The following is a 72,089-nucleotide window of genomic DNA, read 5'->3' on the forward strand; positions in this document are numbered from 1 at the left end:
TAGTAAATCGTGGAGAGTGGGTCTCGGTTTAGGGCCTAGTGATCTGGGTTTAGATTGTGGTAAAGCCTGAGAGACTAGGAGACAATAAAATTCCTCACAGTGTAGGTGGAGAAATCTGGTGGCATCTATGCTTTTTTTGCCTATTGATCGGGTGGAGATCATGGTAATGCCTATTATAATGTGTTCAATGTGTTGGCCTAGTGATATGAGATGGATTACGGTAAAGCCTCGTTTCTATTGATGAGTGTGAGGTGGTTTAGCCTCGGTACACTCTAGTTGGTTCTTTTGGTTTGAGTCCCACATTCATGATTGGAATATGGCACAGGGGTGAATGGATGAAGAGGGATTTGGCTCAACCATTCTATGGTTGGGTGGAATGTGGAAGTCCCATCTCGGGTTTGGTTTTGCATCATTAACGAAAGGTTATTTCTCCTTGTATTTCTATGAGCATTTTGATGGATCATATGTGATTTATATGGCTGTACTTTCATGAGTATGTTTTTTGTTATTATGCTAGTTATATGTGTGTCTTATGACAACAACTATGTATGGATATCAACATGCTTTTACTTATAAAGGAATGGATAATGTATCTATGGCCTAATAGATGGTAATGCAACAAATTACTTGAGGGAACAATGGTTCCTAGCGATCCTCATATAAGTACAATATCAATATGTTTAATTATGTTGGTTACACCTGTAGATTACATGCTTGTGACATGTTTGACAAAATGTATGTCATGGCTAGTAGGGGTCTGATTAAGGTCTGGGTTAACTTATTGCTCATGCATCATTGCTTTCCCATTATTTTACTACTGCTAAGTTATCATTCCATTATGGGCATTGACTTGGGCTCTAGGCCTGAAAAGGTGGCTCGAATCCCAGGGATGCTGGCATAACACTGATAAATTGGGTCTTGTTTCTAGACACTCTCATGCATATAACATGAGATCGACTAAGGCTTAAGATGTCCATAACATCAGTGGGACCCAGGGACATGATGTCTGAGTGGCTGACACATCTCTTGAGGGTTTTTTTGTGATGTGGATAGGTTGGTTGATGTGTTCCGTCGATTCCACTTCCTTAAGGTCACATAGGATGTCAAAACCAATCATAGTAGCCTCTTGTCGCATGTTTACCCTGATTGGTTGGTTACTTGGGTAGATCTGTGAGGAGGGTGTTACAATATTCTTATTGTTCAAAGAATTGATTATCATTTTCCATCATCTAGTCCCGTGTGTTTATTTCTAGAGTATGATTGTGATAAGGATCTCTTTAGAGGGGTTAAGTAGTGTCAGCTAGATCGAAGCACCTTCGATTGTTCTCTCTTTTGTTGGTATTGGTTGGGATGATGGTGGCTGGCCCCAAAAGAAATAAATTTTATAGTGCTAAGTATTTGTGCTATTATTTTTTGTTTTATGTATGTAATTTGAAGGACTTCCATAACTCCTCACATAATTATTTAAATGGTGCTAGCTCAATGGAAAAGGGCTTGTCTGAGCAGGAGGTTGGCGGTCCGATTCCACTATGCCGTAACATTAATTAATCAATGATATTGTAGTTTATTTTTAAATAAATAATTTTTATATTGATTTATTTGAATGGTGAGATATCTTCCTTGATTCATTGTTTTATATTATCTTGAAAGAGACAAAAGTGATATTGTATTATGTTTGAATATAATTTTTTATTGTTTCTAGAAAGACAATAGCTAGAATCAAATACATGGTGTCTTTATAAAGACAATATATATTAAATCCAAACTATCGTCTCTGGAAAGGAAAAAATTAACTTGTCTCCTATGTGACAATACTGGTTATGTTATATATTGTCCTTATAAAGACAATTTTTTAAGCAAATAATTTGAGACACTTGCTTAAAGACAATATTTAAGACAATTCACAAGTTTTTTTTTGTCTCAAGTTAAGACAATTTACTCAAATTGTCTTTAAACCCCCCTCGATGTAATAGTGACTCTATGCAAGGTCTCCTGTGAGTGAAAACTTATATTCAAGATTCAAATAAACTTAAAGATTTCAATAGAAAGCGGAAACACAAATTTAGGCTTGAAACCCCAATAAAGAGAAGGCTGAGTTGAATTTCTACGGTCTATTTGCATATGATGCCCTGTGGATGATAGCTCAGGCAATTGGCAAGTTGGGAAACATAAGTTTTAATTTATAGAATTTAGTAAGCCCTCAATTTTCTTTCTTGGGAATACAACAAATTCAAAAGATATTAATTTTTTTAGGAAGGATCACAAGTATTGAAGGAGATCCTAAAGACAATTTTAATGGTTCAAGTGAAAGAAACAAAAAAAACCAAAATGCATCTACGGTTGCTAAATTAAACAAATAAATCTCAAACAAAGAGTGGGGATCTTCATCTCTTGCTGAGTATCTATGTTTATACTAAAATTTGAGTTGGTTGCATTCATTAAAATATTGAATTTTCCATAAAGTGCTACCTTTTGAATTTTGAATAAGTTAAGGTGGTGTGCGGTGGGAGGCAATGTTGAATGTTCCACTCTCAACAAGCTAAGGCGGTGCCGAATGTGCTGTGATGCCTAAAAAGAGTGAAATACTTATTTCTAACATTCTCCCCCTTAATTATTTCACACAAAAACTTTGGTGAGGGTTTTCTAAATATATATCCAAACTAATCTTTTGATCTACATAACTCCAAAAAAGCATTGCCTTCAATTGTTATTATCTTTTCTTTGGGATTTCTTCACAATAGGCTTTCTTATTTTATTTCTTCTACCTGCATACAATTGATTATTGATGTCCATATAAAAATGAATTCATCTACTTAGGTACATGGGTACCATCCACTGTACTCGCTAGTTCTCTAGGAATCCTTTTCAGCTACGTAGTTCATCAATCACGATAAACTCTCTCTAAATTGGTCGCTTACATTTCGACTCCATCTCACATTTTAACTTCTTCGATTACACATCAAGTTTAGATACTAGTACACCTACCACCTTCGTATATACCTAGTGGTTAATTCCACATCTTAATCTCACATCCTCCCTCTATTGATGAGGGATAAACAATACATTCTTGACTCAACAATTACATATCAAGCTTAGATATGAGTACACCCTCGTATCTACCTAGTGGTTAATTTGATGTCACATCCTCTCTCTATCTAAGAGGGATAAACACTACATATTTGACTCAACGAGACTTAGACTTACAACACAGCTGAAAAATCAACTCAACTTTGAGTGTAAGTTCAACACGTCATGCACCTCTTACAACACAAATTCCTCAATGCAACAATCTCAAGTCAGGTACAACAAATACAAAAGTAAATTATATGCCCAAATATATAAGCCCATTAAATTTCATCACAATGTGTTACGACCTAGTTTACCTCATATTTTTTAAAATTATGCACAATAATGATGGTTTCATGAACTTTCTTTGTCTTCATTATCCTCTTAATAAATTTACATCAAAGCTGTAATAATGATATGACGATCAATAGTTGTTGATCTCTCCTCTCCTTTATCTCAAATACATGCATCAAATTTTCCACTCGCCCACATGGTCCACCTTCATATATGCCTAGAAAGCCAGAACTTCACATAAAAGCTTGATCTTTTTGTTTTCTGAAAATTGAATCCAACTTTCTGGCTCTCGTATACTCAATGCGACTGATGGTGGGTCGGATGGTAGAGCAACTCACGACAACACTTAGATCCACCATCAATTCCACATAGCTCAGTTATTTATGCACAACCGCTTCACACGAGAATACCTTATGGCATTTCCCCACACATACTACAACTCAAACCCACAAATATAGTGAATTTTCATATATCGCAACTGGCATTTGTAGTTCTCACACAAAAAACACTCACAAAATAAAATAGAAGTGCCAAAAATTCATTTCCAGTAGAAGTTAAATTCACCTCAGTACGTAGTTGGCAATTCCAAATTCATAAATCAACTATGGGAAGCCCCTGCTGCACTTCGAAGTTCGAAGACATTTACAAAGACAAGTTGGCCTCTGCATCGGTCTCCCACTTTGACAGCAGACATGAGACTACTGATGTGGCATCACCTAAATTATGGAACTCTAGAATTCGAAAATTCGACCTCTCGAGCGCCTCAAATGGTACCCAATTCAATTTTACCTTACACTTTCGTCCACCTCGACTACGTTGACCTGACTTCGAACCGGAGTCTCCTCAGTGGATCCTCCCTCACATAATATACGAGGCTCTTATTTAGCTGTTTGAATCCTCTAAAAAATTCATATAAAATTGGGTAGATAATACTTGCCATAACCTCGGCCTCAACTGCACGTACATACATGCTCTCAAAATCCAACAAGTATTATTCTTTAGACTAGCTCGAACAAATTCATTGTGGTTGTGGCCACAGGGGTTCTTATCCCTCTTTATCAAAGAAAAATGCGATCACCTCTACTATGACTATGTAGGGTCAACTCTCCTGGCATATGGTGGTGGTGAACGATGGAAAAGAGCCTTAAGAAAGTGGTGGCTTTCTCTGGTAGACAGTGAATGCGGTTCTCCTCCAACAAATAGTGAAAATTTTCAACTCTTCAAACTTTCTATTGTGCCACTCGACTTACAAAAATTACATGTTCCAAATCAGCTCCATATATAGAATATCATTCAACTCGTCCCAGGCCCCAAAATTATAAAAATATACAACAGTTAAACACAGGGAGATTCTCTAAGCTTCAGACTTCAACCCTTATTCATGCTGCATAAGTCCACGCAACAGACTACAAACTACTCTACTCCTCCCTAGGCCCTCATGTGAGGGAGCAGGCCTTGCGCCTGCTCTGATACCAAGCACCTCTTGAAAGAAATAAAATAAACCAAAACGCAGCTACTACTGCTAAATTAAACAAAGAAATCTGAAACAGAGAGAGGGGATCATTGACTCTTGCTGACTATCTATATTTATACTAAAATGTGAGTCGGTTATATTCATTAAAATATCAAATTTTCCAGACGGTGTTGCCTCTTCAATTTTTAATAAGTTAAGGCGATGTGCAGTGGGAGGAAATGTTGACTGTTCAACTCTCAACAAGATAAGGTAGTGTCAACTGTCAAGCTAAGGTAGTGTCAATTGTCCGGTGATGCCTAAAAATAGTGAAATAATTATCTCTAACATTAAGTAGGTTTATTCATCTACACGATGGAGAAATTGTTGGTTCTATTTTTGAGATTGTGAATCTGGTGGCTAATGGCTACCATGTGGTTGGGCACTAGAACAATGAAACTCAGATATCCAAGAAAATACTATTGCCATGTAACCAGAATAATACCATTGACAACTTTGGAAGTGTCATTTAGCCTGGTTGATCTACAGAAGTGCCTCATGGCTAGGTACAACCAACTAGTGATCAGAAAATGAAAATTGGAGTTCCCATATCAGATGGGTTCACTGAATTTATGAGAGTAGCATTTGAGAGAGGTAGTTACCAGTTCAGAATCGACTGGACCATGCATTGCCATATGAGCTGATCAGTAACGATAACCTTGTCTATGGTGTTTATTTGAAGGTGCGTTCTATAGTCCATCAAATTCAAATTTTATTTCTTCTGATTATAAATATTTCCACTAGTGTTGATTTGAGTTTGCTTGGAAGAATTTTGATGCAGTTGTATTGAGTTTGCTTGGAAGAATTTTGATGCAGTTGTAGGCGAAACCACAATTTTAGCAAATCTAAGTAAATATGTAGATTTGACACAACCATTTGCGGAATCAGGTTTGGTGATGGTAGTACCTATCAAGAAAGAACCAACTAACTCTTGGGATTTCATGCTGCCTTTTACTCCAGTGATGTGTTGAGCAACAAGAGTGTTTTTATCATTCACAAGATTTGTTATATGGCTCTTCAAACATAGGGTGGATCTCGAATTTAGACGAAATGCTCGAGACCAAGTAGTGATTCTACTTCGGCATTTTACACTCAATGTTTATTTTTTGCAACCTATTTTATATTCTTTCGCGGTATTTAAAGTTTCCAATAACCTGTATTTGATTATTTTCCATTCGCCTCGCTTTTCCATTCCAGGCTATTGTTCTGAATGCTAGAAATTATAATTACTCCTCCATGTTGGAGTTGGTTTAATTTGGGAGAGTTAGTTAATTGAGTGAGTTCTAGTTAAGTTATATTTTGGAAAAAGTCAAATTTAATTAATAAAATTTGTGTGATCAATTGAAAAGCAACAGATCCTATAATTTGTGGAGGTTATTTTTTTTTTTTTTGTATTTCTCCTCTCTTCCTCTTCCTTTCCAACAAATGAAAAAGAAATTGATATAAGAGCAAGAACATCTAAGGAGGCTGATAGACTGTAGCCACAACTTGCACAGCGGAGAGCAAGCTCTTAGTGCTTCACGAACGATAAGCCTAGTGCTTCACGAACGATAAGCCTAGAGTGAAGGCTGAAGCTCTAAGTACGCAAACCCATTTGAGCAGAAGTCATAGCCACCCCGTCGAGCTCCGTAGCTCTTGCCGTCGCTACAGTCACAGGTTTTCTCTTTTGGGGTCGAATGTCTACGCCGCGGCCGTGTGCGTGGAAATCAATGTTCAGCGTAATTTAAAAAAGAGGCATAAAATCAATTTGAAAAGACCACCGAGAGTTTGTGATGGCAAATGGTGCATTCGCCATAAATTATAAAAAGGAATGCTAAAATTATTTACGAATGTATTAATTTTTTGAATGTCTTCGATCCATGGAGTTGCATGGTATTATGTGTTTTTTTTAAGGGGCGTATTTCACAGAGAAAATATTATAACAAGTGATTAAATTAATGATTGGTTTGGTGATTCACCAACATGCACGCTATGGATGGTAATTGTTGGGAATTTTTCTGGTAAAATTCCAAAAACAAATAAGCTGAACACAAAGACAATGTTCTGTTTTTCTCCATGATCTTAGCATAGGCAAGCAAAAAAAAATTATCCAGAGAACAGAGTTTTAACAACACACATAAAACTTTCTATTCATTAATAAACTGCCTAATACATATTTCTTCCTCTCTCTCAGAGGGATTTACCAAGAATGCTTCAGATACAGTAAAAAAAATTACTCTATTGCTGCTCCAAGAATTTATTTTTACACTACTGTGTGTAAAAATAAAACTTACATTTGCATTTTACATTAAAAAAAACATTTTCATTACACTGCTGCACATTCTATATGTTCAAACTCTTGTAAAAAGAAATCCTTTTATTTCATTCGTTGCCGCGAGCTTTTCATTGCTTGTGTAATAACCAATGAAAAATTACATTTCAACCATCGTTGCTCTGTTTCACACTGCTGTGTGTTTTTACACTACATTTCAACCATCGTTGCTCTGTTTTCACACTGCTGTGTGTTCGCACTACTGTGAGCATCTCATCTCATTGCAAAAAATGTATAAGACATAATAAAAACATAACGCATATATGTTCCTTTTCTTTTTGGATTGCAATGCATATCCAATACATCAAAAAAAACATAACACGTGAATACGACTTTTCTATAGCCATACCTCTCGCTGATAGAAAAATAATAAAATTAAAATCCTCACCAACAATTTACGAACTCCTGTAAAATCATTAAATTACCTCGCTGACAAAATTGTGGTCAAACACAAAACTTCACGTCACGCAATATTCAAGCCTGTGTGCATCTTTAACTCAATCGGACGGTGGAATGACTTCACTTCAATCCAACGATCATTGCTCGGCCAAGTCAAACGACCGATACGCTCCGATAGAAAGTGGTTTTGTGAAAGGTACAGTTGATGCGTGGCAAAATTTTACTGCATCGGGGGCGATTGAAAGAATACCACTCCTTCCGTAAAAGCGGTCCGATGAACTCATGACTATTTTCCAAAACAAAAATCCTGTTTGCAGTCGCCGTTTTGATGGCGGATTCCGGTAGTTGAAAATAATATTTCAACACTCCCCTTTAATTTCAACTGCTTGGCGTTCAGTCATACCCAAACGCTTCCTCAAAAACTCATAACTTTTCTGCCTATTCGTATTAGCTTTCCTTTCATCGCTTTCACTGCTATGCTCAGGCACTCCAATCATGTAATATCCTCTTTCTCTCTGCCTCATGCAAAATTTCCAATCTTTGCATCTCCGAGCTATCCTGCAACCTTTTCTTCTCTACTTTTATGGCATATTTTTTTTCATATCTCTCCCCTATAAGAAGATCTTCATCAAAGAATGACTGTTAATATAGTTCAGCAATAATGATCAAGAATTACAGGCTCCCCCTAACTGTATGCATCGTCTCCTTTTGGCAGAGTCTTCTCAAAAGAAACTTAGATTGGCTGGGGAACTCAAAAGACTTTCGAACTGTATTTCCTTCCTTCTCCATATTTGTGTAACTTTCTTCTTTTGCGTGGGTCTAGCTTGCGTAGGAGCCCATGTTAAGTTACAATCACGTGCCATATGCCCAATGTTATGACACTTGAAGCATTCTACGTTGTTCATGAATAAGATTTCATGATTTCTTCCTATAAAATTGTTTCTTGGAGGTTCTCGGAGACCATAACATCTATCTCTATGAAATTCTCTATAGTCTTTTGCCATATAACCAAAGTTTGAACAAGAATAACAATAACCAAAAAATGAACTTTGGTACCTAGGAGATGGAGGTTTCCTTGATGTACTTCTAAAGCCTTTCTGCCTTGAGATCCTTTGATGATAACCATTGCCTTTTGCCTCTTTGACATCATCAACATTTCTTCTTGGAGCTGGTTTTCTACTTGGAGTAGGATTTCTTCTATTGTAGCCTTGATTTTTCTCCTTGCCTTTGATGGAACTAGGAGCATCACAATTTTTTTCTGCCTTCTTCACATCTCTTTTGCTTAAAGCATTTTCATTCTTGTTTGAGGGTTCACCTACATACCCAAGTCCTGATTTATCAGATGGACATCTGTGATAGCTGAGAATGTCATCCAAGGCTTGAGAGCTCTTCATGATTTTGTTCATCCCTTCAACCTTTTTCCTAAGGAGGACAATATCTTCTTCTTTGTAAGTTGTTCCTTAGTTTCTTCCTTGCTACGAGTAGCTTCAGCTGCTACTATTTTAAGGGAGATGATATCTGACTTCATTTTGGAGATTTCTTCACTCTTTCCTTGACTGCTCTCCATTTTCTTTTCAGCTCCTTGTGCCTGCTTCCTCGCTTCTTGTAATTCAGACTTAAGAGAGGAGACCTCTACCTTGTACTGTCCAATCTCTTCTACAAGTTTGTTCACTCTCTTGTGCCTTTGTTCAAGTTGACTTGACAAGGTATCTTCCTGCTTCTTTGCTTTATCAATTGATCTGTCATGGATATGACTTCTTCATGATGCTTCATTTTGCTTTGATCAAGTTCCTTCTTAAGCTTGGCGAGCTCTTATTCATCCATTTCTTGTACTTGAAGCTTGATGAGGTCAACCTTATCATTTTCAGCTTCTATGATGGGTTTAGAATTTCCTTCTTGACTGATGGTCATGGTCAGTGCTCCCTTTGCGTGAAGGTCATGAACTCTATCCCATATAGCCTTTGCTGATGAATATTTTCCTAGATTCTTTTTTACAGAATCAGGCAGTCCATCCAAGATTGTCTTTGCTGCTTTTGCATTGTACTTCTTGGATTCTCTATCCATCTTGCTATCATCAATCACTGATTCCCAAATTTCAATCCCTTCAAACTGTAAGAAAGTCCTCATTTTTATTTTCCATATATTAAAGTTCCCATTGAACCTTGGAGCTTCAAATAGAATGCTTTCAAATTGATTGTTTTCTATTTTAGTAGTAGAGGGAGACAACCTTAGGAGGATTGGAGATTTTCTTCCTTGACCTTGCCATTCTTAACTATGCTTCAAAATAATTGACTCTGTTTTAAAAAAAAAAAACTGACTGTCTTCAACAGCTGTACAAAAAAAAACTTTGAGAAATACGTTGGATTCTTTTGTCTGAGACTTCACTCTACTGGAGAAGATTTACTGCTGCAACAAAAGGAACCTTCCTTCAGCTTCTTTGACACCTTCAAAGAGCCTGAACCAGCTCTGATACCACTGTTAGGAATTTTTCTGGTAAAATTCCAAAAACAAATAAACTGAACACAGAGACAATGCTCTGTTTTTCTCCAGGATCTTAGCACAGGGAAGCAAAAAAAATTTCTCGAGAGAACAGACTTTAGACAACACACATAAAACTTTCTATTCATTAATAAACTGCCTGTTACATATTTCTTCCTCTCTCTCAGAGGGATTCACCAAGACTGCTTCAGATGCAGTAAAAAAAAAATTACTCTGTTTCTGCTCCAAGAATTTGTGTGTAAAAATAAAACTTACATTTTCTTCCTCTCTCTCAGAGGGATTCACCAAGACTGCTTCAGATGCAGTAAAAAAAAAATTACTCTGTTTCTGCTCCAAGAATTTGTGTGTAAAAATAAAACTTACATTTGCATTTTACATTAAAAAAACATTTTCTTTACACTGTTGCACATTCCATATGTTCAAACTCTTGTAAAAAGAAATCCTTCTATTTCATTCGCTGCCGCTAGCTTTTCATTGCTTCTGTAATAACCAATGAAAAATTACATGTCAACCATTGCTGCTCTGCTTCACACTGCTGTGTGTTTTTACATCACGCTAGCCCTGTTCTGTGTTCGCATTGCTGTGCGCGTCTCATTTCATTACAAAAAAAAGTCAACACATAATAAAATGTCTCATCTCATTACAAAAAAAATCAACACATAATAAAAACATAACGCATATATGTTCCTTTTCTTTTTGGATTGCAAGGCATATCCAATACATAAAAAAAAAAAACATAACATGTGAATAAAACTTTTCTATGGCCATACCTCTCCCTCATAGAAAAATAATAAAATTAAAATCCTCACCAACAATTTACGAACCCTGTAAAATCATTAAATTACCTCACTGACAAAATTGCGGTCAAACACAAAACTTCACGTCATGCAATATTCAAGCCTGTGTGCATCTTTAACTCAATGGACGGCGGAATGACTTCACTTCAATCCAACGATCATCGCTCGGCCAAGTCAAACGAATGATACGCTCTGATAGAAAGTGGTTTTGTGAAAGGTACAGTTGACGCGTGGCAAAATTTTATTGCATCGGGGCGATTGAAGGAATACCACTCCTTCCGTAAAAGCTGTCTGAAGAACTCATGACTGTTTTCCGGAACAAAAAACATGTTTGCAGTCGTTGTTTTGATGGCGGATTCCGGCAGTTGAAAATAACATTTCAACAGCAATTGCATATCTCCGGGCCAAAGGATAATTTTTTCTGGCACACTGGTCAACGGTGTTGCGGTGTTGATGTGCTGAGTAATGCTATAGATGGCTGATTAATGTGATTGATGTATGCCAAATGGGCAACCTCCTTATTAATTCTTTTATCAATTAATGTGATCGCTGATTAATGCGATTGATTTATGAGAACTGGGCTGCGTTCTTATTAATTATTTTATTTGTTAATGTGAAATGGCTTGCCAACCACCAAAGCAAGCTATACCAAAAATCTCGCTTGAGCATTCTGACCCTGAGTAGAGCAAAACAAGTTGTCGAGAGGTGTGAAAATTTACCTCGATCGGGACTAACTTGAGCACTCTGAGCACGAGCAGGAGCAGGTTTCTAGGGTAGTTTCCTTATTTTTTACTCGCTGATATAATTTGTCAAAATATAATAACGCTAAACAAAGTATCTTAATTATTTTTATAAATTTTGAGTTTATGTCTGGTGTAAATATAAACATGGGATCTATATAAATTATATATAAAGTAAAATAACTTATTGGGTTTATTGGGTTTGATGATTATGATGATGAACGTCGACTGAGACCAAATTTTGGTCCATTGGACTTAAGAAACCAATTATTTAGTTTGACTTAAGATTTTATCCCTATGCTCAAAAATTTTGGAGAGAAGCCTCTAGAGCTCACTATAATTTTGACATCCTAAGAGGCTAGAAAAATTAGTATTGCAACAAAGATTATGAAACTGAGATCTAATGTGGTTGTACGCTGGGCACTTCAAGAGGAAGTGAGTTTCATCCTTGATGTTCATATTTTCACATAGATAGAAGATTATTTCCAGCCATGGTGTTTTAGGAACTGCCGAACAACCTGTTGTTGTTTTACTATGGAGCTCAGGAGACTTCGTTCTAATCTTGGCTAAAATAGAGAGATACATTTGATATTCTAGGGTGGCGTTGATGACCTCTTTATAATATCTTATTTTTCTTTGAGCTGCTAAATCTTCCTCACACCACATTTTTTTTTTTCTTTAAACTTAGAAGTAACAATATTTTTAATGTTATTAATGTTTTGCAATGTAAAATTCTATTTGACCCCCTAATGATTTAACCAAACCCTGTATTTTTATACCAACCTGATTTGAATAAGTAATTTGTGCTAAAATTTATATATATGTTCTCTAACAATCTGAAAATATAAAATCACATTTGTGAAATTAAAAAAAAAAGCACCACACCTTTGAGATATCATATAAAAAAATTGTGTTGTTGTTTCTCAAATTGCGCGGAATGCTTTTCATGGCCATCGCACATCATACTTTCGCCTTCGTATAAAAAATTCCAGTCGTGCAAATTTTGTATTCTCAGGACAAAGATTGCTGTAATAATAAGAATTCACTTATGTATGGAATACAATAAAATAAAGAAAATTCCAAATTTCCAACCAGAAAAAACCATTGCAGCATTGTTCGGAAAACAATAAAATAAAGCCAATGGAACATCTGACGCCAGAAAAACCACTGTAGCATTTTAATGTAAGTGAAAAAAAATGGCTCTGTAATTATTTGGTAGGGAAGAAATGAGTATTGAATTAATTTTTTTAATAAAATATTATCATTTTCTAATTCTAATGTGAAATTGTTAAATTTTTCAATATTTAAATTTTCAATTTTTATTATTAATAATTAATATATATATTTTTAAATATTAGGTGATATGTATAATAATGATTGACTTTCATTAAGATTAATAATATAATTTATTGAACATTAAAATAAAAATGTTAATTAAGATTTTTTAATATATTATTTTTATGATTTAAAAGAAGAGAGAAAATAATAAGTAAATATTATTTCATAAAAATTATTAATTTAACATAAATTTATATTAAGTTTTAAAACAACATTATATTTTTCTCAATAACTTTTTATTATATAATAATAAATTTATATTAAAATATTTTTTAGAGTTTAAAAATATCTAAAAATGTGTTTTTGAATGATTTAAAAAAAATATTATATTTAAAATTCCAATTAAAAAATATTAACTAAATTTTAAAATGTTGAAAAAATAAATATTTAAAAAAACCATTATGTAATAGATAATGAATTATTTATAACGGAATAAATTTATGTTAAGTAATTTAAAAAATAATATTAAATTCCTTTAACATTCTCTTAATCAATATATATATATATATATATATATATAACAATCAAAATGCTATTTTTTAAAAACAGTTATTTAAATTGATGTGTATTTTAATATTTGATAGTGCCATTATTTTGGTCCATAATCATAATTTAAATTAAAATAAATAAATAAATAAATAAAATTATTGAAAAATAAAAATAGCCTATTGAACATGAGAAAAAATTAAGATGTTAATTAAGATTTTTTAACATATTATTTTTATAGTTTAAGAGAAGAGAGAAAATAATATGTTGATATTATTTTAGATTCACCTATTAATTTAACATAAATTTATATTAAGTAAGTTTAAAAACAATATTATATTTTTCTCAATATTTTTTTATTTTTTTTCACATGGAAAAAAGTCGTAATTTTCATTAGTCAATAGAAAATTACATTTTGCAGATGTGATAACATATACTGAGTGAGACCATCTCCTTCTCTGTTCAGAACCATGGTGTATATATACAGCATGTATATTCATCCATATATTCTGTACCAAAAAAGAAAAACCAAAAGATTACTTTACTTTTCCTCCACGCAGGGAGGGACAAAATTCTGTAAATATTCATATCTCCGCGTATGTTCAGCAGAGCAGAATCATAAAACTATTAAAGGTTCCAGCCTGTGAAAATATAAGTCTCCGCGCATGTTCAGCAGAGCAGTAATCAAAAAATAATGAGAGTTCCGGCCTGTGTCGACCGTGAAGTCCATAAGCTGTTACTATATAAGCGTATTGCTGTATTAAAAAAACTATAGTGTTTATGAAAACACCGTGCTTGTAAATATCAAAAAAAGAGTGATAAAATGATGGTGCCAATCTACTGTGTGATTCCTCTTTGAGCTCGCAGGTCTATGTAAGGCCTGTGATGGTAACGGTAGATGGTCCCATCCGTATTCTCCTCCACTAACCAGTCTTCCTCTTGCCTCTGCGCTGCTTGCTTGGACAATTGGTCTGCCCCTGAGTTGCGCTCCCTGTATATATGATTACAATCAAATTTTTCAAAAGCAGCAATTAGCCTGTGTGATTCCACCAGCAGATGATGTAAAGAAAAAACATTGCAATTTGATTTTCTGTTGAGCCAATTACAAACTATTTGAGAATCTCCAAATAATTGTAATTTTGTGCATTGTTTCTGTAGTGCAAAGTGAATCAGATTCATGGCTGTGGAGAGCTCTGCGAAATTGTTGGTTCCTCTTCCCAAAAACATCTGAAGCTTGAAATAGTGTGATTCCCGGAGGTAGAGCAGTGCGCCCCCGCCGCATCCAATGGCTTGGGCTGAGCCATCAAAATAGGCCCAGGGGTAAGATTTGTCAATGAGCTCAGGGGAGATGGTTCGGGGCGGGGCTGGGGGAGGGTCGTCCGGGAGGAGGGCATAATCAGCCATGATGTGGGCTCTGATGGAGGGCCAGGATGGGATCCGATGATCGAAGATGGAGCGATTGCGCGCCATCCAGATTGACCAGCACATAAGGAGAGGGATGTTCCGAGCCTTGCCCGAGTGGTGTTCAAACCAGTGAATCCAGGCGTCCATGATGTTTTGACCCACCCATCTGTGGGGGGAGGGGAGATCAGAGGTGATGTGGGACCATTGTTCCATAACCACAGGACATTGTAAGAAGAGGTGTTTTGTGTCTTCGTCGCTGTTCTTGCATAGATGGCACCAGAAAGGTCCATGAAAAGATCTTTTCTTCAGGTTTGAGCCAGTAGGTACTTTGTTGAAGAGGATAGCCCACATAAGCATTCGGGTCCTGGGGGCGGCTTTGAGCTGCCAGATGGCCTTCCACCACTGCTGTGGTTGTTCAGGCTGGTATTGGTTCATAAGCTGCAAGTACCCTTCCTTTGGAGTATATGTACCATGTTTTGCATGGGCCCATACCAACTCGTCATACTCCTCAGTAATTCTAATGCGTGCTTGGCTCAGCGCGTCAATGTAGTTCTCCCATTCAGTCCTCCACTGGTCCGGTATGTGTAGGGCATCAGCCGATCTCCAGGCTTGTTGGAATAAGCTGGAATTTGCATTATCGGCTATATGTGCAATATGAGTGATGCCCTGTTCCGCCAGATGTTCTCTTAGCTGTGCTGTGATCTGATGAGTATTGCCACATCCGATCCAAGGGTCGATGCCAATGCGAACTGAGTTCCCTTGTTGAATCCGCCAGGTTAGGCCGTCCCGGATGAGAGGGAGGGAGGTGATGACCGCCTTCCAGATGTTAGAGTATCTTCCCTGTTCTCTTTGCTCTCTGCGGATCCAGCTGTGAATACTCTCCGGGGCTATATATTTATCCTCTACCACTCTTTTCCAGAGGCTGTTTGATGTGAGCAGTTGCCAACCTAGTTTTGCTGCCAGAGCTTTAGAAAAGAGATCTAGTCTTTTAATGCCCCAGCCTCCCCACTTTTTTGGCCTTGCTATAGTATCCCACTTGACCCATGCGAAGAGGTTCCCTTGTTTATTTCCTTTCCACAGAAAACCACAGCAGATCCTTTGTAGACGGCTTAGAATACCTCTGGGGATCCAGGCCAACGACATCCAATACACTGGTGTAGCCTCCAGGACTGCTTTGATGAGTGTGAGTCTTCCAGCCCTGGTGAGATATCTGTTGTACCAAACATTTAGTCTTTTCTCTACCTTGGCTATGAGCCAGGTCCAGTCCGCAATTTTATATCCCCCATGCTTTACCCTGAAGCCCAGGTATTTTAGGCCTGCCTCCATCTGGTGAATTTGAAAAGGGAAGCGGTTCTCCATGAAGTTTATCTCATTTGCGGAGCATCCAGTAGCAGTGAGAGTTGATTTTTGGATGTTGATTACCATACCTGTGGCTTTCTGGAAGAGATCAAATATGTGTCTTAATGCAGAAGTGTCGGCCAGGCTACCATTAAGGAAGATAAGCACATCATCCACAAACAGCAGATGAGTGAGGGAGCAGTTATCAGAGATTTTGATCCCTTTTATCCTTCCCCTACTGTGTTCTGATGCTATCAAACGGCTGAGCCCTTCCATGATAATGAGGAAAAGAAGAGGGGATAAGGGGCAACCCTGGCGGAGGCCCCTCTCCGCTGTAAAGGAGGGCGAGGGGGATCCATTGAGGAGGACACTGTATGAGACCTCTGAGATGCAGTTCATGATCCATTTGATGTAGATAAAGGGGAAACCCAAGTGAGTGAGGAGCATGCGAATATAGAGGTGATTGACCCTATCAAAGGCTTTGGAGAGGTCAACTTTGAGGATCATACCTTTCAGGCGCTTGACATGCATCGAATGAAGAAGTTCTTGTGCGGTGCCAATGGCTTCATGAATCTGTCGGCGGTGAAGAAAAGCAAATTGTTCAGGGGAGATGTGGGCCGAGAGGATGGGCCGGAGTCTGTTGGCTAGGATCTTGGCCCAGATCTTATAGAGGCAGTTACAGAGCGAGATAGGCCGGAAGTCATCAAAAGAGGAAGGCTTGTCAGATTTAGGGATCAAGGCTAGGAAAGTAGATTTGATGGCTGAAGGAGTGCCAGTGAGGCAGCATTGTTTAAGTACCTTAAGGAGATCAGGCCCTATAAGCTCAAAGAAAGCTAAGTAGAATTCTATGGTCCATCCATCAGGGCCCGGGCTCTTGTCCTTCTGAAATCCCCGCATTGTAGCTTCCATTTCCTCCATTGTAATGTCTCTAGTAAGCTCACCAGCCTCATCATTGTCCACAAATCTAGGGAAAAGCTCAGCTACTCTCATGATTTCTAGCAGGTTTGCTTCCCTTGGGGCTGTATATATATTCCTGAAATGGGAGGAGGCTAGGAAAGCAAGTTCCCTAGATTTGTTGATCCTGTGGCCCTGTTCATCTTGCAATTCCCAAATAGTATTGATCGCTTTCCTTCCATTTGCAAAACGATGAAAAAATTTTGTGTTCTCATCCCCTTCTTTTAGCCATATGGCCCTGCTCCTAAGCCTCCAACTGGCTTCTCGGTCTCGTAGGATTTGTGATCTCTGACTGATGAGGCCTTCATATGAGGATTTTTGTTCCGGGGAGATGTAGGTGCCCGAAGATAGAGATTCACAGTCAGCAATAGCTTGTTCAGCTAGAGAGATCGTCTGGTCATCTCGGAGTCTCTTTTGATGCGCCCATTTCCTGGAGAGTATCCTGATTTCAGTGAGATTCTTTAGAAAGCAGGGGATCGGGTCAGCATCGATCAGCAGGGGATGTGATTTCCAGTAATCCGATATGAGAGTGATGTATTCAGGGTCCCGGAGCCAGGAGGAGTTGAACTTGAACGGGACCTTGTTGTTCTGAATTCTTGCTCCAATTTCAAAGTATATCGGTCTGTGATCCGATATGCCCCCACTTCCCACCCATTGCCTGGATCGGGGGTGATTGCAATGGAGGGCCTCCTTAATGATAAATCGGTCCAATCTTCTGGCAAGGCTGTGTTCCCCCACTCTATTATTCTTCCAAGTATACTGAAGCTTTGCCGATGGGATGTCTATCCAGTGGTGGTCCTCCAGCATGTGCCCAAAGAAGTCCGAGAGCGGATCAATCTGCCCCAGATGACCCCAGGATTCAGCATGTCCCAAGGAGAAATTCAAATCTCCCCCAAGAATTATGTTCTCAGCAAGGAGGAGGGGGGAGTTTATAAGCTTACTCCAGAATTGCTCCCTATTTGTGCATGGTCCATAAACATTGAGGATACGAAGATCCCCCTCTAGCTCCTTTGAATAGACATTTGCCCCCAGGTAACCCAAGCCACCCCAAATGTTTATCAGATTTATGGAGGTGTTTTTGAAACCAAGGGCTATTCCCCCCGAACGTCCAGAGACATCCAGGGCAGAGAAAGTCCAGCCTGGCAGCCAAGAGCTGAGAATAGATGAAGCCAGGTCAGCTTTACATAAAGTTTCTTGCAGTAAGATAATATCAACCGGATCCGAGAAGATGAGTCGCTTTAGGGCCAGTTTTTTCTCAGGGCTGGCCAGCCCTCTGCAATTGAAGGAAATAATTTTCATGGAGGGGGGTGGGGGTGGGTAGCCGGTGCTCTAAGTACCCAGTCGATGGTTTGTTGTTTACCCTGGAGGACATCAACCCCAGCTTGTTCCTTAGCTTTTTTTAATTTAGGGGGGCGGCCTCTACCTTGTTTAGGTGAGAGGAAATGAGGCTCAACAGGTAGTCCTACAGCATCCAATTCCAGACGTTTGGAAGCCGAGCGAGTGGCATACCTCGGGGATGAGTTTACAGAGGGGGAGGGCGAGGAGGAGGGATGAGGGGGGAAGGATGGGAGGGAGCAGGGGGATAGCAACCCCGAAGGTTGGGGAATAGGACAGGTAGGGTAGTACGATCGGGAGGGGGGATGTGGCATGTTGGAAACCTTGACCAGGTCAAGGGCAGAGGGGGAGGAAGGGAGGGGAATCTTGAGAGGGTGAAGTGAGGGGAGGGGATGTGAAACATTCAACAAATGTATATGCGAAGCAGAAACATTTGAGGGGAGAGACGTACCCGATGAGAATACAGCACCTTTGGCAGCCTTTGAGCGCGTCACCGGTGGGGATGGAGGCCGAGCAGGGGTACCTCCATGCTTCCGCTATCTGGGGACCAGTGGAGCTTCCACCGTATCAGATGTAATGTTGAGCGCTGCCCGTGGAGCCGCCGTCGCCTGGGGATCAGGCAGAACCGTAGTTGCCGGGGCCTCCTGTGAATTGGGGGGGTTCTGCTCCTTTTTTAGTAGCGGGCAGTCTTTGTAGAGGTGACCCACCTGATGGCACCTCCTGCAGCGATATGGGATGCCCTCATAGTCCAATTTTTGTTTCCTGGAGGAATTTTTCCACTGGATGTGTATGTATTCGTGCATGCCACCTCTGATGTCGAGATGGACCAGGATCCGGGCATATGCCATCACCCCCGTCTGAATAAATGTCTTGTCCGACTCCATGAATGTACCCAAAGTGTTTCCAATTCTTCTGAAAATGTCCTCCGACCAGTATTGGGGAGGCAGACCTGGGAGTCTGACCCAAACCGGCCCAATTCCAGTCTGTTCCGTTTCAGGATCAAAAAGAGGCGACCAGCGCTTGAGGAGGACCGGTGCTTTCTCGAAATGCCAGAATGAGGAAAGGACCCAGCTAGTGTGATCCGCTCTTGCAAATCTCAGAGCAAACCATCCTCTGACGAAAGTCTGGACCGATGGCATCTCCACCAAGTATTTGCCCCAAATCTCCGTTGCCCACTGCTTCAGTTTGTCTGCAGAGATTTGACGGCCCCTGATTCGGCCCACCAGTACTCGGTCAGCAAGATCCATAGCGTCTCCCCACTGTATGTCCTCTTCGAGCCTAAGGAAGGCGTCCTCAGACCTCGATTTGTAACAGTGCTGCTTCTTCGAGGGTCGGGCGGACATATGGCTAGGGTTATCAGCAGTCCCAGGAGTCGGAATCGGGGGGTTAGGGAGGGGGTTAGGGTTCGAACAGGGAGGGGGAATAACTTCCGGGAGAGGGGGAATGGGATGGTAGCTCCCAGATGAGGCCGGGGGGGGAGGGGAGGGGTTAGATGCAGCAGGAATAGGGATCTCCTGTGGCCCAGATGGCGGGGGGGGAATGACAGGGGGATCAGGTTGTGTGGGGGGACCAGCTGCCGGCGGAGAGGGATGGAGACAGGTCGCAAGAAACCCGAGGGTAGCCGGCGAGGGCGCTGAGAACTCAGTCCAGGAGGAGGGTTCGCCAGAGTGCAAAGACGCAGGGATGGACAGCTCAGCCGAAAGCGAAGGGTCTTCAAAGCTAGCTGTAAGGTTCTCACTGATAAACCCTCCTGAGGTCGAGAAAGATGAGCGCCAGATGGAGCTCTCAGCCAGCGGGGATGCCGAGTAGTCGACCAGCTCGTCCATAACGGCTTCCGTTGAAAACTTCTTGGGATCTGATAACCGCCTAGGTCGGATCGGGCCGTAGATGATGACCGCTAGTAGGGCGCAGCTGGTAGTGGGATCTCCGGCCAAGATGCTGCAGCAGGATCGGGCTTGAGCTGTCGGCAGAGCAGGTAACCTCGGATGCGGACGCGGTGACGATTCCAAGAGCGGGTAGGATGAAACAGGTAAAAAACAAGACCTAAGCCGCGGAGTAAAAAGTAGGGTAAAAAACTAGGGGACTGTCGCAGCAAGGTAAATACAGGTACGACGAAAACGAGAGGAGGCGGGAACATGGATAAAAGGGGGTAAACGGGGCACTACAGGGCCGTTTCCGGCCTGTTAGCCCCATTCAAACGGAGTCCCGTAACACCATGTTGCAGAGCCGTACCGTCGATTTCTTCTTCCCTCTCATAAGCCTCTTTGGTTTATTTTCTTTCCTATCCTCCATCTCAAGTGCCATCAGCCTCGCCCTCCTTGGGTGAATTAGTGAAGGAGAGCCTTCAATATTTTTTTATTATATAATAGTTTATATAATAATAAATTTATATTAAAACGATTTTTAGAATTTAAAAATATCTAAAACGGTGTTTTTGAAGGATTTAAAACAATATATTATATTTTTAAATGCCAATTAAAAAATGTTGATTAAATTTTAAAATGTTGAAAAAACAAATATTTAAACAAAAACATTATGTAATAAATATAATAAATTATTTATAAAGAAATAAATTTATGTCAAATAATTTAAAAATAATATTAAATATTAAATTTCTTAACATATATATATATATATATATCGAACAATCAAAATGCTAATTTTTTAACATGAATATTTAAATTGATGTGTATTTTAATATTTGGTAGTCCCATTATTTTGGTCCATTGTCATATCCCCATTTACAATATAAATAAATAAATAAATAAATATATATATATATATATATATATATATATATATATATATATATATATATATATATATATATATATAGATATATATATATATATATATATATTTAACATGATTTACACACATATGTTCACCCTCACTAAACACTGATAAATGTAATTTAAATTTATGCATGAACCAAACTAGGGTCATTAACTCAAGTGGCTATTACAGCATCGAGTTCAACTATAAGAGGGTTCAATCATAATTTAATGGTCTACTATGGTGTTGATATTATGTATTATGGAGGACAGTCCCATATCCATTTTGGTTGAATTGACTCATCCCTCCAGCTCAGACACAAGTACTCGCCTCGAGCTCAGTGCACCTTTGGTTTGCTCGGCATTTACACTACCTATCATATTGTGTTAATGCGCACAACAGAGTTGTTAGTGTTTCTCAGGATCCTTCGCTGCATCCATGGTGGAGATCGCCAAACCCTGATCCAATGGCTTTGGGTCATTCGGAGGGTTTTACCATATTCCCAGACAGGCTTCGCGGTTCATTTTGCCCATTCCTCCTTCATGTTAAGCTTTGCTCTCCTTCCATGGCGGTTGGTTTGTTCTGCAACCTTGTCACTTGATGCAGCTAGCTTGTCCTGAGTCATGGTTAAGGGGTTCGTGCTCATGTTCGGAATTCTTTTTACAGTTACTTAGGTGAGGTGGTTCCCAATTGTTGTTTTCTTTTTCAGTTAACTTAGGAAATGTGTATAGGGTTATTGTTCTAATTTTTCTGTTCTGGTTTCCTTCTGCAGCTCTGGAATAGGGACGGGGCCACACGTTTGAGATGCCTTTCAAAGGGATTCATCCCCACCCACACAGCGCTTGAGCTCCTACTGCCTTCCTGGGTAAGATCGAATGGCTCCCATTCTGTCTTTTGTTGGAAAGTCGAGTCCTCTCTGCCTGAGGGTGTATTACTCCAAAGTATTGACATACTTGAAGCTCTGATGTTGTAGGGAACTACCTGTGTCGAGCTACGCACAACGCTCCTTGTTAATCCCGTGTTGGGTTATTTTCTTTTGGTTAAAATGTAATTATTTAGGTGCTACAATGCATGCAAGGTTTAAAAACAGCTGAGGTTGCACCGGTTTGTGGGTTGTAATTTATTAAGGCAAGACCATTTTTTTGGCTTGCATGAGGTTTCTGTGATCTCTTAATTTCCTTTAATGTTTTGCTACACAGTGTTAAACCATAAGTTTTTATATATTTTCAATGTTTCTCTCAGTTATACTTTGTATTATTATTCTGATGTCCCATGAATGTGAAAGCACGATTTTCCTTATTGTTGTACAACAATTCCTTATTGATGGTGGGAACGCTTATGAATTTTCTGGAAATGTTATTATTCCTTCTGAGTGTGGTTCTATTAAACTGCTTGCACTATGCAAAAGCCCTTTACTTCTTACCTTCTCGTTAATTCGTTACTAGTTGTTCTGTCGGGTGAGAAATATGTTTTAAATATGCAATTATGTTCATGGGAACAGGGTTGTCTTTGGGCTCAAACCCTAACCCCTTAAAGGCAAATACTCTGTTGCTATTTTAGTCTCGTAGAGTTTGTGCTGGACATATATATTTATAGTTTTTCGCTTCGGTTTTGAGTTTCACAAGTTCTTGGCCTATAGTCATGGCTTTGGCTACGTCCTTGGAATTTACCTAGTTGAGTTCGGATGGAAAAAAATTGTGTTTCTATCTTTCCTTTAGCTGCACATTCAATAATTTTCGCTCTTGTTGGAGGAAATACTTCCTACTATTTAAGCTTTCTTTTTCGGTAATTACCCTTCTGTTTCTGGTATGTAGGGATATATTTATGGGATTTCCATTTTCTTGTCTCAGATCTTGCCTGAGATTTAGGGTCATATATTCATTGGTTCTTAAATTGCTCAACATTCACCTTAATTTAAAGAAAATACTGCTACTACTCTGTAGATTAAAATAAGATTGCATTTAAATACATAGAAATTGGCAACTTAAACAAAATATTGTTTCACACAGAATTACTTAAAAATCACTCAGTTGTTTCTAGAACTCTTCGCTGGACCTTTAGCATCAACTACTTACATTTTTTCTGGTTTACAGTTTTACTAGTATATTTGTCGCAATCTATCTGGTTAGTTATTCTTTTTCTACCATTAAGCCTGCATTTTGGAAATGCTCTTTTTAGTCTAGATTATTCTAGAGTATCTCCAAAATTATTAACTATCATACAGAAAAGCATATTTAACATATTATGGAAAAACAAAACCCTACTGCTACCATTTTTCCAATATAAATATCAGTGTGGGAGCCTGTTCCCTCCATGTCATTCATTATTCTCTAAGTAATTTCGATAGTACTACTTACCTGTTCTTTGGTTTAACAATTTCCAATGGACATTATTCACCTTTCCATTGTTCTTGCTTGTCAACCACCTGTCCTTGAGATTCGTCTTCAAGACGAAATCTCCCCCAAGCCTATTGTCTTCAGCTAATTTTGTTGCAGTGTGTGCTAATGCTATCTGGTCATCACTAGACTTAGCATTTCCCCCTTGCTGTTTGTCCCAACAGCATGGTTCTTCCTCCCCTCACCCCTTTTTCCTTGGGGTGTTTCTAGTTTGGGGAGGTAGTTAGGGTATTCTTGGTAACCGCCTTTCTTTCACTTCTCACATGAGAAGTTACCACATCTGTTATCACTCAACCAATTCCTTGTTTTAGAAATTTAATAATATATTATTCAACTAAACAGAGAATAACAATATTGTCCAATTTGTTTTCTTACAACGGTAATTAAAATATTTGCAGTTTTTCTTGTGACAACACATCTTTCCCCCCTGAAAGCAAACATTGTGCCAATGATTTTCAGCCTCAAACAACTGTGGATATGCTTCTTTCAAGAGTTGTTCATCCTCCCAGGTGGCCTGCTCTGGCCGAAAGTGCTGCCATTGCACTTTAACCTGGGTGATGGCTCGTTTCCGCAACATGGCTTCTCTCCATTCGAGTATATTCAGCGGCTCAACCAGGAATTTTCCTTCGAGTTAGACCTAAAACAACAAAATTTTAAAGTTAGTTTTTCCTTTCATATCACAATTAATTGGCCTATTTAGGATTTTAATTTACCTGTATATCTTGCCAACTGACTACGTGCTTAAGATCATAAACGTATCTCTTTAATACTGACACATGGAAAACATTTTGGACCCAAATATGGCTCGGTAGGGCGAGCTGGTAAGTTACTAGCCCAACTCTTACTAAAATCTAAAAGGGTCCACAAAACCGAGGTGCCAGCTTGGTACACCCATTCCATTGTAACGTACTCCTTTTGGCTCGAATTCTTACATAGACATGATCCCCCACTTGATATTCCTTAGAACTTCCTTTTCTTGTCGGCGAAATTCTTTTGCCTATCTTGGGTTGCCTTCAAGTTGGATCAAACCTTCTTGACCTTCTCTTCCATTTCTTTTAACATTTCAGGTCCTAACATTATCTTATCCTTCGGTCCCCCCCAACTGGAGGGCGTGTGGAATTTTTCGGCCATATAGAACCTCAAACAGGCTCATCTGCAGGGAAGTATGATATCCATTATTATATGCAAATTCGACCAGGTGCAGATAGTCTTCCCATTTAGAGGGTTGTTGCATTATGTAAGACCTCAACATGTCTTCTACTACTTGATTCACCTATTTGGTTTGTCTATTTATTTGAGGATGGTAAGCCGTACTGAAATTTAATTGAGTCCCTAGCCCTTCAAACAGTGTTTTCCAAAAGGCTGAAGTAAATTTCACATCTCTGTCAGAAATTATAGTTTTTGGCAGCCCATGCAGCCTGAAAATGTTCTGCATAAAAATGTGGGCAATCTGTACAGCCTTATAAGTGGATTGGGCTGGTATAAAATGTGCTGACTTTCTTAATTTGTCAACTACCACCATGATGGAATCATTGTTCCTTTTTGTCTTGAGTAATCCCATTGTAAAGTCAATAAAGATAGTTTCCCATTTCCACTCTGGAATTGGTAGTGGTTGTAATAATCCTGCAGAGTGTTCGTGTTCCACTTTAATTTATTGACATTCTAGACAACATGTCAAATACTCTGCTGCCTCCTTCTTCATTCCAGGCCAATAATACTCCTTCCGGAGTGCAGTAATCAGCTTTTGATACCCCTGGTGTCCAGCATAAGGTCTTTTGTGAAATTCATCTAAAATCAAGTTTTTAATGCCAATTTGGTTGGGTACATACAACCTGTTTTTATATTTCAGCATGCCAACAACATCCACGGTGTACCCTTGTTGATTTTCTTTGCTGTTTGGAATCTGAACCTGCTACCTTATTTGTTGATATTTCAAATCTTGTTCTACTGCCCCTTTTATCATGTCATCGAATGTAGTTTGCAACCTACTGCCAGCAATTTCATATAGACAATGTGCCTTCCGGCTTAAAGCGTCTACTACGCGATTCTCCTTTCCTTTTAGATGGTCAATCTCAAAATAAAAACCACTTAAGAAATCTACCCACAGTGCTTGTCTGGCATTTAAGGTAGGCTGACTAAATTAATTAGTTAGGCTGTGATGATCTGTCATTAACAAAAATTTCCTCCCCATCAGGTAGTGACGCCACATCTTTAAGGTGTGAATAATGGCTGCCAGCTCCAAATCGTATGCAGAATATTTTTGCTCACACTTTCTAGACTCGTAGGCAATTACTTTACCCTCCTGCATCAATACTCCTCCCATCCTTCCATACTCGCATTTGTACACACCACATAGTCCTTAGCGGGATCCGATATGCTTACTATTGGTGCTGTGGTGATCAGGTGCTTGAGTTGTTCAAAGCTCTTTTGGCATTCTACGGTCCATTTAAAAGCCTTCCCTTTCTTCTGTAGGGAGGTGATAGGGTAGGCCACTCTAGAAAATCCTTCCACGAATCGTCTATAATAACTGGCCAGCCCCATAAAAGATCTGATATCCGCTACGTCCTTTGGAACTGGCCATTCCATTATGGTCTTAATCTTTTCAGGATCCACCGCAATCCCATCCTTAGTAATGATATGTCCTAAGTATTGAATTTGTTCCTTAAAGAAATCACACTTGCTATACTTGGTGTACAATTGATGTTCCCAGAGGGTTTGCATTACCAGTCTAAGATGTTCCTTGTGCTCCTCCACATTCCTGGAATATATTAGTATATCATCAATAAATATTAACATGAATTTATCTAAATATTGATGAAATATGCTATTCATAAAACACATAAAATTCGCAGGAGCATAGGTTAACCCAGAGGGTAATACCACAAACTCATAGTGACGATAGTGAGTCCTAAAAGCAATTTTCGCAATATCTTCCTCTCTGATTCTGATCTAGTGATATCTCGATCGTAGATCAATTTTTGAAAACACAGTTTCCCCTTTTACCTGGTCAAATAGTTCGTCAATTCGGGTTAAAGGGTACTTTTTCTTGACTGTTAACTTATTTAACTAACGATAGTCCATTCACATTCGAAGGATGCCATCCTTCTTTTTGACAAACAACATAGCGGCTCCCCAAGGCGACACATTAGGGCAAATGTAATTTTATTCCAACAATTCTTGCAGTTGCATTTTAAGCTCTGTAAGTTCTGGTATGCTCATACGATAAGGAGCTCAAGACACTAGTGCTGCTCCTAGCATCAAATCAATAGTGAAGTCTATATCTCTTTTAGGTGGCAGCCCAGGTATCTCTTCTGCAAATACATCTGCATAATCCTGAAAACAGGAATACTACCCAAGGTGGCAGTATTGTCCTTTGAGTTGGCATAACCAACCTGAATAGCATAAACCTAACACTCTTTTTTGATACATTTTGCCAGCTAAGAAGTAGTTATTGGCCGAACCTGCACGGGCCTCGAAATGCCTTACATCTCCTTCATTTTTCCCAGCTCATCCTTGTAGCAGATAGTTTTCGTTTTACAGTTTATAATGGACTAGCACTTTTCTAACCAGTCCATGCCTATCAACACATCATAAGATCCAAGGGGAAGTATGTTTAGGTCTGCCCTTAAAGTCTGACCTGCTATTTCCAGAGGGCAGTCGTTGACCTTGGCCAACACCCACCTCTTTGCCTTGGTTTCCAATTGTACTAGCCAAGGGTTTTTAAATTTAACTAACTGTAATTTACAATGCTCCACAACCTTAGGACTAACAGAACTTAATGTAGCACCACGATCAATTAAAATAGATACGGTATGATTAAAAATCTTACCTTCAAACTCCACAATAGTTGGCTAATAATCTGCCTCATGATCATCAAGAGTAGCATTAATTTTTGGAATGCTCCGGGCCACATTGCCTATTATTGAAGCCTCGTGGATTTGTGAAACCTGTTCGATGCCTTTACAATGAGGAAATTTTTTAACATAGTGTGGCCCCCCACATTCCCAACATTGTACTGGGGGTCTTTCTGTTCCTTCGTTATCAAATCTACCAGATTGCTCGCTAAATTTTGTTTTAGATGGTGGCTTGATTCTGAGCGGATTTTTGGGCTGGTTTTTGTTGTTTTATCCCTTGGAAAATCCTTTGCCAACACTGCTCTGATTCCCTTTATTGCCCATAGTAATTCTATTATTTTTCCTATCAACCCATTTTTTGCCCGGTATTTCACCCTTCTGCTTGCTTTGCAGATAGCATATCCTAGCTTTTCGCATAACCTCATCCATAGTTTTTGGGTTATCGAATTCAATTCTCTCCCTCATTGCCATAGGTAAACTACTGATAAAATGTTGTACCTTGGCCTTTCCCTCATGTATGTAAGGTACATAATGGAGCGAGGTAAAACGGATGATGAACTCATCCATGGTTTGTTTTCAAAGCTGTAGATCATGAAATTCCCTTGCTTTCTCATCATAAAAACATTCTGTTAGATATCTTTCCTTGAAATTTTTTTGGAACTTCTCCCAAGTTATATTTTGTTCACTTACCCTGCGTACAATCTTGACCTCTTCCCACCATAAAGTGGCCTTCCCTTGCAGTTGAAAGATAGCCAGTCGAGCCTTTAGATTGTGATCGTACTCATATAATTGAAAGTATTTATTCATGTTAATTAACCAGGCTTTGGCTGCTTCTTCCAGCTCTCCATCGAAGAGTGGTGGTTTAATTTTCCAGAATTCCCCTTGTAATTCCACTCGCTGCCTTTTTGATGTGGGGTGCTCTGAAGCATTGTCCGACTTCTCTTCCAGATGTTCTTCCCCTCCTCCTGTTCCTTCAAGTTCCATATTGTAGCCTTGTTCCTCAGACATTCAGCCCCGCTCAGGGCTAGGAATCTGTTGGCACTGATTCTACTTATCAGACAATCTTTTCAAAATCTTCTCTTGTTCTATGGTTAGCCTTGCATTGTCCTCCCGTAGGTGGGCCATCTCATTTTTTAGTTCCTGAACTACCTCTAATATGGTATGATTAGTACTGCACGCCTCTTCTCCTAACTGTATCCATAGTTCCAGATTATTTCCAAGGAATGCAATAGCTCCTGGGCCAACCATTTTTCTGTTTGGAACATTATCTGTTCGTTTCACAACCGGCTATTTCCTGTACTCCACATATCAGTGAGTTAACATTATTCATGAAACATCAAGACATAATAATAATTTGACCACATTTGCCAGAGGCCCTAGCTTTATAAACCTGGGCTCTGATACCACATGTCATATCCCCATTTATAATATAAAATATATATATATATATATATTTAACACGATTTACGCACATATGTTTACCCTCACTAAACATTGATAAATGTAATTTAAATTTATGCATGAACCAAACTAGGGTCATTAACTCAACTGGTTATTACAGCATCGAGTTCAACTATAAGTCAAAGGGTTCAATCATAATTTAATGGTCTGTTATGTTGTTGATATTTCGTATTATGGAGGACAGTCCCTTATCCATTTTGGATTAATTGACTCATCCATCAAGCTCGGACACCACTACTCGCCTCAAGCTCAGCGCACCTTTCGTTTGCTCGACATTTACGCTACCTGTCATATTGTGTTAATGTGCACAACAAAGTTGTCAGTGTTTCTTAGGATCCTTCGCTGCATCCACGGTGGAGATCACCAAACCCTGATCCAACGACTCTAGGTCATTCGGAGGGTTTTACCATCTTCCCAGACAGGCTCCATGGTTCATTTTTCCCTTTCCTCCTTCACGCTAAGCTCTGCTCTCCTTCCATAGCAGTCAGTTTGTTCTGCAACCTTGTCACTTGATGCAACTAGCTCATCCTGAGTCATGGTCGAGGGGTTCATGCTCATGTTCGGAATTCTTTTTACAGTTGCTCAGATGAGGTGGTTCACAATTGTTGTTTTCTTTTTCAGTTAACTTAGGAAATGTGTTCAGGGTTTCTGTTCTAATTCCTCTGTTCTCGTTGCCTTCTATAGCTTTGGAATAGGGAAGGGGCTGCACCTTTGAGATGCCTTTCAAAGGGATTCATCCCCACCCACGCAGGGCTTAAGCTCCTACTGCCTTCCTGGGTAAGCTCGAATGGCTCCCGTTCTGTATTTTGTTTGAAAGTCGAGTCCTCTCTGCCTGAGGGTGTATTACTCCAAAGTATTGACATACTTGAAGCTCTGATGTCATAGGGAACTACCTGTGTCGAGCTACGCACAACACTCCTTGTTAATCTTGTGTTGGGTTACTAGGCGCTACGGTGCATGCAAGGTTTAAAAATAGCTAAGGCCGCACTGGTTTCTAGGTTGTAATTTATTAAGGCAAGGCCATTTTTCCAGCTTGCATGAGGTTTCTGTGATCTCTTAATTTCCTTTAATGTTTTGCTACACAGCTTTAAACCATAAGTTTTTATATATTTTTAATGTTTCTCTCAGTTGTACATTGTATTATCATTCTGATGTCCCATGAATGTGAAAGCAAGATTTTCCTTATTGTTGTACAACAATTCCTTGTTGATGGTGGGAACGCTTATGAATTTTTCGAAAATGTTATTATTCCTTCTGAGTGTGGTTTTGTTAAACTGCTTGCACTATGTGAATGCCCTTTACTTCTTACCTTCTCGTTATTTCATTACTAGCTGTTCTATTGGGTGAGAAATATGTTTTAAATTTGCAATTATGTTCATGGGAACAGGGTTGCCTTTGGGCTCGAACCCTAATCCCTTAAAGGTAGATACTCTGTTGCTATTTTAGTCTCGTAGAGTCTGTGTTGGATATATATATTTATAGTTTCTAGCTTCGTGTTTGAGTCTCACAAGTTCTTGGCCTGTAGTCATTGCTCTGGATACGACCTTGGAATTTACCCAGTTGAGTTCAGATGGAAAAAAATTGTGGTTCTATCTTTCCAGTAGTTGCAAATTCAATAATTTTTGCTCTTGCTGGATGAAATACTTCCTACTGTTTAAGCTTTCTTTTTCAGTAATTACCCTTCTGTTTTTGGTATGTAGGGATATATTTATGGGATTTCCATTTTCTTGCCTTGGATCTTGCCTGAGATTTAGGGGCATATATTCATAGGTTCTTAAATTGCTCAACATTCACCTTAATTTAAATAAAATATTGCTACTACTTTGTAGACTAAATAAAGATTGCATTTAAATACATAGAAATCGGCAACATAAACGAAATATTGTTTCACATAGAATTACTCAAAAATCACTCAGTTGTTTCCAGAATTCTTCACTGGACCTTTAGCATCAACTACTTATAGTTTTTCCAATTTATAGTTTTGCTAGTCTGTCTGTCGCAACCTATCTGGTTAGTTATTCTTTTTCTACCATTAAGCCTGCGTTTCGGAAATGTTCTTTACAGTCTAGATTATTCTAGAGTATCTCCAAAATTATTAACTATCATATAGAAAAGCATATTTAACATACTATGGAAAAACAAAACCCTACTGCTACCATTTTTCCAAAATAAATATCAGTGTGGGAGCCTGCTCCCTCCATGTCATTCATTATTGTCTAAGTAATTTTGATAGTGCTACTTACCTGTTCTTCGGTTTAACAATTTCCAACAGACATTATTCACCTTTCCATTGTTCTTGCTTGTCAACCACCCATCCTTGAGATTCGTCTTCAAGACCAAATCTCCCCCCAAGCCTGCTGTAAGACTGTTGTCTTTAGCTAAATTTGTTGCACTCTGTGCTAATGCTATCTGGTCATCACCAGACTTAGCATTTTTCCCCTTTCCGTCTGTCCCAACAACACGGTTTTTCCTCCCCTCACCCCTTTTTCCTTGGGGTGTTTCCAGTTAGGGGAGGCAGTTAGGGTATTCTTGGCAACTACCTTTCTTTCACTTCTTACATGAGAAGTTACCAAATCTGTTATCACTCAACCATTTCCTTGCTTTATAAAATTAATAATATATTATTCAACTAAACAGAGAATAACAATATTTTCGAGTTTGTTTTCTTACAACAGTAATTAAAATATTTACAGTTTTCCCGGGGACATCACATCCATAACCATAATTTAAATTATAAAAAAAACAATAATTCATTGAAAATTAAACATAGTCTATTGAACATTAAAAGAAATAAGATTTTAATCAAGATTTTTTAACATATTATTTTTATGATTTAAATGAAGAGAGAAAATAATATGTTAACATTATTTCACATTAACCTATTAATTTAACATAAATTTGTATTAAGTAAGTTTAAAAACAATATTATATTTTTCTCAATATTTTTTTATTATATAATAATAAATTTATATTAAAATGATTTTTAGAATTTAAAAATATCTAAAATGGTGTTTTTGAATGATTTAAAAAAAATTATTATATTTTTAAATTCCAATTAAAAAATGTTAATTAAATTTTAAAATGTTAAAAAAATAAATATTATGTGACAAATATAATAAAGAAATAGCAAAACCAACCCATGGTATGACAAAGATTCTAAAAGTGCGAGGAGAACAATTAAGGAAGTTGTTGATGAATCTCTTAAAATTGGCAAGAGAAAAATATACAAAGCCCTAAATAAAAAGAAAAAAAGGCAGTATATTCGTAAAAGACGAGAGAATCTCTTACACCTCTCTAAGGTAGCTCCTAAGAAATTCTGGAGGTAGATTCTAACTAGGAAAACTAAAGATAATAATAAAAAAAACAAGAGAATCTCTTACACCTCTCTAAGGTAGCTCCTAAGAAATTCTGGAGGCGGATTCTAACTAGAAAAACTAAAGATAATAATAAAATTGTTTTACGCGACTAGAATTCCTATCTTAAAAAGCTTTATGAATCTCTAAATGTCATGGATAACTTTGAAACCCTGCTCACAACGAAAGAAGTTTTCTCATTAGAAGACATTGATTTTGGAGTTAATCGCTTGGCTAATGGGAAAGCTAAGGACATTGAAGGTTACCAGGTGGAAATCTTAAAAACTAGAGGTCTTGTCCTCATCCCCCACATTCAAAAGCTTTTCAATCAAGCGGTCAAGCAAGGGTTCCCTAAACCATGGACTCAAAGCCTCATTATCCCTATTTTTAAAAGTGGGGATACAAATAACCCCCCTAATTATCGGACAATTATGATCAGCCCTCTCCTAGCAAAGTTATATGGTATTATTTTGGAAAGGAAGTTAAGCATATGGCTTGAAATTGAATGCAAGCGGGCTAAAGGCCCAGTGGATTTTAGAAAGCAACACTCAACGACAGACCACCTTGTTATGCTTAGGATCATTGTGGAGGAATGTTGCAATGATAAATCCAATCTCTTTTGTTGCTTTCTGGGCTTTAGAAAGGCTTTCGATATGGTTCTTAGAAACAACCTTTGGAACAGATTAGAAGAGCTAAAGGTTCCTTTTGAGTTGAAAGTTGCCGCTATAAGGTTATACGAGAATGTAATTGCCAAGTTAAAGAGCAATCAGGGGTGGTAGAAATATATTAAGTGTAATATCAAAGTTAAACAAGGTTGCCCCCTCTCCCCTACCCTATTTGGCATTTACATTGACAAGCTAGAAGGTTGTTTAGAGGAAGCAGGATGTGCTAGCACGATCTTAGCTGGGATAGTCATCATCCTTCTTCTCTATGCTGACGATATTGTTCTTCTCGCAAGGTGCCCATATGATCTTGATAAGCAACTTATACTTCTTAAGGATTTGTGCTCTACCATGGGTATGATTATTAACACTGACAAAAAAAAAGTTATGATTATCAAATCCAAGGACACTTACACTAATTTTATGTATGACAATAGTAACTTGGAGGAAGTGTCTTCCTACAAGTACCTAGGAATTGATATTTATCACAAGCTCAACTAGAACTATATCATTGAGAAAAGGAGTAATGGGGGATGGAAAGCTTATTTTGGTCTTGAAAATAATTGTAAAACGATAAACCTCATAATGTGGGATAGAAAGAAGTTCCTCTTTGAAACTTTAGTCACTCTAGTTATCTTATATGGATGTTAGGTTTGGGGTTGTATCATCTCTAGAGAATCATGGATAAAGATTAAGAAAATTAGAAGCGTTTATCCCATACTGAGCCCACCTCGGCCCCACCCAAGCATCTCACTTTTTTCTTTTTTCAAGCGGCAAAGTTAAAAGCAACACACCCTATCCTATTCTCCTTATAAAAGTGGGTCTTTCCCCTATCGAGATCCTCGCTATGACTAGGCTTGTGTTGTACAAGCACAAACTCAATAACATAGGAGACCATAGACTTCCTAAGCTAGCTTTAAATTCTAGCCAAAACCACCTAAGGCTCAAATGAGGTTGGTATAAAGACACTAGGGCCTGGTTAAACCATTGGGAGATCGACAAGAATGTTGCATTGCAAAACATTAATAACATTAAAAATATTGTTACTTCTAAGTTCAAAGAAAAAATGTGGTGTGAGAAAGATTTAGCAACTAAAAGAAAATTAAGATATTATAAGGAGGTCATCAACCCCACCCTAGAAGATCAAAAGTATCTCTTTGTTTTATCTAGCTAAAAGAACAAAATTAATATAGCCAAGATTAGAACAAACTCTCATGAGCTCCAGAGTGAAACGGATCATTGGGCATTTCCTAAAACACCATGGATGGAAAGGTTCTGCCATCTCTATGAGAATACAAACATCGAGGATGAAAATCACTTCCTCTTAAAGTGCCCCACGTACAACCACATTAGATCTCAGTTTCAAAATTTCTGTTGCAACACTGACCTTCCTAGTCTTTTACGTTGTCAAAATTACAGTGAGCTCGGGAGGCTTCTCTCCAAGCTTTTTGAGCATAGGAATAAAATCTTAAATCAAACTAAATAATGTGTTTCTTTAGGTCTAATAGACCAAAGTTTGGTCTCAGTGGACGTTGAACATCATCGTCATCATTGTCAATAAATTATTTATAAAGAAATAAATTTGTGTTAAATAATTTAAAAAATAATATTAAATTTTCTTAACACTCTCTCTCTCTCTCTCACACGCACACAGATATATATATATATATATATATATATATATATATATATATATATATATATATATATATATATATATATATATATATATATATATATATATATATATATATATATATATATATATATATATATATATGAATGATAGCGCCATTATTTTAATATTTGATAGTGCCATTATTTTGGTCCGTAACCATAATTTAAATTATAAAAAAATCAATAATTCATTGAAAAATAAACATAATTTATTGAACATTAAAAAAATAAGATGTTATTAAGAATTTTTTAACCTATTATTTTTGTAATTTAAAAGAAAAGAGAAAATAATATGTTAATATTATTTCATATTAACTTATTAATTTAACAGAAATTTATATTAAGTTTGAAAACAATATTATATTTTTCTCAATATTTTGTTGTATAATAATTTATATAATAATAAATTTATATTAAAATAATTTTTAGAATAAAAAAATATCTAAAATGTTTTTTTTGAATGATTTAAAAAAAAATTATTATATTTTTAAGTTCCAATTTTAAAATGTTAATTAAATTTTAAAATGTTGAAAAAATAAATATTAAAAATAAAACATTATGTAATAGGTATAACAAATTATTTATAAAGAAATAAATTTATGTTTAATAATTTAAAATATAATATTAAATTTTCTTAACATTCTCATATATATATATATATATATATATATATAGATGTATATAACAATCAAAATGTTAATTGTTTAAAATGATTATTTAAATTGATGTGTATTTTAATATTTGATAGTTCCATTATTTTGGTCCATAACCATAATTTAAATTATAAAAAAAAACAATAATTCATTGAAAAATAAACATAGTCTATTGAACATTAAAAAAAGATGTTAATTAAGATTTTTTAACATATTATTTTTATAATTTAAATGAAGAGAGAAAATAATATGTTAATATTATTTCACATTAACCTATTAATTTAACATAAATTTATATTAAGTTTAAAAACAATATTATATTTTTCTCAATATTTTTTTACTATATAATAGTTTATATAATAATAAAGTTATATTACCACCGATCAGGGTGTGAAGGGATGTGAGACCCCCATAAGGATCGTTGTTATGATTAAATAAGTGTGGAGGAGGGAAAGTGGGTGGCCCACCCAATGCAACCACACGCTCAAGGCAATTAAGGATTTGATGACCCGTAACCAAGTGGAAAAGCGGACCTTGGCCATGGTAATTTGGGTTTTACAAGTGGTAGGTCTCGCATTTTGCATGCAAACATTGTGGTTTCACCTCAGGAGCTGTTGTGAGGTGGTGAAGGTTGTTTGTGGGACTGGAGACCTGTGCTACAAGATGAGCACCTAGGGCGACGTCAACGACGTGATGACAAGGCAAGGCTACTGGTATGTCTCTCAGGCCTTCTTAGTTCATGAAATGGTGGTCTTGCTGCAAGGAACGAAGTCAGAATGGCAGGGTTTGGTGATGGTAGTGCATGGGTTAATTGGGATTGGGTTAATTCTGTCTCTGTTAGCATCTGGAATGTTGATTTCAGTCTTTTATGGAAATCTATTGGCTTAGATGGGCATGTATGGGGAGTCGGGGCCTACATTTAGTACTATGTCTGTAAATTCTGTTAATGAGTCCTTTAATTCTAGGCGTCTGAGGCCTGGATGGGTCTGGGGTTAGTTAGAGAGTCTGACGTCTTCTGGAAATCTTCTGGCCCAGAGGGGCATGTATGGGGAGTCAAGGTCATCACCCAGCGTCTTGTTTGTAAATTCTGTGAAGGCTTCGTTTAATTCCTAGCGTCAGAGGCTTGGTTGGGCCTGGAGTCAGTTAGAGAGTGTAGGAGAAGTGATGCACCCAAGCCATTTGAAATATATGGTGAAATTCAGGTCTTCTACCAACCCAAAGGTAAAGTTTGAGGGTGTCGGGGTTCTTTATGTTTTCATTTCTTAGAACAGGAAATGGGGAACCAAAATTGTCTCCCATAGGAAAGAGACAGATGGTAAAGATTTCATTTATCATTTGTGTTATCACCCTTATAGATCTCCAAGGTTGACGAAGCATCTAGTTGAGGTAACCATAGACAAATATTTTGACTTGGTAGCCAGCCCTACCAAGCCGGAGAGGGCTCTCTCCAAAGGATCACAACCAAGAGGGTTGGATGGATTAGGGTTTTAGGCTAGATATAGTAGCTCAGGATTTCGATTTGATTTGATTGGGTAAGTCACTGGATGAGTGAATTAGGTCAGAGAGTGAAATAGGTCAGAGAAAAAGAAAATTTTAATTACAAACATCTAATGGGGCAAGGTAGGCAAGTACTTTAACACTTTGTAGTATATTGATGAAATGGTTTAGATTGATCAAGTGCTAAAAAGAGCATGAAAATCATGAATTCTTTTTAAACTAAAGAAATGAAACAAATTATGATGATTTTCCCAAAACAAAGCATATAAGATGAATTCTTCTTATCACACCTTGAAAATCAAACATATTTAGAAGTGAAATGGATAATGGAAAATACAAAACATTCACACACATGTAACTAAAGAAGAAACAATGTCAAAATACCATGCCACAGGAATCCCACCAAAATAACTGCAATTCATCCATTATACTCCATGCCAAAGTCTGAAACACTAGTACAACATCCAATGGAGTCCAACCTCTTCCAAGAGTGAAGAAAGGGAAGTTATAGACATCAAAACAAACTCCTTCCAACTTCACGGGTCGAATCTATGAGAAGAGGAGAAATTCCACCAAAATCTAAACTGATAGCTAGAGTGTAGAGTGGTCAAAGTGACTCATCCCTAATTACATTTCAACTGATTCATCTGACCTAATGAAGACTATTATCCTAATGTATTTACCCCTAGGTAATAGTAAAAGACCATAATCACATTAATCATATAAATTACATCAGTAAAATATTGATTTACCATAGGTAAAAATCAAATCTGGAGAAGAACAGTGAAAAATTAGGCCAACTATCAAGTGCACAGCACCTATGTCAAACATGCAGTACCTATGCAATGCCATCTTCAAACCCACTTTTTCCTGCCTTCCCGATGTCCAAATTGAGCCCAGGATAGCTCATTGGAAAGCTTATCCCGTCTAGTTTCCAAATTGGCCTACAATTTCAAAAATGGATCTAATTTGACTCTACAAAATTTTATTCACCCAAGACTGGTCAAACATGCAGTGTCTGGGCCAAAAATGAGGCGAAAACATGATTTTTTGGTATTTGTTACCCTTTTCACCTGCTATTTTTGCAAACGAGGGCTTGAAACATGGTTTTATTATATGTATGTGCCATTATGAATCTATTGGTGGTCACCATTTCTTCAAAAAGTGCCTCAAAATAGTGTGCAATGCCTAGGGCATTGCATGTTTGACCATGTTGTTGATTTTTGGGCAAGTGCGTAGCGCTAGAAGGAAGTGCACAGTGCCGACTTAAAATCGAATTTTGTGTGCCTTCGCAAAGTCCAAATTGAGCCCATGATAGCTCGTTGGAAATATCCCTGTCTTGGTTACACAATGGACCTATCAAGTACTGAAAATGATCAATTATAGCCCCTCAAAAATCAATTCTCCTAATACTATTCAAAAAGTGCAGAATGAGGGTGAAAAAATGAAGTGTGCTATTGCATGAAACTTTTGGAGTTCTTCCTCAACTCAACATTGAGTGCATGATAGCTCATTGGAAAGATATTTCTATCTAGTTATCATTTGACCCATCCCGTAAGTCATTTCGACACTCCAGCAAGGAGAAATATTGAGTTTCCCAAGGTCCCTCTAGAAGTGCAACAACTTTCTTGTAGCAACTGTATTTTTGACATTTCTCCAAAACCATGACACCTATATAGAAATTGAAGGAATTTTTTCATCCTTGGCCTATTATGGAGAAAACCCTCTCTCACGTTTGTGAAATTCATCTATGTTTGGTCTGAAAATACTTTGAAGAAAAACTGGCCCTATGTGTGGCAAATGATTTGTCCCTTGGAATGACTTCTTGAAAAATGATGGAGACATGATTTTTATGAGTTGGAATGGCCTCATACTTTCTAAAATTACCTCCCTTAGGCCTCCTCTGCTCATATGTCTCTAAATCCATAGCCAACCCTAGCTCAGTGGGAGAGGAAATTAGGGTTTAGTGCTTGTGGAAAATGATGATTTGGACACCCTTGGGAAAAGACAACTCCATTTGGCATTCATTTAAATTTTTGAATCATTACCCTTTTGCTTGAATATTTCCTTTGACAAATTTATCTTTTTATGGTCTTTGAGAACTCCTTGAATTTGACTTTTCTTTAATGAAGTTGGCATATAGAGATTGAGATGGTAGCTTAGGAACAATACTTATTACATATAGTGAACATAAAATTACATGATGAAATAATCATTTCTCTTTACAAATCATCTTCACATGGTGAAGAGATGTTATTTTATCACCCTTTACTTACTGGTCTTATGTAATGGAATGGAGTTTTATTGGAACCTTGGAAACCCTAATGACCTAATGAAATCTTGAAAAACCTTAAAAGACCTAATGAGACCTTGAAGGATTGAATTTCAAGATGACATGACTGATGTGATGGCATGATTTCATTAACTTTATGGATAATGGATACTCAGCAAGGTTGAAATGAGCCAACAAGGGGTAAATTTCTAAAAGGAGTAAAGAAACCCTAATTCAAACTTTAATGACCAAATTTTTGCATGACGACCTAGTGGAATGACAAAAAAATCAGAATGGGACCCTAATATGATATGAAAAGAGGATTTTTTTATCACTGATGGTAGTATGCAAATATTGACACTAACACCATCCTTATTGGGGATGCCAACTCCTTGGAGGTGTTGAGAACAACGTAGACCAAGTGCCAAACCATGTGGGCCAATACGGTCAAAATTTTATGTTGAAATGCATGACTTAATTATGACAACTCAAATGACACAAATTGAGTTGAAACTGACTTGCAATTGACTGAAAATTTGACTCAAGACTTACTTATAGAAACAAGTACTTATAAAACTTATTAATGGCAACAGACCATCAAGATTTGAGGGCTTCAAATCCTGATGACAACCACCTACCTACTGAAGAAATATGTACAATCATGTGAATTGATCCTTCTAGTGTAACCAATCTAGCATATAGCTACTTACTGAAATTTTTCTCTCACTTTCTTCGAGCAAGAAAAATGATGTATATGTAGGCAACTCACAATAACAACTGAAACCAAGGCTTATGATAACAAACAAGACAACATTTATCTTCTCCAATGCTTGCAAAAGACTACCAAAGGGATCTTGAAAATTATGAAGCATTACTTTTTGTGAATCAATAAAAGGAGAATAATAAACATTATTTCCATATGGCTGTAACAAATTAGCAAAAGGATCCTCCATAATATTTTCAACAGAATAAGTGTCCATATCTATGGGATCTAGGGAAAACTCCTTTTCACCAACATACCTTTCATTTTCTGAACCTTGAGGAAGATTTGTATCTGTAAGGGGCTCTAAAACAACTTCTTGTTTATCACTATTCCCTTCTTCATAATCACTTGGAAACTAGAAAGGCTGTACAATGACATCATCATTCTTAATGGATGGAATATGGATTTTCAAATTAAGAATCTAATTTATTTCTTCTTCAGTCAAAGGAAGAAGTACTCTTTGTTTTCCTTGGAAAAAAACATCAATTGTCTTCTTCCCATCCTAAAGTTTGACAAGGATGTTGAATATCTTCATTAATTTCAAGAAAAGGAGTATATAAGTTTCATCAGATTGTTGATTCATTTCATTTGATTCCTTTTGACTATCAGGATGTTGAGTTCCTTCATCTTCAAGCAAAGAGGAAGCTACTGTATGTTGACTATGACCTTGTGTATCAAAGTGAATAGCTTCTTTAGACTGTTGTTGAAGGGAAAAATCAGAGAAGGGCCCAAGGCTTCAGATTCTTCATCATCCATACATTCGATATCATCAATACTTTCAAGATATGCAATGAAACCTTCACTATAATCACAAAATATTTGTAAATAAAGATAAGACTTCACATAATGGTTGGAGAAAACATTATGGAAATCTTTTAGAGAACAAAAGCTTCCTTTTGGTAACCCTTCATACCATACCCTAGATTTATCTTCAAGGGTAGCCATGAACAACTTCATGAGACAGTCCTCAGGAAACTCAACTCTTAGTCTACATACATGTACATGAAACTTTACTAAATGAAAAATAGCATCATCTTCTTGTTCATTTTTAAATATAGGAATATTTATAAACCAGTCAACATGAGGCATAGGATTTGGAAATCCAGGGATCTGAGTTCGATCCATATGAGCATACCTAGGATTTCTTCTTGCAGTAGAACTCATCTTGACAATAATGAAGTCACCAAGAAGGTTTTCAAACTACTGATTTTTTAAAAGTGGAGTCGCCATGAAGCGTTGATCTTCTGGATCTTTCAGTCAATGGAGTCGTCGAGTGAATGGTACAACCTTCCTATGTGTCCAGCTGTTGTTCACCATCAACAATTATATATAAATCATTGTTATTCTTTCCAAGGGAAGATAGATCTTTTTCACTCGAGCAATAGCTCCAGTATGTTATCACTCCTCCGGATCTCCAAGGCTGAGGAAGAGTCCAGCTGAGGTAACCACAGACCAATCTTTTGACTTGGTAGCTAGCCCTACCAAGCTGGAGAGGGCTCTCTCCAAAGGATCATAGCCAAGAGGGCTGGATGGATTAGGGTTTTAGGCTAGATATAGTAGCTCAGGGTTTTGATTTGATTTGATTGGGGTAGTCACTAGATGAGTGAATTAGGTTAGAGAGTGAAATAGGTTAGGGTAAACGAAAATCTGAATTGCAGACATCTGATGGGGCAAGGTAGGAAAGTACTTTAACGCTTTTTAGTATATTGATGAAATGGTTTAGACTGATGAGGTGCTAAAAAGAGCATGAAAATAATGAATTCTTTTTAAACTGAAGAATTGAAACAAATTATGATGATTTTCCCAAAACATGGCATAGAAGATGAATTCTGCTTATCACACCTTGAAAATAAAACATATTTAGAATTGAAATGGGTCATGGAAAATACAAAACATTCACTCACATGTAACTAAAGAAGAAACAATGTCAAAACACCATGCCACAGGAATCCCACCAAAATAGCTGCAACTCATCCAATATATTCTATGCCAAAGTATGAAACACTATTACAACATCCAATGGAGTCCAGCCTCTTCCAAGAGTGAAGAAAGGGAAGATATAGACATCAAACAAACTCCACCCAACCGCAGGGGTAGAATCCATGAGAAGAGGAGCAATTCCACCATAATTTAAATTGATAGCTAGAGTGTAGGGTGGTAAATGTGACTCATCCCTAATTACATTGCAACTGATTCATCTAACTTGATGAAGACTATTAACCTAATGTATTTACCCCTAGGTAATAGTAAAAGACCATAATTAGAATGTTTATGAGTTAGAATGACCTCATACTTGCTGAAATGACCTCCCTTAGGCCTCCATAGCTCATATGGCTCTGATTCTATAGCCAACTCGAGCTCAGTGGGAGAGGAAATTAGGGTTTAGTGCTTGCAGAAAATGATGATTTGGACACCCTTGGTAAAAGACAACTCCCTTTGGAATTAACTTAAATTTTTGAAACATTCCCTTTCACATGAATATTTCCTTTGACAAATTGATCTTTTTATGGTCTTTGAGAACTCTTTGAATTTGAATTTTCTTTAATGAAGTTGGCATATAGAGATTGAGTTGGCAGCTTAGGAGCAATACTTATTACATATAGTGAACATAAAATTACATCATGAAATAAGCATTTCTCTTTACAAATCATCTTCACATGGTGAAGAGATGTTATTTGATCACCCTTTACTTGCTGGTCTTATGCAATGGAATGGAGTTTTATTGGAAACTTGGAAATCCTAATGACCTAATGAAACCTTGAAAAACCATAAAAGACCTAATGAGACCTTCAAGGACTGAATTTCAAGATGACATGATTGATGTGATGGAATGATGTCATTAACTTTATGGACAATGGATACTCAGCAAGGTTGAAATGAGCCAACAAGGGGTAAATATCTAAAAGGAGTAAAGGATCATAGAATGGAGTTGGGTTGCACTTTTTGGCAAAGTGAGGGCATGTTTTGGAAAAGAGGAAGCTCGATTGAGAAATTTTAATCACTTTATCAATCAATTTTTAAACACCTGAATGAGCTCTTTAAGGGCTTAAACATAGGTTGATTGAGTGTTTAAACAAACCCTCAATCAAGCTCCTTTGTAACTCAAGTTAGGAGCTTAATCAAGAGTTATGGATGGATTGAGACTTTGGCTAGATCGAGCACCAAGGAAATTACAAAATTTCAAAGTAAAATATAATAAATTTCTCTACTTGTAATGGTTAGTAATGATGGTGTGTTCAAGGTGAATAGCATTGATACAAAGGGTTTGAATTGCAAGTATGTGGATATGCAATTAACGATCCTTTAATACAATTCCCCTAATTACACTATGTGATGTTTGTTCCTTCTAAGAAAAGAAATGATATGTGGATTATATTGGGCCACTTACTTCTTTCATAATTATACTATATGTGCATATAGGGAGATGGAAGCTTTAGTGCTTTGAGAAAGGGTTCAGATTCCACCACAAGTTCGCCACAAGGATGCAATGGAGGCAGTGCCTACTTTCTTTCTTTACTAACACCAAGTCCTCGTCCCAAAAATAAATGAATGAAATAAAAGCTTTGGTTAGAAAAACAAGTAAAAAAGATTTGTGGATTTAGGGCTACTTACTTTCCTCCTAGCTAAGATAGGTATGGTGTGAATTGGAATGAACAAAACAAGTAAAAAATATATGTGGATTAGGGTCAGTTACTTAAATCCTCTTAGTTTTAAGCTATGTTTGTGAAGCAATTAATCTACTTGTAATGGCTAGTAAAACAAATAAGTTAGTAGTGATGGTGTGTACAAGGTGAATAACTTGCACATACAAAGTATTTGAATTGCAAGTATCTGGATATGTGGTTCATGATTCTTTAATAAAATTCATGTGACTGCACCATGTGATGTTTTTTCCTTGCAAAAGAAAATATGTCCACAAATAATGGACCATTTACTTTTCCAAATTATGTTATATGTGAGCATACAGCGAGATGGAAAATTAGTGTTTTGGGAAACATTATATTTCCATTACCAACTAAATTGAATTATGTAAATTGATTTAATTAACTCTTCCAAAATAACCATTCAAATATATGTATACTTACCTTAATTAATATGCATTTCATTAATATTTACTCAACTTATACATGTTGATGCCTAGAACAAATTGGAGTCACATGAAATCATTATAGATTAAGCATATGAACAAATAAATTTCATCAAACCAAGCCATTGAAATAGCTAGAATTTGTTTTTTGTGCATAAAACATGATTTAAATGAATAAGAGATGTCACAATTGAGAACACCCAATAGAAGAACCCCCATGTAAAGATAAGAAATTTGCAAACTAGTTGAAGCTATGAAATTTGTAAAATATTTGCATTTATATTTATCTTTTACGTTCTAAATATGATCCTATATTAACAATGAAAAATTAAATCATTTATATAGAAATTTTAATGATAAAAATTGAATTTATCTTTTATGTTAAATCATGTCCAGATGTTGGCGAAAAAAATAAGAAATTATATATAAATTTTAATGATATATTATAATTTAAGTGTTGAAAAATTGTCATTTGAAATACGTATTATATAGTTATAATGAGTGGTCATATATTTTTATAAAAGTTTAATAAAAAAGAATATTGGATTTCTTAAAATAATTTATTTTAATTTTATTTTATAATTCTCCCAATATCATAATTCAAAATTTCTAATATATTTTAAACTTGTTTATATAAAATTATTGTATTTAATTAATTCTTTCAAGAAAATGTACCATACTACTAAAAAAAATGGAATTATTTTATTCATTTAATGGCGTAAAACAATAAAAAAAAATTATAAATATATATCTTTTAATATTTTAGAGTTCTTAATATATATAACTCTATCTCTCCATTTACCAAGTGAAACATTTGACCTTTTTCAAAATTAACTCTTCTTAGCAACAATTTTTCATTTCTTCACGAGATTATATAAATCCTAAAATTAAAGTGATCTCTACAACAAGGATGGTATTATATTTTTGTTGATATATCTCATTCACAAAAAATTTGAATTAGAATGAAGTGCCAACTAAAAGGTATTGCGAGAAGAGAAGGAAAGAGAAATTATTTTAAAAGAATAGGTGTTAAGAATGAAAATAGAAAAAATGGATAGTAAATTGTCAATATATCAATTTCCCAAGTAATCTAGTCCCAGAAGCAATAATCTCTCTTCACTCTCCCCCTAACACATGTTTAATAAATGAAAAAAATTAACCATTTTGGCATAGGATTGAAGGGTGTGTCATAAAGGTGATCTATTGTTAGATATAACCCCAAAATTTTACTAGTAAATCTAGGTTTGAAGCTTTGTTTGGTTTTACAACAAGTTACATTTACCAAGTGAAACATGTGACCTTTCTCAAAATTAGTTCTTCTTAGCAAAAATATTTCATTTCCTAAAAAGGCTATATAAATCCCAAACTAAAAGTGATCCCTGCAGTAAATAGGTATAATGAAAAAAATTATAAGATTTGGAGAGTTTATTAAAGAACTAAAGAGAGTGGCTTGAAAATGAGAAGAGGATTAATATCTAACAAAGATGATGAAGTAGACATTGTACAATAATTTGAAAGGTTATTGAACTAAAGACAAATAAAAATTAAGTTTAAATTCTTATATAGGAATTCTAAATCCATATTTAAGATGGAATTATTACTAACTTAATGATATGGAAAATCTTTTGAATTTGAGTGAATGGGAGATTCTTGAAAAATCAAGCTAGTGATTACCAAATTGAAGGGCCAAGTTTATTTCATCAGAGTATATATATATATATATATATATATATATATATATATATATATATATATATATATATATATATATATATATATATATATATATATATATATATATATATATATATATATCAATTTATAAAAAATTAATTGTATATAAGATCATTTGTGACTAAAAAACCATACAATAGATAAATACACACTCCATGATACAAGAATGAACCTATTCAACTAGGTTTTAAGTATGTTAATATTTGAAAGCCTACTATACAAGATCAAATTAGTTGGAAAATGTTTTCTTCTTTAGAAGAACCATATCATTTAGCGTTTTAAAGCGTGTAACTAAAATTACCATAAAACAATAGTAAGAGGAACTTTATTAGAGGAATAACTTATCATAGCTACAGAGAATTTCACAATTTCGAACAACAAGTGAAAGAAATGTGGGATGAGAAGTATGAGAAGAGTAATGAAATTGTTGATAAGGAAACAAAAATAAATCAAGAGATAGAGGTTTTAGTGGATTTACAGAACAAGGAAGATGCTTCAAGGTCTTATCAACAATGAATGTAAATTGATATTATTTGTGGTGAAGAGGGGCACAAGTAATTTGGGTTTTGTTTTTGGGAGAATATACACGGAAATTTTAGCACAACAATCAAGTAGGGCACGAGGAAAGGCAGGAAGATTTATAAAACTATATGTTTCTACAAAGAACCTTTTTATGCACGTGTAAAGATGGATATCCAATGTCTTTTATGTTTTCAATTATTTTCATAAAATCTTAACAAAGGTTAAAATAAAGTTCCTCTTTTTTACTTTTGAACCATACTATGCAATATGTTTCATGATTACATGTTGAGAAAAACTAGATGAATTTAATCGACATTAGATTTTCATGGTATAAACATAATCATCGATCAAACGAGAACTATTACCTCAAAACGAGAACTCTAGCAAGAAAACCCCCAAAAATTATTTAGAAAACAACCAAAAAACAAAAAGTGTTGATTCTGCATCACCACTTTTTTTTTGGGAGTAAATTTTCAATATTTTTAAAAATAACAGTAAAAAACAATAAAAGTCATTTTTGTTGGTGAAAAAAACACCTTGAAATCAAAAAGTGTTGACGCTAGAATAAAGTTTTTTTGGGGTAATTTTTCAACATTTTTTGGCAATCGCATTAAAGATAAAATATCAAGACCCTGAAAAACCTTAAAATTACAAAATTTTTCAAGAATGTCATTAAAGTTAAAATATCATGTCTCTGAAAATCCCTAAAATACAAACAATTTTCAGTGATGATGTTAAAGATAAAATAATTATAATTATTTTTGACCATAGCATTAAAGATAAAATATCGTGACTTAGAAAAACCATAAAATTTGGACAATTATTCAACCATGGAATTAAAACCAAATATCACGACTGCAAAAACCTTAAGTTTTCAATATATTTCAACCATGGAATTATGGAAAAATTGTATGACTAAAAAATCTTTAAAAATGAATGACTAAATAAAAGAATTATTATACCAAGAGTAATTTCTTTTTTAAATGCTAAAATTATAGCTATTTTAAAATCTTATCCTAAGACAACATGACACATTGCAACAAAAATTAAAAAATTGGCCATCAAATTGACATGTGGTATAGGCAAACTAATCCTATTGCAATGAAATCTTAAAAATCAACCATGAAATTGATACATTGTGGGACAGACTTGTCCATTATAACGATAACTTTAAAATCAACTATCAAATTGACACATAATAAGGTTGGATTGCTAGTTGATGACCAACATGAAACCTACAAAAAAATAAAAATAAAATAAAATAATAAATAAATAAAAATACAAAATACAAAACAAAACAAAAATTAAAAGATTGAAAAAAAATTAAAGTAAAGAAAAAAAACAAAAAATTAAAAAGAATAATAACTAATAAATAAAACAATATATTAAAACATAAAAAGATAAAAAATGACGAAAAAAATCAAACATAAAAAATAAATATAAATTATCTTTCATAGAAAGTATAAAATAGTTTTGAGAGTCGACATGCTTCAAACCACTTACTATAATTCATCAACAGGACAAATATATATAAAATGAAAAAATTTAAATCATGAATATATATATATATATATATATATATATATATATATATATATATATATATATATATATATATATATATATATATATATATAAATTTAAAATTAAATTAAAAAAAAAATAATATTAAAAAAACAATTCAAAGCCAAAAAAAAAAAAATAAAATTTAAAATTTAAATAAAAATAAATTTAAAAAAATAAAAAATATAAACATTGTAAAAAAAATGTAAAATTTAAACCAAAAATAAAATAAAACAACTAATTTTTTTTTAAATTAATTAAACTTTTTTATCTAAATGTTATTTAAAAAAATAAAAATTCTTAAAAAAAACAAATAAAAATAGGAAAAAACTAAAAAAACAAATTAAAACAAATATAATTTAAGGAAAAAAAATCAAATAAATAAAAGTTAATTATATAATTAAAATATATATACTAAAAATACTAAAAACTAGTTTTTGTTAATAAATAAATGAAAATCAAAAGGTATATTAAAAAAACCTTTAAAAAATACAAAATAATAAATAATAAACCATTGAAAATATTAAAATTTAAATGAAAATGAGTTTATATATATATATATATATATATATATAAACAAATTGTAAAAAACTATAAACTTAAATTTATATATATTATATATATATATATATATATATATATATATATATATATATAAAACAAATTGTAAAAAACTATAAACATTAGGAATATATATATTATATATATATATAAATTAGTCAATATTTTTTTTTAAATTTAAAATAAATTAAATGAAAATTTGAAAAAAAAAATTGTGTTTTAAAAATTAAAAATTAAAAATTAAATATATATATATATATATATATATATATATATATATATATATATATATATATAATTATAATTTTTTTTAATTAATTTTTTTAAGATTTGTTAATTTTTTTTTTTTTTAAATCAGCCCTAATCCACACGGGGGACAACGTCCAATTTAAAATAATAATAATAATAATTAATACAAATTTTGGAAAATATTAATATATATATTTTTTTATATTTAAATTTTTAAATTTTTTTATTTAAATAAATTTAAATTAAATTTTTTCAAAAATTTAAATTATAAAATTTTAAATTGTTTTTAGATAATGTTTTAAATGAGTTTTTAAATAAAAATTCCAAATTTCAATTTTTTTTAAATTTTATTACAAATTTATTTAAATTCTTAAATTGTTTTAAATTTAAGGAAAATTCACGAAAATTTAATGTTGTTACATGTTTAACAAAGAATATCTTTTCAACATGCACATTGGAAGGAGGGATACTCTTGATCCTTCTAGACCTCGACACATTTTCTTTCTTTTATCTTGTTACAAGGATATCAAGCATCAATCAAACTAATGTTTATAAGGTTTGGAGCACCTACGTGAAAACCATTTTTTCTAATCCCTCTTGTAAATGAATTTCCATGAATCATAATTCATATAAATAATATATGGAAATGTAACAATTTTCTTTGGTAAAATCACATCCTTAGTTTTTTTGGGTTCTCTTAAACCATTATGATTTGAAGGTGGTTCATAATTTGCATGAATTCAAGTGGCTTCAAAAAATTCAATAAGCCAAGGTTTCAAGTGGTTTTGAATAATTTGCATGGTTTCAAGTCGTTTTTAATAATTTACATGGCTTCAAGTGGTTTTAAATATTTCATGGTTTCAAGTGGTTTTCAATAATTTGCATGGTTCCAAGTGGTTTCTTTAGCTGTTGTTACATCTCAATTTTTGACTACATGGTATTACTTTCAATGCTTATTTTTTCTTAGTTCTATTATTTCATTATCCGCTTTTTTCTTGTTTTCAATCATATTTCCTCTATCTAAAACTTGATAATTAATTGTGATTTTATTTTTTCTTTAATTACATCTTTTAGTTCTTGTTCATCAAGAAATTATCAAGATAACTAAGATCACAAAGAGACAATGTACACAAGATATAGGCTCCACGCCATGGAAAAACCCCTCCAAGGGGAAAAACTAGAAAGAAAACTTCTCTTCTTATATAATCTTCTTAAAATGAGATGTCCAAGGCCTAAAGACCAAAGTCCAAGATCCTCTCAAGCGCCAAGTCATCCCAGTAACAATATCTATTTCCAATGAACCAATTTTTCTAGGATCTGCAACCTTTTATTGCAAATTCGCACTACAATTTTAACCGCTGTAATTCGCACATAAACCCTAGGAGACCTTACACATGTTGACATAAAATATAGTTTCCAAAGATACCTTGCTTCTTCGACTTCTCGTTCTTTCTCCTTGCCTTCTTCACTCTTCATTGTTGTAGATTGAACTTGCTTAAGTGTGTGTTCCAAATGAGTCGAAATCCATCTTATTTATAGCCTTCTTGATGTGTCAAATAGCCCTCCCTTAGGCCAACTTTACTTGGACAAGTCCGACTTTCTCTTGGAGGAATAAATGGCTTTTCTTGACTCAAAACAAATATTTTCTTTGTTACAATGAGTCCAAATGCGACTATAATACATGACATAAAATAAATAAATAAATTGTCCTGGAAATACCTAAAAAGATGAAGAATGTGATTTCGACCTAGACTTGAACATGAAACCCATGCTTTGAATAGAATAAAATTATGTCTTTCTTTTTCTTTCTTTATAAAAATAATACAATGGCATGCTTACAAAAGGTCATTAAGAAGACTGAACGTAGTTACAATTTCCAACACTCTCTCTTAACTAATTAGTATTCATAATCACATCATGAAGTATAAGGAATCACACACTTGAAACATTCTTATAAGGAGAGTCAGATTGATAAGCCATTTGTCAAGCATATATATCATAACTAGCATTGTCATTGAAGGCCATAACTAGAAAATCTCTACTTTATTATGCTAGGAGGCCTTATGTGAGATGCCACACAACCTTTAAGACATTGTTTACTAGCGAAATAATTCCTCCCGCAACAAGTGAGTATTGGTCCAATCAAGGTACCAATTAGACCCCTTCTCATTTGGTGTGGCTATATACTATCTAGAACAAAACCCAGTTGCCTATATTAATCTAACTTCAAAAGTATATACATAAAAACAACTTAAAAGGAAAGTAATATAATCTAATCATCCTAGATAATTACAAGTAAATATAAACAATTATACAATTTGTTTTGTGTGAATGGATCTACTTGAATTATCTTAATAGAAGGAGATGTCAAATCACTCAAATGTAGCACTTAGAGAAAATACTACATATGTTTCAATTAGTGAAAACCTTAACTTGAATATGGTTCCATTCAGCCACTTAAATTCATTTTTGGGCTTTGCTTTAAAGAGCTTATGAAAAATAGATTATAATTTTTTTTATTTTTTTTTAATGTTTATTTGCATATAATGAAATTAATCTAAATGATAGAAAATAAATCTATCTCGATAACGAGAGTAGTATTGATAAACTATATTTTTTAATATCATAAATGAATGTCAATTCTCTCATCTTAAACAAATAACAAATTTGTGTTAATAAAATAACTCAATATTACATATGCTTGATCATTTGAAAACAAAGGTCAAAAGCACGTTCCAACATACAGCGGGTATCAATATAAAGAAAAATGATAGAGTAAAATGCCATCAATGTCTTCAAATAATTAAAATATCATACGGTATTAAGATCATGTCATTCAATAACATCAATACTTGATGGATCTTTTAAAACTGTCTATAAAATATTGATTATAAAACTAGAGCCTTAAAGTGCAACAATTTCCAACCCTCTTGGGACTATGATTTGAAAAGAAAAATCCCACAATAATATAAGTTATTTCTACTTTGGTTCAACGCCTCTATTCTCTTCTATAACCCCTCTATTTATAATAAGAGAGTTAAAATTTAATATATATATATATATATATATATATATATATATATATATATATATATATATATATATATATATATATATATATATATATATATATATATATAGATATATATATATATATATGTTTCTTGACAACTTAAGGAAAATTTGTTTTCTATTCTCTTAGGATTTGAATAATCCTCTTTCTCATCTACAATTCCAATTCATAAATCCTTGAGCTCCAAGTGGTATTAATCTTCTGCAAATTTTGCTTAAAACATTTACAAAATCTATTATTAAGAATATATGAAAACTTAAAGCAAAAATCTCAATCTAAAAAAATCAAAATTAATTATTCAAAGAAAACTTAATTCATGTAAATTAGCAATAAATCCCCAAATCTAAGATAAATCATGTTGTGTTGCTGCAAGTATGACAGATAGATAATGAATCGATGAAATCAGAGCAGTATAAAATTTTAGCATCCAATTGTATTCATAAAAAGTTACCCAGAAAATACATTTTAATAAAAAAACGTTACCTTTTTCTCTACTAAATTTATGAGCAGTTTAGATTCAATATTTTTTTTAAATAAACTTTTCTTGACTATGGTCCTCGATTTCCTCTTTCCAACGAGCTATCATGAGCTTGATTTTGTGTCTTGTGGCTTGAGATATTCACTCCAGAAGTTGGAGTTCTATAATAGTGCATGGGAAAATTTGTCGAACAGTTAGTGTAAATTGTCGAATCGTTAATGTCAAAAAACAATATCCCATTAGCATGGGAGAATTTGAGTTCTTGGGGGTTTTATATTACAATGGGCTCAACATTGTTTGTGTGTGATGAGAGGATAGTATGGAGGAAGGTATGCTATGAGAGGTGTATGGCATGGAGAAAGGCATACATAGTTAAATTTGAAAAAAAAAAAAAAAATATTCCAATCGTGGAGGTGAGGTGAGTTCGAGGGTATTAAAACAAAATTAGTTGCAATTTTCTCCTTCCTGACCTCAACTTAAATAAATAATTTGAAAATAATTAAATTAAATTAACAATAACATAAATTAACTAATATAGTCGAGAGGTCAAGTAATATAAATTGAAATTGTGAATTAAAATAATCCTGACAGTGAATTAATATATAAAAAAATAAATTAAAATAAATGCATAAAATAATTAAAAACAGTTGAAAAAATACAAAATTTTAAAAGATTGTATTTTTTTTATCAGGAAGTCAAAATCCAAAAAACATTATATCGTTGTAAATGTCTTGACGTAATGAAGATGACAGAGATCTCACAAATGAAAATATAAGAAAACCAAAAGTAACTAAAAATATGAATCCAAATGCCAACTAAGGCGATATTTCAAAATTCTATTGGAGGGACCCTTTATTTTATTTTTTTAACATAAAAAGGGGATTGTTGGGGCAACAACAAATGGTGACACGCGAGAATGAAGTTGTTATCTCTGATGAAAATATTGAGATTTTCTTATTTAACTTATTAATCTTGGTTTTACATTTTCATTTATCAGTTTTAAAGGTACAATCCTTAATATGTAAAACTAACTAGTTATTCATTCAATGATACTCATTAGTTATCAAAAAGGTCAAAAGAGCATAAAAATGGAATTCATTAGTTATAATAACACAAAGTTGTAATTAGTTATGAAATCAAACAATGGCCTAAGTCTTTATTCAAACCAAATATTTGCACACATTTGTTCCTCATCTCTCTTTTATAACTTGCATCACTTTCCTTTTATGAGCGAAAATACCCCCTTTAATTGAATTACAAACATCGACGCGTTGCTAGCAAGCGTTCATAACCCCTATGGGTTTATTGTTTTTCTTTTAAAATTTAAAACTTCTTGTTTTCACTTTATAGCTTATGATTAATTTTGAAATTTATCATACACATCCAAGTGACAAAAGTGGGGTATGTAGAGAGTTGCTTTGATTGGAAAAACATGTTGGTGAATAAAAACTAAGCCTACTATTCTTTTCCATTTTCGATTATTACTTATGCCAATTTTAATATTATGAAATGGAAGATGCTCTTTATAATGATGTTAGATAAAAAAAAATCTTTTTGAGTGAACACTATATTTGATATTGGATAAGAAATACTTTATCCATAACTAAAAATTGCTTATTTTTGTGGTAAATTAAACAAGTAATCCCCCCTTTTAAATGCAATACATGCTTTCTAGTATGTTAACCAAATGAAGAGGAAATCACAACAAAATCAAAGCAAAATACAAAACAAATAAAAATGAAGTGTAAAATATTTATAAATAATAATTAAGAAAATTAATCGAATCAATAACTTAATTCAAAAGTATGTACAAATAAAAATTACTAAGTAAACCGAAAAGAAAACCAGGAAGTGAAAAGAAAACAAAACTACAAAATTTATTTAATGAAAAAATAACTAAAATTTAATCCGTGAAATAACTAAATTCCAGTAAAGAAAATGTGAAGAAAAATATCACAATTAAAAATAGAAAGGGAGAAATTAGATTATGAGGGATATAATGAATTGGAAGTTTAAGGTTTTTCCCTAATAAATCCCTTAACTTCTTCATTTCCTTTAAATTAATATTGAAATAGATAAAAGTTGTGTTGATGGTGGTGGACCTGCCAACATTCAAGGGGATCTCCCTGGTAAGAAGTATCAACTAGACCTCAGACCATTTGTAGTAGGATTCCCATCAGTGGATGCTAATGTAGTGCCTTAACTGCGGTAGCATCTAGAGATAAGTATGATGACTTTGGTCAGAAGCAAGCGTGTGACCTTCCAACAAGTCAAGTGAGATGCATGGGCATTCTAATACACATAGGGGAAAAATAAGTGTGCCCCTTAGAAGCCTGTAATAGTACATAGTCTAAAAGGAACACACGAGTGGAATGACATCACAAGTTGCAATGCAGAATAGTCTACAAAACAAAGTGACAGGTTAATCCAACAACACGCCTTCAACCATATTCATACAATTGCATACAAAATATTTCATAAGAAAATGTGTAAGTTAAACAACATACATTGCTAAAGCAACCAGAATAGTTCAACTACAATAACAACATATGCATGAAAATGTGTTGGCTTAGTTATATGATTATAAGTGAAAGTTTCATCCATACATACACTATTGATGACCACTAGCCCCAAAAGTGGAACATTATATTCCATAACACCTACTCCTCCAAAGAAGTATACTCATTCTATGCTATGGAGAAGCCAAGGCTCGTCACAATACTCCCAAGCCTTCTCTAAGCCTAAGCCTAGCCAAAAACTTGGCTCCCAAAATCCCCTTCTATGTGTTATGATTACTATTTATAACAAAGTGTGGGGTGACCCTTGAGATTCCCATTTGAAACTTTGACTACCCTCATGAATCTTTAACTTCTTTACAAGTAACTCATTACATTACATAGTGATTGTCCACATTCCACTAATGACACTAGGAATTTCACTTACAACATATTTATAAATAATATACATTTTCTACATATACCCATGTGAGACAAAATAGGCTAGAGACAACCTAACTAGACAAAACACTATGACTCATAAGTTTGAGGAAATACCAACTTGACAATATCCAGTTGATGACTCTTGGTGACATACTGATACTAAGTTTGGTACTATGCTACGGTGTCCCCATATTGCTTGATAGTGTCTTTCTAGTAGATGACTCTTGCCTCCATAGCTTGTGGGTATATGGTCTAGGAACCTTTGTCCAACTCATCCTTAAGCATGCGCAGCATGGTCTTGGCAATGGTAGGATCACCAATGTACTTCTGCATGTTTTCTGCGCTCATCTCCAAGTCATCACTAGTGGCATCTCGCCTTAGCTGCTCCATGTACCTATCAATCTCTAGTCGGACTTGGTTCTTCTCCTTGGCTATGCTGAGGGAACCAATTGATAGGATCTTGTGCGTTCTCACCATCACATCCAAACCCTTGAAGAATCGTGCATATGAAGCCTGTATGTTAGTAAAAAATAGGGTGAGTTTCTCATAGATCTCAATCTTCAACTGGATCTTTCCTTTGTCTAGCTCTGCCTACGACTTCATCATCTTGGGCAAGTGAAGCGAGGTTGCTTTGTATTTCATTGTCCATTCCTACACATGGGTGATAACAATGTGTATGTCTCTGAGATTTTGGAAAATATTTTTTCTCTGCTGCTAGAAGCCAAATAGATGGAAAACCGCCTTATGCAAGGTGACAAATCCGTCATAGTGTTTCCCAATGGTGGCCTCAAGACCTGATACTTCAGCAAGTATCGCCTTCCTCATTTCTTCCATTTTGGATCCTGTGGATTGTTCTGATCTGTTCTTGGCCACTTGTAATTTATTAACCATATGTCCATTCTTTGCTAACAAGAACTTGACATTTAAGCTTGTGGCTCCTACATAAGCCATAGTAGCATCAACCATGACCACTGGATGCTTTTTGACATCTAACATTGTCAATCTCTCCTTCATAAATGCAGGTGATGTGTGATCATCTAGGAAATGCTTTCTCCATGCCTCTACAATCCTCTACTTCAACTCATCAAATGACAGATTGTACACATCTATCACTGGATCATCATCGAGGATAATAAACTCTCCTTGGTCGCACGTGACTGGTTTTGATACTCACAGTGCTGGAGACTGAGTGGTAGTCTCGGATGCTCTTGGCATGAGGTCGGTATCTTCGTCATATGGTTCATGTCCCAACTCCATGTTTGTTGCTTCAACCATTTTCTCAATTTGCTGAGTAAGCTCCCAATCCTGCATCTGTTCACCCTCTTCTTCATTTGCCAGATTTTCTAACTTCTCAACCTGTATGGGCACAATTTTCTTTGTCATCACACCTTACCCTTCTTCCTGTTCCTGTTTCTGATTCTCTTCCTTGTCCCTCCTTCTTAGCTCATGTTCTTCTTTCAACTTCTTCTCCATTTCCCGCAACTTCCTCTCTACTTCCTCCAACCTTTGCTTCTCTCTCTTCCTCCGTTCTGCTCTCTTTATGCGTTGTTGCCTCTTTTCCTTTGCTACCAAAATTTATTTCTCAATGAGAGGATCTTCTTTAAACTTATAACTTTTCTCAGCCTATGGGTTCTCGGCTATCTTCCTCTTACCCTTGTGTTGTGACAATTTACTTCTTGTTACTTTTTTTGTTTTTTCTTCCTGTGCTGGTGTTACCTGTAGAGCAACTTTCCATTTTGTGGCTATGCTGACTGGTTCATTGAGCTTGGAGTGGTTGTAACAATATCTCCAAGGGTCCTCCTCTACCCAATGACATGCCTCGTGGATCCATGGATAATGTTGAAAATAGCAACAAGAAATGATAAAAATAGAATCCAGAATATTCCAATTTTAATTTGTCATTGAATTAAAATTGTGAGTTAAAATTCAAATTTAGTATCACCAGCTTCTTGGAAATAATTAATTAGTTCATTATGGATTAATTAGTTGGATAAATTCAAGTTAGAAGTATTTCTGAAGTCATGCAACAGTTATCCCTTAAATTAAGGAGATTATCCCTTAATTAAGGAGATAAGATTGAGTTATAATTGAGTTGTAATTAGTTAGCTCATTTTACTAAGTTAAGTCCAGTTAAATTAGTTCCAAACTATTTGAGGAACTAATTGTGAGTACGGTCTCTACAAGAAAAAAGGACATTGGTGAGGGGCAAAAAATGTCACCATAAGCTCATTGGTGATGGTCAAAAGAGCCTTCGTCACCAAAAACTTAACGTCACCAAAGGGTGGCGTTGCCAAAAGTGTAGGTGTTGTGGTGAAATTCAACGTCCATCACCAATAATGATTTATAATGATAGATAACGACTGTCACCATTTCATATTAGCAATGGTGACAAACCATAACCTCCGACACCACAAACTAAACGTCACCAAAGTTGGCGTCACAAAACTATAGGGTGTTGTAGTGACATTCAAATTCCATCACCAATAATGATTTATAATGACAGATAGCAACCATCACCATTTCATATGAGCAATGGTGACAAACTATAGCCTCGATCACCAAAAAATGAACATCACCAAATGTGATGTTACCAAAAGTATAGGTGATCCGAATTGGATCCTAAAACACTCTCCTAGTTTTCATGAACTCTTTCAATTATGCCAAAAAGATTCAAGTCTTAAAAGGATCGATCTATCAGAAGGATTCCTCATGACAGTTGCAGATTGTGACCAACACGGAGCAACAAGGACCCTCGGTCAAGCGCATAGACCGAGGGCCCATGGTAATGTGCACTGGTGGCAAACTCACAAAACCGGGAGCTGGATCAGAGAACGGGAGAAGATTTTGATACGGGAGTATATTCTAAGCACTAATCACGTATTGCAGGGCATCCCCCCAGTGAAGGAAAGCCCCGAAGAGCCCGGACCCGAAAAGGTTATAAAACGCAGAAAAGTACCGGTTTTGGTTCCGATGAAGTAGGATTCCACAAAACAAGGCAGGATATCGGAAGGGCCTCGAGGTGGTAAGTGGTTTAGACTGAGACTTGCCCGATGCCACACAATGAGTGACATGCGTCCAGAAGAGGAGAGAGAAAACCGCGCAATATCAGATGGGTAACCGTCGAGCTAATTATCCGCCCGATATGCATGATGACCATAGGATCTGGGGGGTCCAGATCAATGGTGGAGGCGCGTCTCGATGAATGACCGGATTTGACAGATGATAAAGCAAGATTATATGGGATTTGAACTCCAGTATGGACGATTCATTGCAAGGGATTCGTATTTTGTGGGCAATCTTGAAGCAAATGGAAATAATGACCATTCAAACATTTCCAAGAGAACTGACACTCAATTCGTTATGAAACAAGTGGCCACCTCCCTATGAAGCATTACACAGTGATGATGATGCAGAACAGAGGAATTCAAAATGGACAGAGAGGCAAGAGAACTAGAGTACCGGGAAGTGGAAACGAACAATCAGAAAGCAGATTGGCTTTAAAGCCACGAACTGATAGAAACAAAGGGGGCAGTGAGTTAGTCAAGGTGGAAAGCCAAGAGCAGAGAATAGAGAGAAGAAGCCAAGCTGAACTGAAGACAGCATCGAGCCAGACACAGCGAGAGAGAGTAAGAGAGAGTCTATGTACTCCAGAGAGGGCTTGAGAGGTTAAAGCAAACTCCTCTGTACTTACCTGTCATGTATGAGTCTCAGATTGGGCTCATACTACTGTGACCAATAGAGGTCGAGTTTCAATAAGGAGAGTCTGTGTAGTCTAGAGACTTGGGGGATCTAAGTCCAGTCCTACTGATTTATATCTATTGAGTGAGACTCGAATTGAGCTCACTGTTGTAAAAACTCTACTTTGAAAACATAATAGAGAGGCCACCACTAAGGGCTAGACCAGGAGACGTAGCCCAGGAGCATTGGGTGAACTCCTTATTAAACTTGTTGTGTTTACATGTTTTACTGTTGTGTTTTCTCTAACTACTCCAGCGTCTATGTATTTTATAATTTTATCAATCCGTTGCATAAAGTAACATAGGCACATCCATGCACATGAGTTTGTAATACCTTTAATTCTTTGTCTTGGATAAATTCCAAATCAAGTGGTATCAGAGCTCTAGGTTACTAAGGTTAGACAAGCTTGTGCTGGATTTTGTTGTTGAATGCTAACTAGATCAAATCTTAAATTAGGAGAAGGAGAGTTGGTTGAAACTAACCCTGAAATTGGAAGAGTCTATCCTAAGAGGATAATGTCAGAAGAAAGTCCCTTGGAATCAGACCCTCAGTTCATGGATAGTTTCATGACCATGAGAGCCATGGTAGAGGAAATGTATAGAGAATTTAAGAAAGGTAGAGAGGAAGATGCATCAAACTCTAAACGAGATAAAGGAGCAGAAGAATCTCTCCTCCATGACCACTCAAGGGGAAAGAAGAAAAACTTTCCACACCTCCTACTAGCCCTAAAAACAAAATGAAGACATCTTTGATAAAATTAGATGTTAAATTTGATTTACCAATATATGATGGAGAGTTGAATGCAAAGAAGCTGGATAATTGGATTAGACAGATTGATGTTTATTGCAGAGTGAAGACCATTGATTCAAATAGTAGTAAGATTCAGCTGGCCAACCTATGCCTTGGAGGCACCGCCTTGGTATGGTGGGAAGGCAGGACACAAGCTGACATGAAGAACCATGGTAATATTGTTTCTGTCTGGAGTGAGTTTGTTTCTGCAATTAAAAACAGTTCTATCCACTAGCCTATATGCAGCAAGCCATGATGAGTTGGCAAACTCTACGACAATTAAAAGGGAAAAGTGTACAAAGTTACACTCAAGAATTTTGGAAAATAGCCTTGATTCTAGGATTTCTTTAGAATCACCTGAAACTCTACTACAGTATATAGGTGGTCTACACAGCTACTTAAGACACACAATTCTCATGTTTAATCCCACTAGCATAGATGAGGTATCTATTCTAGCTACACATCTAGAGGCTAGAGGCAAGAATGTGAACCCAGAGGTTGGGGGATCATCAAAACCCACTGCAAGCAAGAATAAGGAGAAAAGAAAACAAAAATGGAAAGAGACGAAGACAAATAATATACAAAAGACCAAATCTTCATGCACTCACTGTAAAAAGGATGGGCATGATGATGAACACTGTTGGATTCTCCATCAGGAGTTGAAACCTAAGAAGTACGAGGGCAAGAAGAAGAAGACAGTTGTCTCTACTCAAAAGGATTTGGGGTCAGATTCAGGAGATGAAACAACAAATGTAGCCACAGGTATAAAAGGTAAAAATTCTAAAGCATCTACTAGTAATTCTGCACAATCTATTGATAATGAAGAAAAAGAGTGGAAAAGACATGAGTTTTTTCATATTAGAGTTGTTTCCAAGAATCAAAAGATTGATACTTAGTTTGATTGTGGCTCACAAGTAAATTTAATTTATGAAGCAATTGTAAAGAAGTTGGGATTACTAACCACACCTCACAAAAAGCCATATCCATTAGGTTGGTTATGTGATAAAGCACAGCTACAAGTGACTAGACAATGTAAAGTTAGGTTTTCTTTTGGGTTAGCATTTGTAGATGAGGTTGAGTTAGATATTGTTCCCTTGGATATATGTGGAATTGTTTTAGGAAGTCCTTACTTGTATGATAGAATATCTATTTTCTATAGAGCTGAAAACAAGTATCAACTCGTTAAAGATGGAATCAAATATATTATAAGAGCTCACAAACTCAAGAATAATTATACTCTCATAAACTTAGGGCAGATGAAAAGAATTGTAAATTTGTGCAAACAATTTTTACTAATGGTTGTAAAGGAAAAGAAAGCTAATAAAACCAATGTATTTGAGGGCAGTAATGCTAAACAACAAGCTAATTTAGAAGAAGTTGTTTCAGAATATGATATACTATTTCAAGAACCTAAAGAAAGGTCTTCCACCCAAAAAGGAAATAGTACGTGATATTAATTTGCAGCAAGATGCTCCATTGCCTAACATTGGAATGTACAGGTTGTCCACTTTAGAGAATGTAGAAATAAAGAAGCAGGTACAGGAGCTGCTCGAGAAAGGGTTGATAAGACCTAGTACATCGCCTTGTGGGTCTCCAATTGTCTTGGTGAGAAAGAAAGATGGCTCATGGATAATGTGAATTGATTACCAAGCACTGAATAAAATAATGTCAAAAATTGTTATCCCCTTCCTCACATAGATGATCTATTAGATCAGTTGAAAGAAGTTGTTTATTTTTCCAAGTTGGACTTCCATAGTGGCTACCATCAGGTCAAATTTGCAGAGCAACATGCATGGAAGACTGCTTTCAAAACAAAGTAGGGATTGTATGAGTGGTTGGTTACGCTTTTGGCTTAACTAATGCTCCTGCTACTTTCATGAGAATAATGAATGATGTACTCAAACCTTTTATTGATGATTTTGTCATTGTATATGTGGATGCCATTCTTGTATTTAGTAAAACATGGGAAGAACATTTAAAGCATGTCAAGCAAACTCTAGATGTTTTGAAAAAAGAGAACCTTTATGTTAAGCTCTCAAAATGTGAATTTGGCAAAACATCTTTGAATTATTTGGGTCATATTGTAGGGGGTGGTGAATTGAAGATAGATCCCTCTAAAGTTGCAGTCATTGTAAACTTGCCTAAACCCAAATCTGTTACAGAAGTTAGAAGCTTCTTAGGAGCAGCACAGTTTGGAGAAAGTTTATTTCTAACTTTTCCTTGATTGTAGTGCCCTTACATGCTTTAACATGATTGAACAATGTGTTTCAGTGGGGAGGCAAATAGTAGAAAGCCTTCAACACCTTAAAAGAAAATATTAGTACAGCGCCAGTACTAGCACTGCCTGATCTTCAAAGACCATTTGAGATTGAAACGGATGCCAGTGACTATGCCACGGGAGCAGTGTTGATGCAGCAAGGTAAACCCATATGTTATCATTCTGAGACATCTAATTTTGTAGTAGTTAATTATCCCACATATGATAAAGAATTGTATGCATTAGTATAGAGTGTGAAAAAGTGGAAACATTATTTAATGGGAAAAGAGACAGTTATACACATTGATCATCAATCACTTCAATATTTGCACTCACAAACTAAGTTGCAGTAATCAAGACACTATAGGTGGATGGGTTTTCTACAACAGTTTCATCTTGTCATCAGATATAAAAAGGGAATACACAATAAAGCTGCAGATATGTTGTCCAGACCAATCATAAATGCATCCACTATACTTAAGCATAATTTAGTATTGCATGAAAGCTACATTGAATAGTATGCTCAAGATATAGATTTTAAAGATGTATATGCAAATTTAAGTCATGGCAAACAAGTAGAAGAATTGAATTATCATGTTAAGGGCCAACTCTTGTATCATTTGGGAAAGTTATGCTTTCCTCAAATAGAAAGAGTAAAGATAATTTGAGAAGCACACACTTCTCTAATATCAGGACACTTTGGTGTAAGTAAAACAGTTGCACAGCTGCAAAGATTTTGTTATTGGCCAAAAATGAATGAGACAGTTTCTAGATATGTAAGAGGGTGTACCATGTGTGCTAAAAGCAAGCCCAATAATAGAAAACTAGGCTTGTACACTCCACTACCAGTTCCTTCTCATCCTTGGGAAAGTGTTTCTATAGACTTTGTTGGGGGACTGCCTAAATCTAGTAAAGGTCATTACTATTTATATGTTGTTGTGGACAGGTTTAGCAAAATGTGTATTTTAATACCTTGTAACAAAAAAATTACAGCTGAACAAACTGCAAAGTTGTTCTTTCAGTATTTATGGGTTCATTTTGGATTACCCACTTCCATTATATTTGATCGAGATACCCGATTTGTTGGGAAATTTTGGCCAAGTCTATGGGAATTGATGGACACCGGACTGAAGAAGAGCACATCTTTTCATCCGCAAACATATGGCCAAATAGAAGTGGTCAATAGGATAGTGATCCAATTGCTCAGAGGTTGTTGCAGCAAGCATCCCAAGCTTTGGGATGAAAATTTATGTTATGTGCAGAATGCTTACAACCGAGCTAAACATTCTTCTAAACAGAGATCTCCTTTGAGACCTGTCTTGGTTTCACACCAAGGTCTCCATTGGATTTTGTATTTGGTAAAGACATAGCGGTTGATGGACACAATGATGTGGACAAGGCAACCAAGTTCATTGAACAAATCCAAGACATTCACTAGGCAGTACAGGAACATCTAGAAAAGAGCCAAGCCAAGTACAAGGCAAGGCATGATAAGCATCAGACTAAGCATAGTTTCCAAGTTGGTGATCAAGTCTGGCTGTATATCAACAAAGACAGAATGCAAGGTGAAGGTAAGAAGCTAAAGCCAATAAGGTATGGACCTTTCAAGATACTTAAGAAAATTGTTGAGAATGCTTTTCGCCTTGATTTACTAGCTTACATGCACATCTACTTTGTTATTAATGCAGACAGATTGTGACTATTTGAACCTTCATTGATTGAAGATCTTGAAGAGCAGATTCAGTTGCCTTCCATTGATGATATGTTACCTGAATATCTCAATGAGTTGCAGGAAGATATAGTTCTGGACAGGAAGGTGAGAAGTACATGCAGGGGGGATGTTGAGTACCTTAGGATTGGACTCAAAGGTTCAAAGCCAAGCAATGAAAGATGGATAAAAATTGAGCAGGCGAGGAAATTGTATCCTCATTTGATTGGTCCTTAAAAACTGACTTTTGGTGGTCCAAAAGCTTTTTCAATGGGAAGGTCGTGATTCGGATTGGACCCTAGAACACTCTCTAAGTTTTCATAAACTCTTTCAATTATGCCAAAAGGATTCAAGTCTTAAAAGGATTGAGCTATCAGAAGGAATCCTCGTGACATTTGCAGATTGTGACCAGCATGGAGCAACGAGGACCCTCCGTCAAGAGCGGAGACTGAGGGCCCATGGTAACACGCACTGGGGGAAAACTGGCAAAACTGGGAGCCGGATCAGAGAACGGGAGCAGATTCTGATACGGGAGCAGATTCTAAGTGCTAGTCACATATCATAGGGCATCCCCCTCAGTGAAGGAAAGCCCCGAAGCACATGGACCTGAAAAGGTTATAAAACATGGAAAAGTACCGGTTTCGGTTCCGGCGGAGCAGGATTCCACAAAAAACCAGGCAAGATATCGAAAGGGCCTCGAAGCGGTAAGTGGTTTAGACTAAGCCCCACCCGATGCCACACAACAAGTGACAGACGTCTAGTAGAGGAGAGAGAAAATTGCGCATATCAGACGAGTAACCATCGAGCTAATTATCTGCCCAATATGCACGATGACTGTAGGATCTGGGGGGTCCAGATCAACAGTAGAGGTGTGTCCCAATGAATGACTGGATTTGATAGATGATAAAGAAAGATTATATGGGATTTGAAGTCTGGTATGGATGATTCGTTGGCAGGGATTCATATTTTGCGAGAAATCTTGGAGCAAATGGAAATAACGACCGTTCAAACATTTCCAAGAGAATTGACACTCAGATCATTATGAAACAGGTGGCCATCGCCCTGTGAAGTGTTACACAGTGATGATGATGCAGAATATAGGAATTCAAATGGATAGAGAGGCAGGAGAACCAGAGCGCTGGGAAGCAGAAACGAACAGTCAGAAAGCAAATTGGCTTTAAAGCCACGAATTGACAGAAACAAAGGGGGCAGTGAGTTAGTCAAGGTGGAAATCCAAGAGCATAGAACAGGGAGAAGAAGTCGAGCTAACAGGAAGGCAACATTGAGCCAAATAGAGCCAGAGAGAGGTAGAGAGGGTCTGTGTACTCCAAAGAGGGCTTGAGAGGTTCAAGCAAACTCCTTTGTACTTACCTTTCATGTATGAGTTTCATATTGGGCTCATACTATTATGACTAATAGAGGTCGAGTTTCAGTAAGGAGAGTCTATGTACTCCAAAGACTTGGGGGATCCAAGTCCAATCCTACTGATTTATATCTGTTGAGTGAGACTCAAATTGAGCTCAGTGTTGTAAAAACTCTGCTTTGAAAACATAATAGAGAGGCCACCACTAAAGGCTAGACCAGGAGACGTAGCCCAGGAGCATTGGGTGAACTCCTTATTAAACTTGTTATGTTTACATGTTTTACTGTTGTGTTTTCTCTAACTGCTCCAGTGTCTATGTATTTTGCAATTTTATTGATCCATTGCATAAAGTAACATAGGCACATCCATCCACATGAGTCTGTAATACCTTTAATTCTTTGTCCTGAATAAATTCCAGATCAATAGGTCTTATGTTGACATTCAAGGTCTATCACGAATATTGATTATAATAACGGATAGTGACCGTCACCATTTCATATGAAAAACAACGATTTATTGTGATGGATCTTTCATGGCCATTATTATTGGTGTATATATATGTTGATTTTCATTGACTGTCAGCAAAAGCTGCATTGGCAGAAGTATAGATGTTGTGGTGACATTCAAGGTCTATCACGATATTAACTATAATGAAGGATATCGACCGTCACCATTTCATATCAACAACAATGATTTATGGTTACGACCTTTGAGGATCTTCACTATTGATCTTTATATATGGTGGCGTTCGTTGACCTCACCATTTCATATTTTGGTGAAGGTCGAAAAATATCACCAAAGCTCATCGCTAATGGTCAAAAGAGCCTCCGTCACCAAAAATTAAATGTCGCCATTCCATATGGATGTTAGGGCATGATGGAATCAAACCACCAACCTCCTGCTTATAAAGCAGGTGCTCTTACATTGAGCTAGCACCCTTTAAAGAATTAGACTTTTAAAATTTAGACCTTGAAACTTCATAAATTGAAAATTCTACAACTTTTAATAAATGAAAGTCTCGACAATATTTTACTAAACAAGCAAAGCAACATCGAAGTTGCAGGTCCCTACCTAATGGTTATGAAATTTATGAAAAGTGGTTGGAGGGAAAAATATTTATGTATAAGAGAATCAAGATGTTCAATTGAATACTCAATTAGAAGTGAAAATATGAAGACATTTGTAACCTATAAATGACTTATAACTAACAAATGCACCAAATATTGCAAGAGAAATGTCATAAATTGATAGCATATGGAAGAAGAGAATTGATGAAGAGAGATCCAATATGTTATAGGTTGAGTGAAAGAAAAATCTCAATGTTGTTGTTGTTTGGTGTTTAGAAATATGAATGATATCTAAACTTATGTGCAAATGTAGCACAGATATCTAGAAACCATGATATATATATATATATATATATATATATATATATATATATATATATATATATATATATATATATATATATATCCCCTTCACATAAACCAACATGCAATTTGGAATTTCGTAAGTCCACACTCAAAACATGACAACAACCAACAAACAAAAAAAATTTACTTCGACAAAAAGCAATAGCTTCACCTTCATTCTTGAGTTGATTCTGTTTATTTGAATTTGAATTATGACATTCTTTATCTGACAAGGAATCAAAATCATCACTAGTATTAAATTCATCCAACACAAACTTTGGATATCTCGTTGACATTTGCATTTTTGTTGCCATGCCTGAAAACCATGGAGTTTCCTATTGATAGTAGAATAAGATGTGTTCCTGCTGCTCAAGAACACGTTCCTTATTAACCATTTTTACCTGACAAAAACCAAAGAGACAACACAATATCGTCGTACACAAAATCCCCTAGCGAAATATAATCATAACTTAGCTAAGAAGTCTAAAAGATGTTCTCAATTAATAAACTTTGTATTTGGAAATTTTGTTTCTTTAGATTTAAAAAGGACTATGTTGTACAACACTTCTGTCTATTTATCTAGACAATTATATCATAGCATATATCACATAGTAGAAATCTATAGTACCTAAAGTAAAAAGACAAATTTGCTCAAGAAAATAGATTTAGAAAAGAGCTTGAAAACCATAAGTTTGTCATCAATTCTTTAATTAGTTTAATAACAAACTAGTTGGAGTTTTAAAGTAAAAATAATTCATGGGAAATGACGGGACAATAGCCAAAGTCGCTATTCATACAAATAAAGCTAGAGTCACTATTGTCATTGCAGATAACTGAAATTTGGGCAGTGGTCTAACAGTTATAGCTTATTTGTTCGGAAAACTCATCAATACTATCATTTTTTTCCACAGTCTATTGTGTCTCTAGATCCAAATCAGATAGCTTGTTATTCTCAAGTTCTGCCTTTCAAGTACTAATTTCTAGCTCAACCTTTAAAACATAATTCTACCTCTCCATTAAAAAGGTAAACAAAATTTTTGTTTCAAGTTTTCAAGTTAGGAGTAATTAATGAAGTGGAGTGTTTAATTAAGTCATGTCCTTTTATAGTTACATAAAGGTGGTCGTGTAGCTTATGTCTCTCTTTTGAGGCATAAAATTTATCAAATATCGATTTCATCTACTTTTTCTCTGCTACCATTTTGAAAAGGTTATTGACAAAAGCATGTTGTTCAAACTAGAGTTGTTTGTATTTTATAACTAATGATTTTATCCCTTGGATTTTACAGATTAATTTCGGTGGTTTTCTTATAAATACATCATATTTTACACCTCACCTCATGGGCCTGACAATATAGTAATGTCAAACTTACAAAAGAAAAGGTTTTAAAAATCAAAAAACAAAAAGAATGGTTGTTTCAACATATCTAGTGGTATACTATTACAAAATTAATGTATTAAATAGGCTCCAGATTTAAAGACCAATTTAAAGATAACAGGAAAAACAAATCAACATTAACCTATTCAGCATTATTCTTACTAGAAATTAAATCCCAACCATGTAATTCTTATAAACACTCTCAAAATTAGCATAAAGAAAAACATTTCAAATTAGATGAGAACATGCAAAAGTGGAGAGTGGTACCATCAAAGGTTGTGTCTAGTACACAACATACAACTTCCTTGAAATAATTTGCAATAAATATACGTTGATTATCTTGGCCTCCTACCTCTGAACAGAAAGTTCCCCATGGCCTACCTAGATGAATTTTTCCTTTGCCTGCAATTTAAAAAGACAAAGCTTGAGTCTTCTGACGCATACATACTCTTTTGATCCTAAATGCACCATGAAGTTTAGGAATGGCATGTAGCTGGCATTTCTGCCACCAAACAAAAAAAATGTATTATTATTAATGAGCACCAAGCGATATTGAAACAGAAAAAGAAAAGAAATCGAAAGATAAATTTTCCATTGCCTGATAGAGAGATTTTCCATTGCCACATACTAAGTCGATAACACCCTCAATGTAATAGTTTTGAAAATAATGCCTCGCACTGTTGTCTAACAAGGTGTCCTGATATCCCATAAATATGCAATTGTAAAATGCAGTGCAACTATCTCCCAAAACCCTCAACACCACACAACTTGATCGTTTGAACTCTCATCACCCGAACCATATGAATTCTGCACAACTCTATTTTTTTTAACGTAAAGTCATCTCATGATTTACTATGATTATAACTAACTACTCTGTGGTATCAACTTATACTAGGGATCCCAATGTTTTTCTAGACAACTTATACTAAGGAGCATCGTCGCGTCATAGTAAGTGGATGGACAGATCAACTAGCCATCCATTCTCACTCAGATACTAGGGATCCCAATGTTTTTCTGATTCTTACATTAAATTTTAATTTTGTATGTTCAGATATTAATAGTTTGAATGTTGGATCAAAAAACCACATTGTTACATATGGAAATCCAACTAAATATTTCAATGATCATGATCATGTTTAGATTAGTGCTCTTTCAGAAATTAATATGAGAAACAAATAAAACACTTCTTAAATTATTCCTTTTGTTTTGCAATATTTATGTTGATTGGCATTATTTTTTAATTAGTTCAATTTCTAGTTTTGTCTACCCATTTCGTCTGCCTATAACATTTGCCATATGCTCTTTTATCGGATTAACTGACATATATTTGATTTAATTTAATGGTAGTGCCATTCTATGCATGCAGTGGCGCAGCCAGAGCATCAGGCATAGGATGTTGTGAAAGAGTTACTGACATAGAAAGGGCCTTTTTGAAATCAATCAAGTCTTATCAAACCATCTCTTTGATTGATTGAAACGACCCAAATTGCATAGGCAATGCCCAGTTAATTCAAGAATTCTTTGTACAGGGTTCTCACAACATCAACTAAAACACCCCCACACTTAATAAAATAAAACTTCATAGTAAATATATAAATAAATATGATTCAAATGATTTATGGAAAGTGTGGTAATTACAATTTTCACCTTTATTAGGATTATAGTGATTACAAAATAATATTCAAGCCATTTCGAGCAATAAAATAAAAATATTTTCAAAAAGTAAATTAATTTTTTTATAATGTATAAATTGAAAAATATATTTTAATTTTTGGTCAAACACCAAATTAATTCACTGTCAGCCCATTATTGATTGGTGAATATTCAAAGCGAAGTGGACATTTAGGGATTAATAAGTAATTACAAAACCACCCATTAGGCACAACGAATAAACCACGCTCCCAAGTTCCAACTAGAACTTGGATGCCTAATAAACCTGGAGTTACTTTTGAGCCGTGAAAATCAAAACGACTTCAAACTATGAGGGTGTAGTTATCTTACTAGACATATTGAATGGCTATAGATGTTGCATGCCAGAGTTCAAAAATTTGTGGCAACGCAATTTCTTGAATGCATTATATACTTTACCAATTACAACCAAGCATTAAAACAATTCAAACATTATGCAAATGTTTGGTGTTGGGCAAATTAGCATCACATTGATTTGCATGTATATTGAGCTCATTTGAATTAGGAAGTGAGTATATCATCGATTTCTAGACATATCCGTGAGATTTGAATGCACCCCAACCCATATTATTGCACAGTGAAGTAATGAATAGAGATATAGATCCAGTCATTGAGAATTTGGTTTAGAAAGTGTAATTAGATCTCTTTCAATGCAAGAATGTGGAGCCTTAAAAATGCTCTGATGAGTTCATTCAATGAAAACCATTACACATTAATAATAGTTTCAATAAATTCTAGAAGTCGTGCCAAATTTTGTCTTCTATGAAGACTAAGTTCAAGTTCCAAAACCACACTAGATTCGTCTTAAGGTAATTGATTGCACTCTACTTCTCAAACCCATCTACATCGTAGGGATCAATCATTGATTCGTTATTTCTAGATAAAGGATAGAAGGCCAATTCCAAATTTGATAAGTTTTGTATTCCTTATAACATATGGCAAGAGGGTTTTATATCTCATTCCATGAGGAATAAAATTTCAAGACCATGAACACAACAATTGAGAGCCAACTCATCTTTGCGATAGAGAGATTTGGTGTTTGGCCTGCAATTTTTTTATAACCTTGGAACCAACAATAATTTGTCTCGGCAACCATTCTATAGCTCTACAATCATAGTCTGTGAAGATTTGATGCACACATGCTACAGCCATGGTTTTATGTCTATAACCTACTAAGTTGATTTTACCATCAATTCCAATCAACAAAAATTCCTATACAGACTTCATCCTCAATTACAATTGTATATACTCATTGGATACTAATTTCTACTTTTGTTTCGATGAATCAAGTCAATATGCATCAATGTTTAACTCAATTTTAAATGATTTTTGGACAAAGGCTTCACCATTGGTTCCATATAAACAATGAATTAGGTAGAATTTACATCATCAATTTAGATGAATAGCTCATTGTACAGAGAAAAGTTCCCCCAAACTTGACCTCGAACATAATTCCTTTTCCCTATTCCATAAAACACAATACTTTAATGATGCACTTCCATTTGGATGTGATTGGACCCAATTTTTCTTACAATTCATAGGTTGAATGGATAATATGTATTATGCAATTAACACCATACGTTGGACCATTAACGCAAAGACATTGAACTCATAAAACTGGGAATAAAATATACCAATTTCATTAATCCAAACATTGTACAAACTCTGTAGAGGAATTTTGTAAATTAATAATTAATATATGGCTGAATTACATGTAATTTTTTGGGCATCCTTATGCTTATTACAGATTTCGAGAATATCCTTAAATTTGAAGAATAAGAGAGAGGGGTCAATTATTTGATCTCTTCAGAGTTAAATTTCAGGGTATTTCTGGAATCTGGAATCAACATAAATTCAACATAATTATTTTGATGTTACTCTACTCAAGCCACCTCTACCTCACCTTCAAGCGCACTTTTCACCTGGAACAAAGTCATAAGCAATGAGCATACCTGATCCAACAAAACGTGTTCATAGTGAAACAAGGATCTAAAAACTGATCATTGTTTGAAAGAACAAATTCTAAGATATCCAAGGTGAATGTTCTCTATAGATTACTGACACACAATCATGTAGCAGATCCACTTGCGTCAAGAGTTGTGAGGCTTCAAATATAAAGAGGCCGAGCTTTCAATGTGTTTCCAAGTCCAGTGTTGCATCTCAAATTCGCAACCAAATTTGACAGCCTCAATTATGATGATAGTAATGACATGACCAAAGTGTTGGAGGAACCGTGCCACTGTACTAGAAGAAATCAGTCACAAATTTGCTAGATCAAATAAACTATCTAAGAACCAAGAACCATTAACCAATCATTGATATGTAGTGAGAATCATAGATCTGATCTCCTCGATCTGGATCCTCACCCTTAAATTATGCTTAAAATGATAGATCTAGGCCACAAGACGCATAATGTAGAGATATTCGTACAAAAATCAGGTTTTGGAAATTTGATTTGGTCATAGAAGGAACATACTGGCGTATAAGATATGGATCATTAGATTCAACAAGGGTGTTGATTGATTTCCGAATGTCAAGCATTACTCAGCACCATTATTAACAAAGTGCATGTCTGTAATATTTTGTCTTTCAAAGGAAAGTTTTGTCTTGGATTGCTTTTGTGGTCACTGGCTCCCTTTGTTAGAATTAATGACTTTGAATACAAATGATTCCTTAAATACTCACGAATCTGTTTCAAAATAACTGGATCAAACCCAC

This window comes from Pinus tabuliformis, chromosome X (assembly GCF_031772625.1).
Source record: "Pinus tabuliformis cultivar Carrire ecotype Pingquan chromosome X, CPIR1, whole genome shotgun sequence".
Classification (NCBI taxonomy): domain Eukaryota; kingdom Viridiplantae; phylum Streptophyta; class Pinopsida; order Pinales; family Pinaceae; genus Pinus; species Pinus tabuliformis.